Source organism: Cheilinus undulatus, linkage group 16 (genome assembly GCF_018320785.1).
Source record: "Cheilinus undulatus linkage group 16, ASM1832078v1, whole genome shotgun sequence".
Taxonomy (NCBI): domain Eukaryota; kingdom Metazoa; phylum Chordata; class Actinopteri; order Labriformes; family Labridae; genus Cheilinus; species Cheilinus undulatus.
This window is the reverse complement of record NC_054880.1, coordinates 47,537,015-47,608,793: the sequence shown is the minus strand read 5'-3', so window position 1 is coordinate 47,608,793 and position 71,779 is coordinate 47,537,015. Positions and strand designations below refer to the sequence as shown.

Below are 71,779 nucleotides of genomic sequence, written 5' to 3'. Positions count from 1 at the left end.
TCTTTTTTTGTTTATGTTCAGTTCTGTTATTTTCTTTTGCAAAGCATTCTGGGTGGCCGTGTGTTTGACACCCTCTGGGTGCTGCAGAATTGAGCAAACCACAGGGTAAAACTAGATTGTCTGTAGAGGGTATTTCAGGACAAACTTTTCTCACCTGGCCTCAAACTTGCCGATCCTCGTGGAGGTAGTTGTGACCTCCATGGCTTCCTGTCCACCTCCCATCACCACCTGCATCACACACAAGAAGCTGTTCAGTTTTTACAAGACACCATTAGCACAGGGTGATTGGATTAACAGCTCTTACTCGTTTTCAGGGACATCCCTTCCACCGTCTTCACTTACATGATCCATGATGGGGGAGATAGCAGCAGAGTTGACAGGCCTCTCTGTCTTAAAAGTCTTGATGTGATCCAAAGAAGTGCAGTCAAATAGCTTCAAGGAAACACAGATGACAAAAAACTGTTTAGGGCTGTGATTTTCTAACTTTTTTTGCCCAAGGCACACCTAAGGTTAAGCCAAAATCTCAAAGCATACCATATTTAGATCGATCACAGTAGACTTACTGAATAATGTAACAGCCAAGATGGCCTATAAGGGAAGAGCTTTCTGGGGCCCAGATGACTGGGGAATCATGCAGATGGAAGAAGTGGGCAAAGGTGGCAAAATGGGTTAAAAGTGGTAAAACGGGCAGAATTAGGCAATAAAGTGGTCAAACAAAGGCAACAGTGGGCAAAAAACTGGCAAAAATGGGTCAAAAGTAGTAACAGAAGTGGCAAAAATGCTAAAAAGCAGCAAAATGGTTTAAGTTGATAAAAGAAGTGTCAAAATGGGTAAAAAAAATTTGGTTAACAGGGTTAAAAAAAGCATGAATTAATAATTTCAACCCAACGATAGCTTGCTATGCTTCTCAGCTCTTAGTGGGGTAACTGTTAGCCAGGATGCTAGCAACAATGCTACTGATCAAACACACACACTCTGATATCATCTATTAGGCCTGGGCAATAAGGCCTAAAAATCAAATCAGGGTATTTTTCTTGCATTTGACGATACGGTTTTATATCATGGTATTACAAAATTAAAAAGAGATCATGCTTTTTAATCCAAATTCAAGTGTTATTAACCCCCTTCTCCCCTTAAAACAAGCCTTTGGTGGCATTCCCAGTTTATCTCCCAGTATAGGAACACAGAAAACATGTTGTATTTTTTAAGTCTCTCTAGGTTTACTTCTAAAATTTCATCTATAACCTGATGAGGTGTGTTAAGCTGCTAATAACTTGAACACGTTTCATGGTGAAGGCGTTCACAATAAAAGCATTTCAGAAAAATAACAGCCCAGACTTTTATTTTGAAGAGCTTGATGGAAGTATCGTGTTTAGCATTGAGTTAGCTTAGCTTTGGCTGCCGTACCGGAGAATACGGCTAGTTTACAGCAGCTTTTCTGACCTCATTTAACATCACAGCCTGGATCTTTGACTCGCCGTAGACTTAGAAAAGAAAGTCCTAAGTTAAAATAGACTTTTAAACGGTTGTTGATGCCGTTTTAAGATGAAGAGCTGCAGCGCTGGGCTCTCAGAGCAGCCAAAGCAGCACTTAGCCCCAGGCAGGCTGACACAGACAGCAGCTGACTTAGTTGCGGTACAGCCGTCAGACTTTGAGCGGAAAAAAACAGGTGTTTTTGCCTGCTAACTGTGCCTAGTTACAGCGGCAACAGTCCCTGACATTCGGTTAGTTACCTGGCTACACGTAATGCTAGAGCTAAACGTGCTATTGACTAGACTCAGGCTGAGCTGTGTGTCACAACTGACTCTCTCCACCGCCCACCTCTACGTAGCACTGTTTTTTTAACCAGCTCCTCCTGCTCCGTGGTCTCTGTGCTTGAAGCCACTGTCACACTGAGGCAGATACAGTGATGTCATCAACAAGCATTATCGTGATTGGTCGGTAGAGTCCAAATCTCTACTGTAGGCCGAATTTATATCATTTATACCGTCTACCTCATATACCGCGCACCCCTATCATCAATAAATCCTAACACCCATTCTCTGGGGTTTTTCAGGGGTCCAGATCTGTGGGCAGGCCTGGTTACAATATTTGCCATAAAGTTGTAGTAATAACGTATATTCACACCTAGACTTGCCTTGAGGAACACTAGTGTGGTCTAAAATACATGCAAACATCAACCAGATCGAAATTTTCTTCAGAATAGAAACAGATGATGTATGAATCCAGAATCCATGTGGATACTAAATAAAAGCCTTTTCTGATGCTAGACAGTTTCTTCAAGCTTGTAGGCTAAATGCTGGTTTTGTTGTCAGCCCGGGAGCCAGAAGAGTGGACGGCTTCTCACCTTGGCTGTGTTGTCCTTTGAGGCACTGATGAACATGGTGAGATCCACCGATGTCTGGATGTCGTTGATCTGCCTTGAATGCTCCTTGGCCTTCTTCAGGACATCTCCAGACTATGTAGAACACCAACAGTTATTATGTTTTAGAGATAAAGATTTTATACCATCTACAGGCAAACGGACAATGTCCCTATCAATCATCTTTCTAGTTTTGGGATCCACAACCAGGATCAGACTGGTTGACCTGGTTTCAGAGTGCTGAGCCTTGAACTAGTGCTGACGGAGCATTTCCTGACAGTCCTGAACACAGGGCGTGTCTCACCTTGGCACTGAACTGATTGATCTCCCCATTCTCGTGGCCAGCAATGACAAACTCCCCCAGAGGTCCCCACACGGCACTGGTAATCTTGTAATCACTGCAAGGTACTGACAAGTAGGGCTGGTTGTCTTCTGTTGGAAGAGAAGAAAATTAAAAGTTTAACCAGTGAAGGAGCAGGTTCTTCTGACAAATAGAGTTCAGTACAGTCAGGAACAAGACAACTGTCAGATACACAAACTGCAGCACTGAAGGTCTTTGTCTTAGTTCGCACTTTAAAAAGAAAATCGGTCTGGTGTTGTTCCAGTATTATGTGGAGATCAACCACACAAATCTGACGGATGAGGGCAGACGTTCAGAGCTGACTCACAGGTCATAACACAGAATCAAAGAGCAGTTCTCCATCTCTCCAACATGGGTCAGCGCTGTGATGCATGAGTGTGTGCTGTATGAAGCTCTCTGTCAGGACAGATCCAGCAGGATTTAGAGGAGTAACAGAGCCACAGGCTCACAGCACAAAACTATTCGCCACATTCTACAAATTTCCACAACGAAGGCAAATAAAAATGCAACAGAGTCAATGTGCAAGGTTCAAGTGTGTGATTTTTTTTACAGATCAAAAAAAAAAAAAAAAAAAAAAAAAAAAAAAAAAACTGATCAGTAAATACAAGAGCCAGTGTGCAAAGACCTTTAGGGTCACACATTGAGAAGTAAACATTAATGAAAGTGTCACATAAACTTGCACTCTAAAATCAAAGTGCTGACATCAGGGTTAGACCGGCCAGCCAGGTTATTACTTTTTACACATTACACACATTTTATACAACAGGATACATACAGTCTAGCTCAATGTGGATTTCACCAACAGAGTTAACTTTCCATACTTATTCTTCTATGAATGCTGGTATGGGATCAGGGTTTCCGCTACATGTAATTGATCATGTCACACCACCACGCCAAAATAAAAGCCACCAAGCCTTCAGAATTATGATCTTTTTATTCAGATCTTAAAAATATAAATTATACTGTATGAATGGATCCATATAAACATATAGTCTATATTTGCACACATTTACGTACCATAATAAGAGTTTGAAATTGTAATCATGGAATGTGACACTGCTCTGCAAGTAACTTAATTTTGAAAAAAGAACAACGGAGTCTCAACTTCCTGTCATCACACATGGACGGCTGATAAACTTTACTTTCGCTTAGTTTAGCACTTCCCTGATTATAATCTGATGATTAGCAATAAACTTAAGTAGATATATTCATCATCAACCGTGTCTTGTGATGGAGATGAGACGCTAGCGATCTAAAAATAGCTCGTTGTCGTAAAAACTCTGGTGAAACTTAAGTTTTGTTTCTGTTATGATACGAGACTGGATAAAAACAACAGCACTGGACTGTCAGGAGTTCATGTAATCTATGATATTTGCCTCACTTTACGTTCTAAATGTCCACTAAAACAGAGAGGAAGGAAGAGCGAAAGCTGCAGTCACAGGGTGACAGGAGCGGTTGGGTGTGTGTCTGTGTGACAAAGTGTGTGTGTCTGTCTGTGAGTGCAGGTTGAAGCCTTCCCCAGCAGTTTAAAAAAATCCTGGAGGAAACCCTGGGGATGATAGGTAGAAGAGCAACTTGGATCTGCAGCTACAGAAAGCTGCTAGAAACTGGCACTAACAGTCTGGTCCACATCCTGGCATGTAAATCAGTCCCTCAGCTCAGTGTTTCTCAACGTTTACAAAATAAAGGTCACAAAGACCGGGACCCCAACTGAACTTGAAGGTGGTTGAACACAGTTATACACAAAGAAATATAGTCATGTGAAAAAGTGACCAAATTTGGATCAAAGTGGCAAAAATGGGCATAAAATGCATTAAAAAGGGATTAAAAAGTGACCAAATTTGGTTAAAAGGGGAATAAAAAGTGGCATAGATGGGTTAAAAGTGATGAAAATGAGCACAAAATGTACTGAAAGGGGATTATAAAGTGGCAAAAATTGGTTTAAAGTGAAAAATGCGTGGAAAAGTTGATGAAAGAGGAAGAAAAACTGGGTTAAACTGGCAAAAATTTGCATATAACTTATTTCAGAAATAATGAAATGTGGTTAAAATGGGCAGAAAAAGTGGTTTATAAGTTGTCAACATAGGCACAATAGATGGAAAGTGGCAAGAGTTGGTTTAGAAGTGGCAAACCTAGGCAGAAAAAAGTGGTTGAAAGGGTTTCAAACTGACTAAAATGAGTTTTAAGTGGAAAAAATGTGTTAAAATAGGCAAATTGGTGGGAAAAGTGATGAAAACAGGTAGAAATTTGGCAAAATTGGTGTAAAGTGGCAAGTGTAATTATTAAAATAGTCCTAGTTTTTTAAGACATCTGGAGACCCCTCCTAAGTGTCTCACGACCCCCAATGGGGTCCCAACCCCACGTTGAGAATCACTGCCTTAGCTAACACACTAACGGGACGCTAATCACATACCAATCTCCACTGTAAATTTTGACAAAGTTTTTGTGAGAACGTTTTTCAGGTTATCCTAGAGAAGTGACGGTGAGAGCTGGATGTAGCGTTCCCGTCTCTCAAAGGTCAGCGATGTCCGTGTAAAAAGATGAAAGCGTTACTGCGACCAAACTGTCTGAGGGGTTAGTAAGTACCGATCTGTTGAGGATCCCTCAGGTCAAAGAAGTTCAGGAAACACTGGTAGCCCATCTGCTTGTCTGTAGAGAACATGATGATGTTGCCGCTGAAGTCAAAGCCGCAGGTTCTTACAGCAGAGTTGGTGTTGAGCAAGGCTAGCTGTTTACCTGTGCAGCACAGAGACGAAGAGGTCAAAGCACAACTCATTTCACACATCCTTCACTCTTCTACAAGAGCAGAGTTCACCTACCGGTCTCACAGTCCCACAGCCGACAGCTGTTGTCTGCTGATCCAGTCAGAACGTTTTTGGTGTCCCCTGACAGAAGCCTGGGTTAAGGAGCTTAACAAGTGTAACAGAAGACAAAATAGCCACAGCAACCACAAAAACCATGAAACAGAACAAACAAAGGGAATGCATTCAAAGATACAGTCACAGTCTACACACCACACGGCTCCTGTATGTCCGTTGTAGGTACCAAGCCTCTCGCCGTTGACAGAGTACCAAACGTTAGCTACCTATGATGAGTAATACAACACATATTTTCAGTGAATAATAGTCAGATGTATTTTTAGAAAGAAGATTATGGCAGGAGCATGTGCCTCTCCAAAATAAATCCACTTACAGTGTCTTTGGCTACAGAGAAGAGCAGATCTCCTTCCCTGTTGTACTTGATTTGTGTAATTGACCTCTCATGGCCCTGGAGCAGGATGGGTTTCTGAGGAAAAGAGGAAGCATCTGCATCTGAACAGTCCTACCAACAAAGAACAACCAAGAAAAACCAAGAACAACCAAGAAAAAACCAAGAACAACCAAGAACAACCAAGAAAAAACCAAGAAAAACCAAGAAAAAACCAAGAACAACCAAGAACAACCAAGAAAAACCAAGAACAACCAAGAACAACCAAGAACAACCAAGAACAACCAAGAAAAAACCAAGAAAAACCAAGAACAACCAAGAAAAACCAAGAACAACCAAGAAAAACCAAGAAAAAACCAAGAACAACCAAGAAAAAACCAAGAAAAAACCAAGAACAACCAAGAACAACCAAGAAAAAACCAAGAAAAACCAAGAAAAAACCAAGAAAAAACCAAGAACAACCAAGAAAAACCAAGAACAACCAAGAACAACCAAGAACAACCAAGAAATAAACCAAGAAAAACCAAGAACAACCAAGAAAAACCAAGAACAACCAAGAACAACCAAGAAAAACAGAGAACAACCAAGAAAAACCAAGAAAAACAGAGAACAACCAAGAACAACCAAGAAAAACCAAGAAAAAACCAAGAACAACCAAGAAAAACCAAGAACAACCAAGAAAAAACCAAGAACAACCAAGAACAACCAAGAACAACCAAGAAAAACCAAGAACAACCAAGAACAACCAAGAAAAACCAAGAACAACCAAGAAAAAACCAAGAACAACCAAGAACAACCAAGAAAAAACCAAGAACAACCAAGAACAACCAAGAACAACCAAGAAAAAACCAAGAACAACCAAGAACAACCAAGAACAACCAAGAAAAAACCAAGAACAACCAAGAAAAACCAAGAAAAACCAAGAACAACCAAGAACAACCAAGAAAAAACCAAGAACAACCAAGAACAACCAAGAAAAAACCAAGAACAACCAAGAACAACCAAGAAAAAACCAAGAACAACCAAGAACAACCAAGAAAAAACCAAGAACAACCAAGAACAACCAAGAAAAAACCAAGAACAACCAAGAAAAAACCAAGAAAAACCAAGAACAACCAAGAAAAAACCAAGAAAAACCAAGAACAACCAAGAACAACCAAGAACAACCAAGAAAAAACCAAGAAAAACCAAGAACAACCAAGAAAAACCAAGAACAACCAAGAACAACCAAGAACAACCAAGAACAACCAAGAAAAAACCAAGAACAACCAAGAACAACCAAGAAAAAACCAAGAACAACCAAGAAAAAACCAAGAACAACCAAGAACAACCAAGAACAACCAAGAACAACCAAGAACAACCAAGAAAAAACCAAGAACAACCAAGAACAACCAAGAACAACCAAGAACAACCAAGAACAACCAAGAAAAACCAAGAACAACCAAGAACAACCAAGAACAACCAAGAAAAACCAAGAACAACCAAGAAAAACCAAGAACAACCAAGAAAAACCAAGAACAACCAAGAACAACCAAGAACAACCAAGAAAAAAGCAAGAACAACCCAAGAACAACCAAGAACAACCAAGAACAACCCAAGAACAACCAAGAACAACCAAGAAAAACCAAGAACAACCAAGAACAACCAAGAACAACCAAGAAAAAAACAAGAAAAACCAAGAAAAAACAAGAACAACCAAGAAAAAACAAGAACAACCAAGAAAAACCAAGAACAACCAAGAACAACCAAGAAAAACCAAGAAAAACCAAGAACAACCAAGAACAACCAAGAACAACCAAGAAAAAACCAAGAACAACCAAGAAAAACCAAGAACAACCAAGAAAAACCAAGAACAACCAAGAACAACCAAGAACAACCAAGAACAACCAAGAAAAAACCAAGAACAACCAAGAACAACCAAGAACAACCAAGAAAAAACCAAGAACAACCAAGAAAAACCAAGAACAACCAAGAACAACCAAGAAAAAAACAAGAAAAACCAAGAAAAAACAAGAACAACCAAGAAAAAACAAGAACAACCAAGAAAAACCAAGAACAACCAAGAAAAACCAAGAACAACCAAGAAAAACCAAGAACAACCAAGAAAAAACCAAGAACAACCAAGAAAAAACCAAGAACAACCAAGAACAACCAAGAACAACCAAGAACAACCAAGAAAAAACCAAGAACAACCAAGAACAACCAAGAACAACCAAGAACAACCAAGAAAAAACCAAGAACAACCAAGAAAAACCAAGAACAACCAAGAAAAACCAAGAACAACCAAGAAAAAACCAAGAACAACCAAGAACAACCAAGAACAACCAAGAACAACCAAGAACAACCAAGAACAACCAAGAAAAAACCAAGAACAACCAAGAACAACCAAGAACAACCAAGAACAACCTTGCCTATAAAGAGTGAAAACAAAAGGGGTTCTTCATACTAGGCAGTTATTGTTTCTCTCTGGTGTTGCTCCAGAAGATCACTAAAGTCATCCTGATAAACAAATCTGATAATCCAACTACCATCCAGTACCAATGTTCCTACCATTCTCAGAGATTCCAGAAAAACTAGTTTATAAAAAATAATCCAACACTTCCACTACAGTCTGTAAACATTAGTGTTGTAGTATTCAAGACCGGTCTTGGTCTTGAGACCAGTCTCAAGACCACATTTTTACTCGGTCTTGTCTCAGTCTCGGACTGATCTGCTATTCTTGGACTTCACTGATGTGATGATAAGGAGAAACACTGAAACAACAAACAGCTACACCTGCAAAAACTCAGACACCAGTTCATCTCATTTATTCAGAGAAACTTTAGGTCTCATTCACCTGACAAATCTACACAAACATCTAACTTACAGATATTTTAAATAATTCCAGTCTTGTCAGTAGTTTTTAAATACTCACAAGGATTTAATCTTTACAAGAAGTTGGTTGAACAAATGTGTTAAGATTTGAGATCCTGCATGTTGTGCTCTTGTTCTTACCTGTCAGATTTATTAAAAAGAAAACTAAGATTAAGAGAGAGAATGCTCCTTCACTGTTCACCCTTGTCCTGGTTTTTTAAATGGTTTGTCTTGGTCTGGGATCATGTGGTCTAGAGTCCAACACTATCATCATTAGTGTGCTTCCGCAAACATCGCTGTTAGCATCTGTTAGCACTAATAATACACGCAGCAGCATATTTGACAGGGAACCACAGCAGACTGCTGTCAAACTACACACGGTTGGAGGGTGTCAGCTGTTCTGATCTGCTCTCCTTCCTGTCTCGTTGTTTCCACCGTCATATGTTCAGCGTCATGACTGTAACACATGTGATGGTGAGCCTTAACCTCGGCCCATCTCAGCTATCGCTATACTTCTGCACTAACTCAACAATAAACTCATGAATGAAGCATGTTTGACAGAGGTGAGCATGTCTCACAGGATGAACTCGGTCCTCTCTGAATCATCCTGGTCCCTTTCACCAGGCTGGATAAATAAAGGCTAAGCTAACGTTAGCTCTGTTAGCCAACCGTGGCCTTCTGCTCATCAATAACAAACGGTTATAGAGGAAAACACAGAACGTTTGAAGGAAGATAGCTCCGGTGTAAAACAGACAACTAAACGTACCATTTTGATGGTGCTGGGTGTTTCCACTAAGGTCCGTGTTTTAACTGGGCGCCCCGTGAAACAGAAATGAAAAACACTCGTGTTTCTGGAGCCGGGATCGTGGCGGAAGTGGACCGGGATGTGCTTCCGTTTCCTTTTTTTTCATGGTGGGCTGCGATCATGATTTGAGGGTGCACAGCGCCACCTGCTGTATCGGAGTATAGTAGTCGTTTCATACGGCGTACTGGTTTTAATAGGTGTCATACCTCAGTCCGCCATATGAAAGCGGCTCAATCCTGAACTAGACTCCATTTTAGTAAAGAGAACTGTTGGAAATCTGACACACATTTAGAGAAATATGATGATGTTTGACTTCACATTAAAATAAAATCAAGTTGAAACCTTATGTTACCAAGTTTTATTTATGAAAACCCAAAAACAAAAACCTTGAGTTAAACATTAAAGTGTGTTAAAAAAAACTGTTAAAATGTAATATATTTTTTGAAATACATGATCAAATTTTTTAATCCAGCCATCTAGTTTTACAGTTTAACAAAGAGTGGTTTACATTCAGGTGGAAGTACGGCACCTGCATTTTAACCTGCCTGCCTTTCTTTCTATCTATCTTTCTATCTATATACTGTATCTGACAAAAGTGAGTACACCCCACACATTTCTACAAATATTTAATTCTGTCTTTTCATGGACAACACTGAGGAAATGAAACTTTGATACAATGTAAAGTAGTCAGTGTACAGCTTGTATAACAGTGTAAATTTACTGTCCCCTAAAAATAACTCAACACACAGCCATTAATGTCTAAACTGCTGGCAACAAACGTGAGTACACCCCTAAGTGAAAATGTCCAAACTGGGCCCAAAGTGTCATTATTTTGTGTGGCCACCATCATTTTCCAGCACTGCCTTAACTCTCTGGGGCATGGAGGCTACCAGAGCTTCACAGGTTGCCACTGGAATCCTCTTCCACTCCTCCATGACGACTTCACGGAGCTGGTGGATGTTAGAGACCTTGCGCTCTTCCACCTTCTGTGTGAGGATGCCCCACAGATGCTCAACAGGGTTTAGGAGACATGCTAGCTAGTCCATCACCTTTACCCTCAGCTTCTTTAGCAAGGCAGTGGTGGTCTTGGAGGTGTGTTTGGGGTCGTTTTCATGTTGGAATACTGCCCTGCAGCCCAGTTTCTGAAGGGAGAGGATCATGCTCTGCTTCAGTATGTCACAGTCCATGTTGGCATTCATGGGTCCCTCAGTGAACTGTAGCTCCCCAGTGCCGGCAGCACTCATGCAGCCCCAGACCATGATGCCACCACCATGCTTGACTGTAAGCAAGACACACCTGTCTTTGTACTCCTCACCTGGTTGCCGCCACACACGCTTGACACCATCTGAACCAAATAAGGTTATCTGGGTCTCATCAGACCACAAGACATGGTTCCAGTAATCCATGTCCTTAGTCTGCTTGTCTTTAGCAAACTGTTTGTGGGCTTTCTTCTGCATCATGTTTAGGAGAGGCTTCCTTCTGGGACGACAGCCATGCAGACCAATTTGATGCAGTGTGCGGCGTATGGTCTGAGCACTGACAGGCTGACCCCCCCACCCCTTCAACCTCCACAGCAATGCTGGCAGCACTCATAGGTCTATTTTCCAAAGACAGCCTCTGGATATGACGCTGAGCACGTGCACTCAACCTCTTTGGTCGGCCATGGCGAGGCCTGTTCTGAGTGGAACCTGTCCTGTTAAACCGCTGTATGGTCTTGGCCATCATGCTGCAGCTCAGTTTCAGGGTGTTGGCGGTCTTCTTATAGCCTAGGCCATCTTTATGTAGAGCGACAATTCTGTTTTTCAGATCCTCAGAGAGTTCTTTGCCATGAGGTGCCATGTTGAACTTCCAGTGACCAGTATGAGAGAGTGAGAGCGATAACACCAACTTTAACACACCTGCTCCTCAGTCACACCTGAGACCTTGTGACACTGAGTCACATGACACCAGGGAGGGAAAATGGCTAACTGGGCCCAGTTTGGACATTTTCACTTAGGGGTGTACTCACGTTTGTTGCCAGCAGTTTAGACATTAATGGCTGTGTGTTGAGTTATTTTTAGGGGACAGTAAATTTACACTGTCATACAAGCTGTACACTGACTACTTTACATTGTATCAAAGTGTCATTTCCTCAGTGTTGTCCATGAAAAGACAGAATTAAATATTTGCAGAAATGTGAAGAGTGTACTCACTTTTGTGAGATACTGTATATATACATATGCTATATTTACAGAGCTGTGAAAAAGTATTTTCCCTCTCTGATTCCTGATTTTTGCATATTTATCACACTTAAATGTTTCAGATAATCAAACCAATTTTAATATTTCACAAAGACAACCCAAGTAAACAGAAAATGCAGTTTCTAAATGATGATTTTATTTATTAAGGGAATAAAAATCCAAACCTCTTTGTCCCTGTGTGAAAAAGTAATTGCCCCCTTGTTAAACCATGAGTTAACTGTGATTAACCACAGTTCTTGGAAAGCTGAGTTCAGTTTCTCTGGCCACACCCAGGCCTGATTACCTCCAGATTAGTTGAATGTAGAAATCCCTTAAATAGAAGCTGTCAGACAAAGTGAAGTAGGCTACAAGATCTCAGAAAGAAACGCATCATACCACCATCCAAAGAGATTCAAGAACTAATGAGAAACAAAGTGATTGAAATCTATCAGACTGGAAAAGGTTACAGAGACATTTCCAAGGCTTTGGGACTCCAGAGAACCACGGTCAGAGCCATTATCCACAAATGGAGAAGACTGGGAACAGTGGGGAACCTTCCCAGGAGTGGTCAGCCAACCAAAATGACTCCAAGGGTGCAACAATGACTCATCCAGGAGGTCACAGAAGAACCCAGAACCACATCCAAAGACCTGCAGGCCTCACTGGCCTCAGTTAAGGTCAGAGTTCATGACTCAACCATCAGAAAGACACTGGGCAACAATGGCATCATGGGAGAGTTCCAAGGCCAAAACCACTGCTGACCAAAAAGAACACAAAGGCTCGTCTCACATTTGACTAAAAACATCCTGATGATCCCCAAGACTTCTGGGAAATATTCTGTGGACTGACCAGACAGAAGTAGAACTTTCTGGAAGGTGTGTGTCCCGTTACATCTGGAGTAAAAAGATAAAAAGAACATGCCAATAGTCAGACATGGAGGTGGCAGTGTGATGGTCTGGACCAGGACCTGGACCACTTGCTATGATTGATGGAACCATGAATTCTGCTGTCTGCCAGAAAATCCTGAAGGCCAACATCCGGCCATCAGCTATCAAGCACTCTTGGGTTATGAAGCAGGACAACGACCTGAAACACACCAGCAAGTCCACCTCTGAATGGATCAGAATAAACTAAATGAAGGTTCTGGAGTGGCCAAGTCAAGGTCTGGACTTAAATCCAACTGAGATGCTGTGGTGTGACCTTAAACAGCAGTTCATGCTGGAAAACCCTCCAGTATGGCTGAGTTAGAACAATTCAGTGAAGAAGAGTGGGACAACATTCCTCCACAGCGATGAGAAAGACTCATCAGCAGTTATCACAAACGCTTGATTTCAGTTATTGCTGCCAAGGATGGAACAACCAGTTTTAGGATCAGGGGGAAATTACTGTTTCACACAGGGACAGATAGGTTTGGATTTATTTACCTGAATAAATAAAATCTTCATTTAGAAACTGCCTTTTCTATTTACTTGGGTTGTCTTTGTGAGATATTAAAATTGGTTTGATGATCAGAGTGTGATAAATATGTTAAAAATATGGTCTAATATAGTCCGACTACACACAATAGATATGAAGAAACAAATGTTTTACACCTTTTTCATAGAGAAGCTGCCGTGTCTGTGGTGAACCGTGTTTACCTGTCCCTGCATCGGGCCTGGATTAGCTCTTTTTATGACCTACATATAAGGTTTGATAAGCACACAATCAACAAAGTGCTCCAACATCAACACTTTATTTAAAAACAAACAAGATATACACGACTAGTTCTCTATTAAGACCTTTATGGAGACATCTTTGGTTTCTTCTCATGGTTGGTGAACCTTCACATCCATCATGGGAGCAGAAGGACAAGAATGAGGTTACACTTACGCAGTAGTATTTAAGAAAAGGACATCTGGAGCAGAAACTTAAAGTCAGTGGTCTATTTTTACTTCACAGCATGTTTAGAATTCAGAGGAGGAAGGCATAACATTACGTTCCAGGCCAAACAATCAAAGAGTTGCCATGGTGTCCCATTCCAGACAAAATGACAATGTTCTGTTTCCTGCAGAACATTCATGGAAGAGAGGCGGGTACTCTGTCCTTGCCTAAGTGCTGGTGGGTTCAGACTGCCACAGAAAAACGCTGTGTTGCATAGACATCAAACATTCTCAGCCTGACTGAGCACTTGACCGGACATTCATGGTGTTGTAAAATACACACCGACGCTCAAAGATGGCGTCTGATCCGTTTAAAGTCTGTTTCAGAGGCTATAAGGATGGATTGCTTCTATTAAATGAAAAAAACCATTAACAACCACACATAAAGGATCGTTGTAATTTCATCACTAACAGGAATTCTTTAAAAAACACTTCTTTCATCGTTAATGTTGTGTTTGAACAAATATATGTAAATATATATAAATATGGATGTACTGTCACGCAATTAAGAAAATAATCTATTAAGTTAGAGGTTTTTGTCATGATTAACCACAGTTAACTGCATATATAAATGATTTAAGTACTGTATGATCCAGAGGGGTCAAACTCAGTCACAGCAGGGGCCAGAGTCTGGATTCAGGTCTAACCTGAGGGCCTAACAGGGTTACCTTTTTAACCAGAAACTGTCAACCTCATTTCACTGATAATATAACATGAAAAAAACTGATGATAAATGATTTTGAGGTTAAAAATGTAAAGATCAATTTAAAAGCTCACAATCTGAGAAAAGTCAATTTATTAGTTCAAAAAGGTCAAAACATGAAATTGAAAAATAATGTTTTTAGAGGCAAATATATTAGAAAGAAAGTCGAAATCATGAGTTTAAAAGGTCACAATATGAACTAAAATGAGTAATTATGAAATTAAAAGTCAAAATATGATTCAAATTTTTATACTGTGAGTCTAAAAGCTCAGACTATGGGATTATGAAGTTAAAGTCTGGAGTTGAAAATATGAAATAAAATACAAAATAACTGGTTAAAAGATCAAAATATCACTTAGAAATTTACATTATGAATCTCAAAGCTCTGAATATTATATAAGAAGTCAAAATTATGAGTTGAAATGCTCAAATATGAAATTAAAGTCAAAATCCTAAGTTTGAGTCCCAATTGTGAGATGCTAAATTAAAAATGTGAAATTAAAACACAAATTAATTTCTTTTCCCACATTTCTGACTTCTTATCTAAATATTTTTACTCCTAATTTTTTCAGATTTTGTGACTTAACAAGGAAATCTTAAATCATCAGGATAAGTTCACAGTTTTATACTTGAGGAAACCTGCAGACCTCAGACTGATGGGACAGTTAGAACAGAAATATCTGATCATCTTCGGGGCCGATTTTACTGTTCCACGGGCCAGATTTGGCACCCAGGCCTTGAGTTTGACACCCCTGGTATAATCCATTAGCATCTGTTAATTGATTTAAAATGTTTGTTGATGAGATGCATGGTTGCTCTTCACATTACTGACAGTTAATTCATCTGTCTCTGCTCTTCTTCTTCGCTGGTGTTTATTTACGCTGTTATCCCTCACAAACATGATTTTTATTATCCATGAGCGCAGAGGAAGCTTCCTGCTGGTGACGTCATGTAAGAACGTGCTTTTGAGCAGGACTGGACTCTTTTAAGAGGTTTTAAAGCAGACACAGGAAAGTCTGCTCATCAGAGGATGGATTCAGCGTTAAAATCGTCTGCACTAACACGGCACGGGGGGGGGGCTATATGACATCAATGCTCAGTGATCAATTGGTGTTAATTTTTTCTCTGATTAATTAATCGCTATTTTGTGTGTTAATTAATGTAAATTAATGTGTCATTTTGACAGCACTAACATACATGTTTGCTAAAGAAACTGTGAAATCGGTGGATAGGCCTGAACCAGCAGAAACACATGACAGGAAACTAAAAGGTGATTTTAGGTCCATTATCAGAACGACAGCTGTAAAATAAAAACACTGATGGGTAAAAGCCAGAATGCAGCAGTTTACGTCGTATTTCTCCCACTAAGCGGTTTGTTTTTGTTTTCGGTGCCAGTAGAAAAGGAAATGTCCAGTAAACTAAAACAGAGTCTGTCGGTGCATTTACATGCCCCATTTTTACAGCAAGCATTTAACCAGTGTTACATCATTTAAGCTGAAGAAGGCATAGGAGTTGCATAATTTCTCACGTAAATCTTTATTTAAATTTACAATAAATATCTGAAGCTTGGTTTCTAGTCATTTCTAATCTTTCCTTTACATAAGCGGTAGCATGTATAGCAACTCAATCATTTTAAGATCAATTAAATTCCTTCAGCATTTAAGTTGAAAAACAAACAGCAATGTGCATGAACATGTTTAAACAAGGTTAAAATCATTCTATAAGAAACTGCAAAGCTAGCTTGTGCATCTGCTCTGGATGGGTTGAACATCATCTACCCAATCATCACTACTTTCTGATGTGATGCTGCAGGGGAGAGGGGAGACTGCAGGCTGCAACTATGGACGGAGCAACGTCCCCGTCTAAAGAAGCATCTGTGTCTGGTTCTGGCTCACAGTGGCATGACTGGGGGCAGTGGGTGGGGTGAGCGTTGCTCGTATGCTCCAGTAAAGAGTCTGTCGGTGGTGGAGAGGGGGAGTCAGTCCCTGGATTGGACGCAGAGGCAGTTGTGAGGTCACTCTGCAGGTCACCGTGCTTCTGAACCTTCCTGTTGAGCTCGTTGCGTTCTACTTTTAGTGCCCGCCGCAGCTTTTCAAGGCGCTGGACTTTACCTTGAAGAGCCTCAAACTCCCGGTCCTGGGTAGATTTCTGTTCCAAACACACACACACACAAACACACACAGTATAATGCAACTGACCTTTTCAAACCACTTCAGCCGTATTACAATCCATTTTCAGACACCAGTACAGCAAAGCCAGTTGTAAAGTCTGTTGAGGGTCTCAGGTATGTTTAAAGGGATAATTCATCATTTACACTAGAGTAGCTAATACTGTTGGGATGGTTTGTAGCTCAGTAAAGCTACAGTGCAGATCTATTTTAGTGGTATGTAGAGAACAAGCCAAGGGGAATCTGTCGATTTACGGGACTTGGAGCCATGTGGTGCTGGGGTTTTCTTGTGTGCTGGAAGAGGCTCTGGATCCCTAATACTGTCAAGTTGCCAATGTTAGGGATCCGCAGCCTGCCCAAAGACAGTTTGAGTGCAGTATGGCGATAACTAAAAGCAGCTTTACCTCCTCTGCCATCTCCAGAAGAGCTTTGTTACTGCTCTCCCATCTGGACCGATATATGGCCGTCTCCTTCTCCAGCTTCTTAATCTTTTTAGTCATCTGTAACACAAACGGGGCAAAGACACCAGAGATTTACCTGACACCATGTTATAGCCATACAATCACTGTCCATCTTACAGAAACACTTTTTAGGATCAGAATGCAAAACGTTATTTTGTGAAGTGATGCACAATAGAACGGGACAAGCAAGATAATGTTCACCTCCTCAGACCCTGCATGTTTACATGACCACATTCCACTTTGGCCTAAAACACAGCTCATTTCTGCTCTTACATTTCTGAGATCATTGTCCTAAATGTCCACTGAAGTTAAAGGGGACATATTATGCAAAACTCACTTTTCAGGCTTTTCTAACAAAAATATGTGCCCCTGGCCTGTCCACAATCCCCTCAAGAATCAGAAAAGTCCATTCCCTGCCCCCCCTCTGTCTTCACCTTTCAGAAAATGTGTGCTGAAACAAGCTGTTCTCCCCTCATGACCTCATGTGGGGAGTTAGCCCCGCCCCCAGGTTTGGTTGGCCCTCCCCACTTGGAAGAAAGTTCCACACTCTGGGAGGTTGATGGTTCAAGTGCTAAACTCTGGATAAAAGTGTCTGTAACATCAGGAGTGCAACATCCATTTCCTGAGAGGGGTGTGGTCAAGGGCGGGGTCAGACAGCTCATTAACATTTAAAGCCACAGAAACAGCTGGTTCTGAGCAGGGCTGAAACAGAGGGGCTTTTAGACATGCAGACATCCAATACTGGAGTGTTTTTCAGCAAAAAAACTTCACAGGCGTGTTTTAGAGACCTCTGAGACCAATATAAACTTGTCTCTAAAGGGTAAAATATGTGACCTTTAAAGTCATTTACTCAACCTGCTGGGAGAAGTTCCAATGAAATTCTCAAGATTTTTCATAGAAATTTTAGGAAATTTTGATTTTTTTTTAGGGGAATTTGCTTGGAAATTTTCAAGAATGAAAAGGATGAATGTTATGTTTGTATAATTTGGAGAGTATAATTGGAAGTTTTGGGGGAAATCTGCTCTGAATTTTTTGGCATTTTCAGGGGAATTTGGGTGATTTTGTCTGGAGGTTTGATGGATTTTCTTTGAAATGTTTGGGAGGAGTTTGCTTAGGGTGTGTTGCTTTAGACTTCTATACTAATTCAGAGGGTAGTAAACTGTTAGCTTTTGTACCAGTACATCATTCAGCAGTTTTGCAGTATTCCTGAAATGAACAAGAAAATAGTATCAAAGAACATTTTAAACCTGGGTCTTCTGAGTGACAGCCACCTACTACACCACCGCACCACTGTACCAGCTGATGAAATGCTTCAAGCTTTTTCATAGAGAGAAGACAACACCTGCACATATGCACACGTGCACACGTGTGAATGAACCTAGCAGACGTCTGGTAGAGCTCAGACAAACACGTTTAATCAAGTCAGACTCCATGGAGCATCAATGATTCAGTCAAACTCGCTGCATGTCTGCTTTATGCTTTCATCCACGTGTATGACTTGATGTTATTTCAGTTTACTTGTGGGAAACGCTCGTAAAAATGCAGGATTAGAGCCTACCTTCTCCATCTCCTGTTTGAATGTGGTGAAGACTTCGTTGCTCTTGGACAGAGTGGTCTGAAACTCTTCAAACTTCTCTGTGTAAAGTGAAAGCTGTAAACCAACAACAAAGAGGTCAGAAATAGGTGGTTAATACACATCTTTGATCAAAACTGGACCCTTCAAACACAGTTTAATTTATTCAGATCATTACTTTTAATACTCCTAGCTTTTATGATTTCCTGATTTGGAGTTGCCGAGCCAGGCTTCCTTTTCTTTTTGAGTAATTCTGAATATTAAACTGTATATCACAAACAAAGTACCAGAATGGTATCAAAAGGAGCCTTTTTCTGCAATGTCTCCAGTATTTAACTACAAGTACAGCTATAAAGGAGTAAAAGGCAGACACCTGTTGTTTGAGGTGGACTTCCTGCTGCTTCATCAGCTCACACATCCTCTGTGACTCTACAGCTTCTTTCAGCAGCTGAGACAGAGGAGAAAAACATCCAGACATATTCATGACAACACAGCAAAAAGTAATGTTTAGATTTCCACTGTCCTACTTTGAGACTGATGATGTTTGAGCTGACACTTACAAAGTCTTTCTCTTTGTCATGGCGCTCCTCGGACTCCTTCAGCAGCTCCTGGGCCTGCTGCAGCTTGGCGTCCACCAGCTGTTGTTGAAGGTCTTTGTGCTTTACCACTTTGTCGATGTGCTGGTAAAGGTTTCAACGTCAGAGATGTTAATCATCATTGATGTTGACAACATAACAGGTTCATAACACTTCAGCTGTGCTCACAGACAACATTTAACCACAAACTGTAAACCTCATTTTCACGGATGATAAATGATTTTGAGATTTAAAATGATAGGCTCAAAATCAGAGATAAAAAGCCAAAATATTAGTTAAAAAGGTCAGAATACAAAATCAAAAGTCAAAATGATGTTTTCAAAAGGTAAATATATAAGATAAAATACAAAATCATGAGTTTAAAATGTCTGTTGATACCGCCTTGCTGTCTCTCCACAACAGGCAGTCCTGGCGTGTGTTACAGGTGCAGCAAAAATCATAAATCAAGGGAAAGACTCAGGATGAAATCCTGGCTGGAATTAAGGTACAGTTGTGTTCATGGTTGTGAGTGGTGAAAGTATGTATGATCTGGCTGTGATGCTACCCCGTCTGCTCGCTCTCATTGGTTGCTGTAGCTACTCCGTCAGCGGCACTACGACCTAGAATCATAAATATCAAACATGTTTGATATTTATGATTCAGGGTCTGGGAGGCCACGACGTGATTTGGAGCATTAAATGAATCGTGTTGACACCACACACATGCAGACTACTCAGACAAATAATCGTTTGTGATGAAGCTCCAGTCGGTATACGCCCCCATAATCTTTTGGGGGTCAAATCTTGCCAAAAATTGGGCTTAAAACCCCGTAGTGTGTGGCCGTCCTGAAGGATGTTTTAAATCTTTGAGGATAAGTGTACATGTTTATACTGAAGAAATCTGCAGACCTCATACATGTGGGCCAGTTATAATAAAAATATGAATGGTCTTGGGGGCCAGGTATAACTGTACCACGGGCCGAATTTGGCCCCTGGGCCTTGAGTTTGACATCCCTGGAGAATACAGCAGGTACAGTAAAATAAAAAGAGACAGGAAGACAAAACACAATTAAATTACAATCACAGTCACAAGGTTTTGACCTGGACTAAGCTTAAGGGCAGCAAGACAGCCTCATTCAAATGAGATGTAACATAGTTTTCATACACATATGTACAGACCCAACGCCACACCTACATACATGTACCTGTCATTAAAGCACACCTGTAAGCTGACTGCTACATGAAGGTCCCATTTTTCCACTCTTTCTCTGTGGTATAGACAAAGTCCCTGGTCCAAGGATTGTGTAACAAAGAGGTTGGCAGTTGGGCAGTTTTTCCTGACAGCTGTTTTGCTAGCCGCTAGTCAGATTCTTAGGTGGTATCATTCCTACTGAAACCATCAGGGATATGACCAAGATAGAGCGATGTAAATGTTGTACTGAAAGTAAAGGCCAAGTTTTTGAGATAATCGCTGCCACCTCCTTCCAGAAAGGCTGGCTGAGGGGTCAGGTCCAGAACACATTAGCATGGTCCACTTCAGTCTCCACAGTCCCTCCAGCAGGGCCGCCTATTTGCTGAGATTCTGTTTAGGAGTGAAGGAAAAGAGGATCAAGTTCTCCCTGCAGAAGTCTCTCCAGGAGGATGGCTTTCCCATGCTTGTAGCCACATTTCCTCCGTTATTCCAATGCCCTGCTCTCTTTCCCATCTTTGAGCCTTGGTCATGTCCCACAGCAGAAGTTGGGCCAGCATCTCCTTCGTTGTTCTTCAGCCCCAGTGAATCCTTGCTCTCTTAGGCCCTCTGCTACTGTTCTAGACCGTGCACGTCTCATAGAGGAGTTAAAAGCATATCCCTCCTAGCTGGTATACTTTCCTTCCTCCTGCCCTGCTCATCCATTGCGTAACCATGATGGAAGTACACTCGTTTGTTGTGAACATGAAGCTCCTTCTTCCAGGTAGTGTGGAGTATTTGCTTTTGAACTGAGGACTGGAGGAACTGAACCACAATGGGCTGTGTTGCAGCACTTGTGGGTGGTTTTGGTGCCAGGGCAAGGTGAACTCCTAATGTTATTGCACCATGAGCATCCTTCTAAACCGGAGACTTGACCCTGCAGTGCCTTGTCATTTTTGAAAAGGAAACAACTCACTGCTGTTCTTTGTTCTTCTTTTAACGAAGAAATGTTGTTAAGTTCTGATAAAACAGGCGCCTTAGCAGCATCCATGCTAATGTCTTCCTCCATAACTGCACCGGCCTCTTGTTGCTGCTTGCTTACCTCACGACTCCGCTGCGTCTGAAAGTACTGCCCCTCATTACTGATTGGTCCTGTCACTTTCTAACCGGGCCCAAACGGTTCAGGGGGGACCTTTGCAAGATGGATTCACCAGTGAGAAACACGCAAACGGGCGTATCCATGTACTTTGCAAGGTTAGTCACAGCCAGCCGCTGTGTAAAAAGTCACGTGTAATTCATCCTAAAGCCTCCTTAACACCGTGGTTGACTCTGATTTTGCAAACTGCACACCTGCTGGGTGCTTGCTTCAGCAGTCCAGCTGCTGCTGTTAGCAGCATAGTCTCTTAGGCTATGCTACATTAGCTTCAGAAGGACCAAGAAGCTAATGTTTATATCCACCAAAGTGAAAGCAGAAGCATTAGGAGTCCTTTAAAAACCACACAAGAGAAATAAAGAGCCTCTGTCTGCAAAACGGAAAAAAGTCATGGCTAAATTCTTAAAACATCCCCCGGACGTTAGCAAAAATATGTCAATAAAAGACTGAGTTAAACATAAACAGGTCACATGTCAATGAGTTTGACGTGATCAGCTGAACATAAACAGACAGCAGTAAAGCGTCATGGCGTCACTAGAAGACTTCTCAGTCCATCCTTCGCCCTCCAGAGTGGGAGGAGTCAACAATAAACTACCTCACACACTAAACCAACATTAGGAACATACAGACTTCAGGTCTACAGCAAAGAAATTCATCATCCACTTCTTAAGAAAAATGCATGCTCTCATTTTTATTTAGCTTCAATTTGACTGCAACCTAAAATGAGTACAACTCATGAATGAAGGGCATCATGGAGGATTAGATCAGCTGTTTAAACAGCCAAACTCTGCTGTTACCTACAGACGTCAGCGTCTCACACTGAGGAACTTAGTCCTAGTCTGATATTACTGAAACACTTAAAAAGTTACTGTATAATCAACAGCTCAAATTTAAAGAAGACTTATTCACTGTCATAGTGGATTTCTGTTTCAAAAAGAGCAGCAACAAAGAAAAATAAACTGTTATGTTCATGTGATTTTTCTGAGGTTTTAGAAATAATCAAAATAACTGTGAAATGGTGATTTTCTGCCCATAATCGTTGCATCCCTACTCATGTAAAACCCAAGCACCCACCTCTTCCCGTAGTTTGTACTGGTCGTACAGCTTCTTTAGTTTCTCTGCCAGCTCAGAGTTCTCCTGTCGAAGGCTGGCATTTCTCTCGTTGTGTTGCTCCATCTGAGCCTGGATGTCGTTTAGTGTCACCTGGAAATGTGAAGTCACTTCTTTCCTCTTTTCCTCTTCTAGCCGTGTTCGCTGCATTCCTTCCTCCTGTGATGTTTAAAGGATGTTAAACTTCAACGGTAGATTTTTTTAAATCCAGAGGAACAACTAAAAACATTTACCCTAACAATTTACGGACTGCATAATTTACAAAGTTTACAGTATTTTTTCCAGGCCTCATATACACGTTAAATAATTTAATTGGTGCTTGGTGCATGCCAGTGCTTCTACAAAGACTGTGTAACATAACAGTAACCATGGTAGAAACAATGAGAGACTGGTGATGGTTGGTACCTTCAGTGTGCGGTTGTGTCTCTGCAGCTCTCTGCACAGACTCTCCAGCTTGCTGCGAGCCAGGATGGCCTTGCTATGTTCAGTCCGAAGGTTGTCTTTCTCCTGGACCAGCTGGTTCTGCTTCTTCTGCAGCACTCGCATCTGCTTTTCTGTGTTGCGGTGTTCTTCCAGCTGTTACAAACATATAAACACATGTTTAGGTCCAGTTGGGTCTGATTTAAAAAGAAATTTCAACTAACTGGACTGACCTGGATGCCAATTGTGCATGTTTGTGTAAGCCTAGTGCTGCAGTCTGACCTGTCTGATCCTGTTTAAATCGAGGACTCACCAACTCTGCGTATTTTTTACAAAGGCCTGCAAGCTTTTCCTCTGGAGTGCTCAGTGTATTCAGAGTCTGCATGAGGAGTGTGATCTCTTTACCTGCAAAGATAGTAAAAAGCACACAACGTACTCATGAACTTGTAGAATTTAGATGTTTCTTCTTCTGGGGGATTCTTTAAGCAAAGTGGCTTCAAAGTTTCATGAAAGGTTGAAGTTCTTACCCAAGGCCTTTACTTTCTTCTTCTCCTGGGTCTTCTTCTGCTCCTTCTCTATCTCATTGTTGGCTTCATGTCCTTTACCCTCTCCAGGTCCTTCTTCCTCTCGCTCGCTGGTTAGGCCGTTGAGCTCTACGCTGTGAGTCTGGCCGTTAGGCAGGTTGTTGGCACCGTCGGATATGCTCTCTCGACAGTAGGTGCTGAGAATATCCTCCAGCTGCCTGCTCAGTTCCTCAGCCATATCACACTGAGACAGAGCTGCCTCTCCATCTACTGGGGGAAACAGTAAACAGCACTATAGAACATCAGAAAACACTCCACGGATCCCTAACATGCCCCCAGCAGCCTGATGGAAATGTACAGACTAGTCCACCAGTCTAAAGGCAAGCATTAGATAGTGGTGGGCTGGTTAGCAGCTAGAATGGCAGCCTCTGCAGCAGAAGGATGAAGGAGAGGTTGGAAGGTTTGAATCTGTCAATAGCATAAGACGCTCTGAGCAGATGGAAACTATAAAATCAATGTAGCATTAACATCAGCAGGGTTGGACAGCATTTGTGGGATCTCCCTGTAAGAATCTTTCAACTATTTGAGGATAATCACAAAAACAGGCTGCATGTCCTCTGAGAATTCATGAAGAGGCCTTCAGTGTTCTCTGTTCAAATATACAACTGTTCACTAGCAGTTAGGGCTGGACAATTAATTCAATTTTGATCGTGATTTCAATTTTGGCTTCTCATGCTCATAAAAACATTATCATCAAAGAAAAACAATTAATGTGTCTCAAAGAGTATTTTTGGGTTGTGTTTTTTGTGTTATTAGTGTTTTTTGCATGTTGCAAATTTTGCAAGTTTTACAGGAGTGCATGTACATAGGATATTTATTTCTATTTATTGTTTTTTATTGCTATTATTTAATAAATTGTTATTATTTTACTTGTTACTAATTTATTTTTGATTGTTCTTTTAAGTTGTGGTTCAATAAATACTCACATTTTGAAATCAGTGAATAATCGTGTTTATTAATTGTGATTTCAATATCAATCAAAATAATTGTGATTATTATTTTTGCTATAATCGTCCAGCCCTACTAGCAGTACACACTTACATATGAAATAAGGTAAGTGTACCCATTAAGCCCAGGCACCATTTAAAGCCCACTTGCAACTTTGAAGTCAATTTAAAAAAAAGAAGGGCCTGTCTAATGTTATACATTATTTTTTCCAATCACACAATTTCTTAATTAAATGTCAGTTTTTGTTTGACACCAATCACATTTGTCAATACTGAAAAAGGCTCGCCTACATTCGTGCAGTCTCAAGGAGGCTCAGATGAAGTCGCCTCAAAGCTTTGGTGTTTTGGGACCCCTTAGAAAAAAAACCTCTTTTCAACTATTTTCAGCCACTGAGTTGGTAAATACATTCATATTATGTAATTTTAGAGATTATTGATTTGTTTTTTGTGTATGAACAAGTAGTTTTTTGTCATTTCTTACCATTTAGTTTCATGTGAAAAGATGAGTCATGCTAGCTAGCATAGCGAGCTAATCACTAGTCAGTACATGTAGCCCTACTGATAGATACACTGCTGAAGGATTAGAAATCATAAGTGCACAAACTGTTTTCTGATTCATTCTACATAAATCTTCAAGACACAAAAAAAGGGTTTGGGTGGGTGAAATATTTTCAAAAATGTCTTTTTTCCAAGGTGGGCTTAACTGGTACAGTGACCCAAAAAACAGCTGGCGTAAGCTAACTTTGAACAAAAACTCCTTGATAATTCAGAAAGTTTGGCTAAAGAGGGATAACTGTGATGAGACTACAGGCATTTCTTTATACATTTGTTTCATTTTGGTGAGAAAATATCTTTATTTCCCTGGTAGTCACTGTAGAACCATTTAAGCCCAGTGTGTTCATTTAAGCCCAGCTTATGTGTTTCAATAGGAAATAATGACTTTTTTGATAGCTTTTCACTGTAATCATGTTGGATGTTGTTATACTAACTTCATTAACACGAGTACATCACAGATCACACACTGCCCAGAAGAATTGTTATGTTATTTTGCATAATTTGTTAACAGTGAGAAAAATGCCAACAAAAAGGCAGAATTACAGCAACTGTCCTAAAATCATCATTGTTACAGCCAAACATTAAATCCAAGTTCAAGAAGATATTGTTGATGCACTGTAATGTCATTTAATACATTTAAAAACAAATACATTTTTTTAATTTTGTCAATATTGAATCAAATTTTGTACATATTAAATAAAATGTTCAATGAAATGTTAAATACTGAAGCCAGTGAAAATGAGTTTTAGGCCTACTTAGTCATGTTTGTGGTGGTCCATTGTTACAAGCCAAGCATTAAATCCAAGTTCAAAAATCAATTTTGTTTAACATGTATAACATGTTACTGAATGAATACGTGTTTACTACCTAAAAAAAATATAATAGATTTTTATATTTCTGTCAATAAATGTGGTTGTGGGCTTATTTGGAACACACGTGGGCTTAAATGGTACCAATGTACCAATTAAGCCCATGCCAGACTTTTGACTTTATTCATAAAATTTCTTTAATTTGTTCTTTAAAATATGCATAAGTAAATAAATATACTTTCAGGTGAGAGATTAATTCTTCATTTTAACAAATGATCATGTTTATAAACCATCTTTGTATCCATGAAAAATACGTGAACTTAGATTTTGGTGGGCTTAATGGGTACACTTACCTTAAACTGGGTTAAAACTCCGTTTTAAACGTTTTACCTTCACTTTCTAACTCCTCACCTTGTGGAGGTGTCTCTGTCCGTCCTTCAGAGTCTTCTGGCCTGTTGCTGTCCGAGCAGACTTTAGGAGAGAGAGCTTCCTCGCTGCTCTGAGAGGCAGACTCCTCTGTGTCTTGTTTTTTCATCTCTGCTTCCTGTTGAAATTAAAGAGATGTATGTATGAATGATCAGGGCCAATGCAAAATGTTTCAGTCTAAGTCAACAGAAAGAATCCCTGGTTTTGAACGGAGTTATCTGAGTGCCACTCTTTGAAACGACCTTTAGTGCTTTCATACTTGCACAAAACTCCTGGAAACTTCCTGAAGTTTTTGTTGGTCTCTTCCAATAACATTTGAGTTGAAGTGATGTAAGAATGCAGCAGTAAAAGAAAAGCTGAACATTCCCTGAGTGAGCAGATGGAGGTGGACTGTTGCACGGCCATCTAAACGCCCGCTCAGACTGCACAGGTTCAGACAGATTTAGGCCTGACTGCAGCGCTGCAGCTCATCGTCAAAACTCAGGCACGATTTGAACGTCGGGGAAGACAAAAGGTGTAGTATTTTATCTTCTTTATGTTATCACATGCACCTTACGCTCTATCTGAGAGAGCCAGCCCATATGTCCTCCTGATCCATCTATACCTGTGGTTCATGATCCGAGCCATCACTGTTGATCTCTTCTACAGGCCGCTACAGTCACAGAGAGCTCCTGTTATACAGTGACTAACTCTCTTTAGTTGGTACAGCTTTGAACCTATCATGTTTACTAGCATACCTCTCTATGCTAACCTGCACAGCTGAAGGAAGGGTGTCTGTCAGGCCGAAGTTTCTCTGTCAAAGTTTATTCAAAAAAGGCAGATGTCAATATTTCCACATTTTACAGAAAGATTCTGATGAAATTATCTGCTCCCAACAAATATTTATGACATTTTATCGCCTATCAGAACAAGATTTCTAGTTTTTGTTGTTGTTGGTTTTTTTTACATGATTACAGAGTCAAAAATCAAGTTATCAGTGATTTGACACACTGAATTGCGGGCTTGCCGGTGGGTTGAGGTTAGCACGCTCCCATAGAAAACATTCGGAAAGGGCAGGACTTTCTAGGAAAATTCCAGATGATTGGAGGAACGTTCTGCCTGTCACAACCATGACGGGCCAATCAGAGCAGAGCTCAGAGCAGGAGCAATGTCATTTGGACTGTAAATCAGACAACTGATGGAGCTGATCAAGTAACTGTTGCTACCGCCGCCAAGGAGACGATGTGATCAGCGGGGTTTGGAGTTTGTTAGCAACACAATTAAAAAACTTATGGACTGATTTTGATGAAATTTTCAGGAAATGTCAGAAATGGCATAAGGAAGAAGTGATTCGATTTTGGGAGTGATCCGGATCACCGTCTGGATCCAGGAATTTTTAAAAGGATTCTTTTCTATTGGGAGATAGGGCTAATGGTGGAGGTCTGCGCTCTCTGAGTGCTTTTCTAGTTTTAATATACTTTAACATTCATTCATGACAGGATTACTAGCAAACCCAACCCGACCATGATAAACACCATCAACAACAAACAAAACAACAAAGACATGAACACAACAGCGCCACATACAGGGAAGATACAGAGTATATTCCCAGTTAAATATTTAATTCATCATCAAAGTCCCAGTAAGCCCAGACAGGACTGATGCAAGATTCAGAACAAGACAGAAACACAGAATTTCTCATCATCGATCTGATTGTATTCCCGACTATCTAATAAGTCCTGAGTGCTTTTCAGACAATTTAACAGTTCATTCATGAAGGTTTACTAGACTTAGTATGGTCCCTGTAATCTAATAAGTCCTATAAAACAATAACAGTTATGTTGAAGTTTTAATCAGCCTGTCAAGTCCTACAGGAAGATACAGAGTATATTTGAAGGTTAAATATTTAATTCATCATAGTCCCAGTAAGAGACCCTGTCATCTAATAAGTCCTATCAAACAGAAACACAGTTATGTTGATTGTATTAATTATTTGTGGAGCTGATTCCAACTGGTTTCAGTCTTGAACTTCAGCGCCATCCTGCTATCTGCTCCATACTGAAGAGATTTTTAAAAACCCACAAGAGCCCGACTATCTAATAAGTCCTACCAGACAATAACAGTTATGTTGAAGGTTTACTTAGACTTAGTCTGGACCCTGTCATCTAATAAGTCCTATCAAACAATAACAGTTATGTTGAAGGTTTACTTAGACTTAGTCTGGACCCTGTCATCTAATAAGTCCTACCAGACAATAACAGTTATGTTGAAGGTTTACTTAGACTTAGTCTGGACCCTGTCATCTAATAAGTCCTACCAGACAATAACAGTTATGTTGAAGGTTTATTTAGACTTAGTCTGGACCCTGTCATCTAATAAGTCCTACCAGACAATAACAGTTATGTTGAAGGTTTATTTAGACTTAGTCTGGACCCTGTCATCTAATAAGTCCTATCAAACAATAACAGTTATGTTGAAGGTTTACTTAGACTTAGTCTGGACCCTGTCATCTAATAAGTCCTACCAGACAATAACAGTTATGTTGAAGGTTTACTTAGACTTAGTCTGGACCCTGTCATCTAATAAGTCCTACCAGACAATAACAGTTATGTTGAAGGTTTATTTAGACTTAGTCTGGACCCTGTCATCTAATAAGTCCTATCAAACAATAACAGTTATGTTGAAGGTTTACTTAGACTTAGTCTGGACCCTGTCATCTAATAAGTCCTACCAGACAATAACAGTTATGTTGAAGGTTTACTTAGACTTAGTCTGGACCCTGTCATCTAATAAGTCCTACCAGACAATAACAGTTATGTTGAAGGTTTATTTAGACTTAGTCTGGACCCTGTATTTAATAAGTCCTACCAGACAATAACAGTTATGTTGAAGGTTTACTTAGACTTAGTCTGGACCCTGTATTTAATAAGTCCTACCAGACAATAACAGTTATGTTGAAGGTTTACTTAGACTTAGTCTGGACCCTGTATTTAATAAGTCCTACCAGACAATAACAGTTATGTTGAAGGTTTACTTAGACTTAGTCTGGACCCTGTATTTAATAAGTCCTACCAGACAATAAGGATTCTGGTACCTGCCATAAGGACCGTATTTTGATTAGTTATAAATTGTTGAGTTATCCTTCACGTGTCAAACCAGTCATGGCGTCAGGTCAGCTTCACCAACTATGTCTCAGGTCGTATTTGGACTTATAAATGTCACTGCAGAGTAATGTCACGTCTTCCATCTAGTCGTATTTGCCCACAGGCTTTTCCATAACCAGTTGGTACCAGGTATTCACAATGCGTTAGCCAACACATGCTAATGTTAGGTAGCCACAAGGTGCAACGAAACTACCAGCACGACTACTTGTTAGCCCGGGCTACTTGGTGAAAAGAGGACAGAAATATGTCAATTATGGGCTGACCAGACGTGTTCTTGTTTACAGTATTTTAACAGCAAACTCGGATATTAATGAAAGTGTTTACCTTCAGAGTCGAGCAGTGAGCAGCTTGTGTTCAGCAATGGCGTGAAACAGAAACTGTAACTTCCGGTCTTCACTTGAAATCGGATCTCCTTTGACAGTCTAAATCAAGAAAAGCCCTCCTAGTCTCTTTAACGTCCACGGAACTTTGTTTTTGCTCTTAGTTCCTACCCGAGGAAATACTGGCGGAAACACGAGAAAACCAAGCGAAGCACGACAGCTTTGAGTGGAAGTCTAACGTCCACCTGGGATAGTGTTTTTTTTAAAGTCTTTATTGACAACTGGTCCATGAACATACAAGCATTTACACTAACTGTGGCACCAACAGTAACTCTGAAAAGCTGACTTCAGCCTACACACACATCAGAATCATGAGCTAGATTTATACTGAAATACTAGACTCTAGATTACTGTAAGAAGAAATTAGTTTGATTGTACAAAAACATGGATATTAAAACAAAAGAGTATCTTTTTAATTTAACTGAAAATATGAAACACTTTTTAGACTTGACAAAAGAAAATGCTGAAATGCAGGGAGAGACCAGTTTATTTTAAACAAGAGTTACATTTTATTCCCTGAAAGCAAATTCGAGGTACTCATTTCAAATCTAAGTGATTTATTTGATCAGAAATAAATCATTAAGGTTCTTGACAGCATAGAATACCAAAGCATTGTATTGTATGCAAAACCCGTGGGAGAGAAATCCCCAGACCCCTTCCTGAGGTCTTAACAGGCCCATTGACGTCCTCACATTTTTGCACATTGTGGTAAGCCTAAAACATGATATAGATAAGAATCTGCTGTGACTTTAAATGTCCTGGAAACTTCCTTATACGGCTCTTTCCTTGACTTTACCTCATTGGGTCTCTAAGAGACATATTCTTAACTTCCTGGAGCAGTCATGTGACATTCTGTGACTTTGGTACCCATGACACTGTTCTCTAGATGGCCATGTGCAGGGTCAGCACACCTGACCTCTACATCTCATTTTAAAGAGCTTATTTTGGTGACTAGAGGACTGTTTCAGCTGATGTAACAGTTCTAATACTTTAATAAGAAGTCCTGTTAGATTGAACGTGTTCTGACAACATTTGATGGAGAAACTGATATAAAACAAGCTCTGAATATATTGTTGTGACACAGATGTCACATTAGGCATTTAACCTTAGAATAGGTGTGGAAAACAAGATGTGATGTATTTGTCAGTGTCAGATTTATAAAATTATTACTAAAACATGTTACCAAACAATTCTCATATCTGAGAGTAAAACAAACAAGACTTTACCGTGGCTCTATTCAATGTCATTGGAATATAGCTGAACACACACTGTAGTGTTGAGAATGCAGTAACGGTGAGTCTGAGGAATGTGAAGACAGCTCAGATGAAGACCTGCAGACCTGAGGAATGTGAAGACAGCTCAGATGAAGACCTGCAGACCTGAGGAATGTGAAGACAGCTCAGATGAAGACCTGCAGACCTGAGGAATGTGAAGACAGCTCAGATGAAGACCTGCAGACCTGAGGAATGTGAAGACAGCTCAGATGAAGACCTGCAGACCCTGACTACACTCCCAGCTACAACACATGGAGAGTGATGAGTCAAGTCACCCTCTTAAAAAATCTCTTCTGATTTTTTAGAACAAAAAAGTGCAAACTGAAAGACTGAGCTGGAGAAAGCACATACACGTTTTCTGAAGAGTTTGATCCCTTCGGTGTTCTGTTAGAGTTTTTGCACTATGTCCATGTTTTCTGCAGGTTTCTACACCTGTCTGTAGCTCAGGTCTCTACAGCTTTACTAACTTGTTGCATATTTATTTGGATTCAGTTTGCACTTTTGTTAAACTTAAACGTGAAAGCTAGAATGTTGATGTGTGTCATAAAAATGCGACTAAAATGCAAAATATGTTAATAAGCAAAAAAAAAAAAAAAATTCCTACTTTAAATAAGGAAAAAATGGACCATAAATGCCCAGTGTGGCGTGTATGTGACTTTCCAGATCTTTGCCAGTAGGGGGCAGTGTTTAAGTGTTCTATGTGGCCCTTTTGGCCTGTTTCCAATCCCCGGACTCTCATTACCTCCGCCAAGGAGGTTATGTGATCGGGTGGGGTTGTTAGTTGAGGGCAGATTTTGATGAAATTTTCAGGAAATGTCAGACATGGCATGAGGAAGAAGTGATTAGATTTTGGGAGTGATCCGGATCACTGTCTGGATCCAGGGATTTTTTTAAAGGATTCTGTACTATTGGGAGATAGGGCTAATGGTGGAGGTCTGGGCTGTTACCACTTTACACCAGGAGATGGCGGACATGAGTAACTTCAATCCCAGCAGCATTTTGGGTGTTTCTATTCAAAGTTTTGGAGTTTAGAGAGTTTGAAAGACACACGTCCGGTTGAGGAGACGAGTCGGAGCATAACAGAGAGAGAGACAGTGAATTGTAGTGAAGATACTCACAATGCTGGGAGGAATAGTGGAATATTCACCCTCTGCCATGACTTCCAGTCATCCGGTGAGACCATGAGTGAGACTGTCAGTGCATCTGTTGGCACTGGCAGGCAATGCTTCTAACCGTAACAAAGCCAATCCTTTACCTCTCCGTGTTTCCGCCCCACCGGGGAGCAATTGGTGAATGCCGTAGTGGGGGACACATGGGGACGGGTCCAGGAATTTTAAACGGATTCTTCACTATTGGGAGATAGGGCTGATGGTGGAGGTCTGTGCTCTCTGAGTGCTTTTCTAGTTAGTTAAGGTTTCTACTTAAATCAGTCATGGGCCATTAAAATGAGTCCATCCTCGCTGAAAACGGCACTGCGACAGCCAGTACACATTAGACTTAAAAGCCCAGTATCACTGAGGTAACGGCCTTAGTGTGATACTACTCCCAGCCTTCACACACAGACTTCCCTGAATGAGACAGACCAGACTCAAACTGTTTCTGTACACAAGACAGCTTCTAGAGATTTCTTTATCTGCACACATGGATGAGGATGAAGAAAGTCTTAGAGGGGAAAAGAAATCTCCAGGAACACTGGTAGTTTAGAGCAGGGGTCCTCAACCTTGGGGTCAGGACCCCTATGGGGGTCGCAAGATGCCCTAAATAAACTAAGGATATTTTTAAAATTGCACTGTTGCCACTTTACCAATTTTTTCTAAATTTTAACCTGTTTTATAACTTTTTTCCCACCAATTTCAACACATTTTTGTTACTTGAAACCATTTTTTCCCCAATTTCCAACCCTTTTTTTCCTGCCTGTTTTTTCCACTTTGCACCCATTATTGCCTCTATTCCACGTTTTACCACATTTCACTGATATGCTCATTTTTGCCACTTTAACACATTTCTGCCCATTTTTCTGTCTTAGTTAACCATTTTTCTTGGTTTATATAAATTTTTAATCCCATTTCACAAAATTTTCCACCCATTTTTGCCCTTTTTAATTCCCCTTACCACTATCTATGGCTGTTTTTTCCCCAATTTTATCAAATTTTTGCCATTTCTAACCAATTTCTGCTACATTTAAAATCTAATTTCACCACCTTTTCCACCATTTTTTTTTTTTGCTATTATTAACCTATTCCAGCCATTTTAACCCATTTTATTTGTTTTTAACAAAAGGGGTTTGAACCCATTTTCAAGAAGGCTGTCTACCACACAAATGAATAAAAATATACTAGCTTCTTTGGTCAGAGTGGCTGTTTTTTGGGTTAAAGCTCTCCCCTTTACCCCCCTCATGGACGGCCTTGTCTCCACATGGCTGTTCAACCACCTTCAGGTACAGTGGGGGTCCCTGGTAGCTCGCACCTTTATTTTTGGGGTCCTGGGCTGAAAAGGTTGAGAACCCCTGCTTCAGTAATCTGTTAGAGGGCTGAGAGCCTCCGTCAGGGTGATGGAGAAACACTGCTAACATCTCAGTAAAGAACACTGGCTGCTCTGCATGTGGGTGTGTCTGAGGGGCTGCTTTGATGGCATTTTGTGTCTAATTTAATGTTTTCATACTACCATATTTGCATGCTGTGACCCTGATGATGGCTCCAAGCTGAAACACGTAGGTCTAATGAAGTGTTGCTGGAGGTTCAGTATCATAAAAGAGGACACGAGCATTACAGGACTGAAACGTATCTTTATTTGTGTGGTACAGTATTTCAGTGAACTTTCAGTCCATATTTATGTAACACGTTCCGCTGAAATGCATTAGTCCGCTGTCACTCATTCATACCGTCGGTAGTGAAGTCCAGTCACAGTTTCTGATGGGTAAATACAAGAGTAGCCAAAATAAATACATGGAATAGAAATGAGAGGACCAGGCAGGCACTGGTCAGTGATAGCATAGGGAAAGTCATTTACAGAAACAGGAAATGTGGAGTTATGCAGCTTTGACATCATTATTTGTTCAAGCCCAACATGGCCCCAGATTTTGGTACCAAGAACTTCTAGGACGGAAGACGAGTTTGTGATATTCAGTGATGTCCATTCATTTCCTATAAAGAACGATTCCTCCTGACCTGGGCAAACTCTAAACATCCAAAAATATAGACCAGAATATCCTGATCATCAATTGGTTCTCTGTTATTCCAGTAACTGGTTTTAATGAGGCTTTTTCCACTTCTCAGAAGTGATTAAACTTGGATCCCTGTGACTGTATGTGAACACACATCAGTTCACGTCTATGTTTCATGTAAACCACTGCATCATCTCTGAATTCCAGGTTTACTTTTAGAAAAAAGTGTAGGTGTTGGCTCCATCCAAGTAGGTAGGAGACATGTCTTTGGGATGCCTGGTTCTAGAAAGTACTGCCGTGATGGTCACGTGTGTATTCTCCATTTCCTCCTGCGCTGTAGATGAGTCTTCATGTTTGAATGGCACAGACTCTGCTGCTCAAACAGCTGCTGCTTAGCTCCAATCCAACAGACTACAATAGACAGTGGCTCCAGCTTTCTGGACATAAAATCAGCCATTCCTCCATCAGACAATCACACTGCCTTCATAGCATCTCACTTTCCCAGTAAAACCGTGGCCATCAGTGTAGGATATGGAAAGCTGAGCAGCAATGTCCTGCATAAACGTGTGCATATTCAAGTAAAAAAGGTGAAAGAAATCTGAAAGTGTGAGTGTAACAACCCTACAAACCTCACTTTGTCATTAATTGGCACTTAAGTGAATGAGAGTGCAGTTTGTTTTGAGAAATATTTTCCTGGCTGATGAACTGATTTTTCTCTCTTACATTTCAATTCAGGAAATGTTTTTAGGCCAAGATCAACACTTTCCTTAAACTGTTGCCTTCAGTTGTATGAATGCTGCTTTAATGTGTGTACAGCAGAGTAAGCTCTGCTGTCAACCCTCTACCTCAGAGAAAACCTCAGCCTCATAGCAGCACCTCCTAATATTGCAGAGGGAAGTCGTTCTAAGTTCTACAAAACTGTGATGACGGCATTTTCACAGGTGTAGAATGAAAGAAGATCTGTACCCAGCTAGATCTGGTTAATGTCCAGACTGAAGGGGACGCAGTCAGGGCACTCTACTGCTTCCACAAAGCCTAAACCCTGATCCAGGACCTGCTTGTGGCCATGTAGAGCTGGGAGCAGCTCTACAAAGGTCATTCATACCACCTTAAAGAGCCTGTAAAGTGAAAATAAATTTGTATTTAGGTTTGTTGTATGACAGGTCACTGTGTTATGAAACCCTGAATCAAATTTCAGTCAACTAAAACATCTCTAGGTATATGGAATTCAGCTTCAAAACCGCCAAAAATGAGGCAGTTAAATCTGCTCAAGGATGGTGTGGGCGTGTCTGTTGAAGGGGCTGAAGCCACGCCCACTCAGTAGCTAATGTTACAATCGGAATGGAGGAAAGCACTCATGCTATTAGCCCCGCCCCTTGACCTTATGTTGACCTCATGATCAGAGCACGGCTGCCTGGCTCCGGTCCAGAGAAGAGACAAAGTCTGTTTTCTGTCTCAGATCTCTCTTCTGATGCTTTCAATGGTCATAGACCACTGTGGCTGATAGATGTGGTAAATTTACCTCACAGTGAACAGGAAAACAGCATTTAACTGTTAACTTTCAATAAGAGACATCAGCTAACAACAGACTGGACTGAGATGAACTGCTCTGTGGTTTTAGATGGGAGTGTTAGAGGGGCGGGGTCACTCCCTATTGGTGACATCATCAGTCCACATATTAGGCCCGCCCACATTAAACCAGCCAGGAAAGAGGTGAAAAACTTTCTAACAGTCTAAATCCAGAATTCATTCACATGTAGATCTCAGTGTTTTCATGTTTTTACAGCAACCATAGTCCAACATTTCTAGGTGGATTTCACTTTACAGGGTCTTTAAGTCATGTGACGAGAAACAAACGACATTTTTCCAAAACTGTATGTACGCTCTCAAATTACTTTGAAATTAAATTGGACAGTCTGGATGAGCATGGAGAATGATCCTGATCAAACTGAACCAAGGGCCACATTTGAATAAATAAAGTGCTTCATTACAAACAACGATATGGCAGGGCACAAGCTGTGTTCAAAGTCTAATCAAAAAGAGGAAAACTAAAGAATTTCTCCGCTCAAATCATCTGAAAGGATCTTTGCTGAGGCTCATCCGTGTGTCTGCTGGTTCTATGCATCTTTTAGTCAAACACTTTAATCAAAAATACATCCGTCCTTGCAATCGTCTCTTGTCTGAGAGCCAAACTCTCTGAGCTACAAAGTCATGAGGAAAGAGCACAGACTTCTCTACCAGGCAAAGGATTATGGGTATTTACAACAAAACCTATATGCCACAAAATACCCATGCAAAATCATTAACAGCTGTTATTGCCACTTCCTCAAGATTATAGTGATACAGAATGGTAATAAATACATTTTACCAGCATACAAACACTAGCAGCTCCACTACATCAGCACTGCTAACACAACCAACCAAACTACCTGCAGCAGACTTCCTACTTTTAGCTCCAAAGTCTGGAAAATAAGCCTCAGTGAGTCTCCACTGGTTCCCACTGCTCTCTGCCATCAGTGACTGTGGGCAGGCTCATACAACACTACGCAGAAACCCAGCACATCTATCTGGAAGGCTGAGCTAACAGACAGAAACCTGGTTTAAATATCAGAGAAAAACAGTCCTGACTGTTTCCTCTGGATCCTCCTGGGGCTTGTTAGTAGAGAAAGTGGTTTTTACTCAGATCTGCAGCCCCTTGAATGCCTGTCAGTGTAGAAATTATTTTGGTTTGCTGCTGTTGCCGGCCCTTTAAACCTTTAATTCCATAGGCCAGGCTTTATTTCATCGCTATTTCACTTCATAATTCAAACACATTTGTGTCAAAACACAGCACACAATAAAGTTGGAACTCTAACTACACCAACCAAACCTCTATCCCTCTCTAGATCTTTTAAATACCGTACACTGTCCCGTCTTCAAAACATTTCCCAGAATGCATGAGAAGCCATTCCTTGATTTTGACACTTCTCCCACCTGCCCACAAAAACCGTCCTACTGCTAAACAATGGGGATTGACTGGGGAGGGGTCCCACCTCTGCAGGCATCAAGAGTCTTTGCCCCTGGGTGGAATCCTGTCTCTCTGGAAGGGTAGGAAAATACCTTTTTGTCCATCTGTTAAGCTTATAAAAAGAATAACAAGCATTGAAAAGGAGCAGATGAATCAGCGCTGGAGGTCATTAAGAACTAAGAAGATCTTGAAAGCGGGCAGAAAGTTGTGGGCTACTCAGACACCAGGGGCCCTCCTTAACCCAGGGAACAATTAAGTGGTGTTGTAGAGGAGAGGGGTGTCCGCTTATAGGTTGAAACCCTCCATCGGAGCCTCTTGCTGGGGGAAAAGGAACTGTTGGTTGGCTTGGTCAACCTGAGGGGCTAGAGCGCTGTCTTCATCCTCCACCCCAAAGTAGTGCTCAATTAGATCGAAGGCCTTCTGGTAGATCTCCTGGTTGTCGTGGCTCTGGAGGAACTCTATCTTGTCAAGACCTGGAAAAAAGTACATAAGATCATTGGTAACTTCAAACCTTTGATGTTTTTTTAATGATTTAAGACTTCAAAATACCATCAATCCTCAAATATAGACTTGCAGTTGATTAGCAACCAGGCCCCTTTTCACAGCCTGGGCCATAGTCTGCCTGGAAACAAGGACTAAAGACCTTTAAGAAGCCAGAGAAAGACCAAGAGTTCACATGCTGTACAGCAGCTTTAACGCTTTTTAAAAGTCATCTATTTTACTCAGCACAGCTTTTCTTCACTTCATGATAATGGTGAGAATGCATGATGTTACTCGACCAATCAAATCCAGGCTTGAACATGGAGACACGGAGGAGTCTGCAGACAGAACTATGGGAGAACAGAGGGAGTGCTGTGACGCGCTCTTAAAGTGGGGGTATTTTGTCTTTTTTCAAGGCTTTCCACCATCTCTCTGATACTCACATAGTAGCTTCACATGGTTTACAGCTCAAAAAACTCCTCATGTTTCTCACACTGGCGTCCTGAAAAACCCTTATTTTACCCTCCGTATGCAACGCTTCGTTTTCGCTGCTGTCTCTTTAACTCCCCCCGCTCCACGGACTTGCTTTCCTCCGACTGGCTGATTTTCCAGAGGCTGGCCGGCGGCAGGACTCAATCTTTTGTGTCCGCCCCTTCTGATGTGGCTATGTTGCTAGGCTAGTACTTGTAAACTTTGAATGAACCAGTCCGAATGAGTAAATTATGGCGAATTTTGATATGTGTTAGACCCAGAGTCTGACCCTGATAGTTTGGAGAGAGAGGGCGAAGGATAGAGCAGGACGTATCTGTTTGGTAAGTGTTTAACTACTGTGTTGCTAAATGCTCAAAGGCCTTGTGGGGGCGGTCTGTTCCACTTTGCCGGCAGCACGGACAAACCACGAACCAGCCAGGAGATCCTATTGTGATGACCTCATCAGTTTGCTCCATCGAAATCTTGTCTTGGAAGAACACTGGGAGAATCTCAGATTTTCAACGACCCGTTCTCAGCAGTTTACACGCTAATTCCAAGATTACTGCCGTATACGTTTATCTTGCCGTTTGAAAATTTGCATACGTGAAGTATGGACATCCAACATTGTGAGTTGATATTTATGTTTTAAAAACCAGAAAAGTATAATACCCCCTCTTTAAAGATTTATTTCCCCCGCAGCGTTTCACACCGGTGTGCCCTGTTTGTTCTAGGGCTGAACAATTACCGAAAACAATCTAATCTTTCCCCAATATTGCGGTTGTGCTTTAATATGCACAACCTTGAAATGTGTCACAGTATCAGTTTAATAAATCCAATTTTTGCAGCAGCAGAGATTTTATGCACATTATACAAATATTCAAGAGTCAATTTTTTCATAATGGTTTACAAAAATCCTCTTTTTTGTGTTTTATGTATGTTTTTCTTAATCAAAATGAGTGTCACGATATCATCATTTACTGAGCAACGATGCTTTTCATGATTTCTGCCACTGATGCCTCTATTCCAGGGGTTCTCAAACTTTTGGGGGCCAGGGGCCCCTTACAGGGCAGGAACTGTTCCAAGGACCCCCACATAACCCTCATGCTGACTAAACAGATGTTAACTTCCATCTGTACTCCTAGATGCTATTTTAAACTCTTCAACCTAAACACAAGCTCTGGTCCAGTTGAGTGTGGCTTCTTACTTTCTGCGATCCTTTGAGCAGCCAATCAGAATCCCTCTGTGCTTCTCTGAGGGTGTGGTCAGGTTCAGCATTCACGTTTTCTGGTGGATGTATTCCTCACTCTTTGGTCTGAATAAATTCTTAAACTCTGCATGCTTTGTTATCAGACAACGCTTTAGCTTGGTGGGCTTCATGGTTTCACATGAAGACACGTGTTGGCCTTCTGCTGCTGTTCTCACTGAAACCAAACTCCAGACAGCCTTCTGCTGCTGTTCTCACTGAAACCAAACTCCAGACAGCCTTCTGCTGCTGTTCTCACTGAAACCAAACTCCAGACGGCCTTCTGTCTCTGTTCTCACTAAAACCAAACTCCAGACAGCCTTCTGTCTCTGTTCTCACTGAAACCAAACTCCAGACAGCCTTCTGTCTCTGTTCTCAGTAAAACCAAACTCCAGACAGCCTTCTGTCTCTGTTCTCACTAAAACCAAACTCCAGACAGCCTTCTGTCTCTGTTCTCACTGAAACCAAACTCCAGACAGCCTTCTGTCTCTGTTCTCACTAAAACCAAACTCCAGACAGCCTTCTGTCTCTGTTCTCACTAAAACCAAACTCCAGACAGCCTTCTGTCTCTGTTCTCACTGAAACCAAACTCCAGACAGCCTTCTGTCTCTGTTCTCACTAAAACCAAACTCCAGACAGCCTTCTGTCTCTGTTCTCACTAAAACCAAACTCCAGACAGCCTTCTGTCTCTGTTCTCAGTAAAACCAAACTCCAGACAGCCTTCTGTCTCTGTTCTCACTAAAACCAAACTCCAGACGGCCTTCTGTCTCTGTTCTCACTAAAACCAAACTCCAGACAGCCTTCTGTCTCTGTTCTCAGTAAAACCAAACTCCAGACGGCCTTCTGCTGCTGTTCTCAGTAAAACCAAACTCCAGACGGCCTTCTGCTGCTGTTCTCAGTAAAACCAAACTCCAGACGGCCTTCTGCTGCTGTTCTCAGTAAAACCAAACTCCAGACGGCCTTCTGTCTCTGTTCTCAGTAAAACCAAACTCCAGACGGCCTTCTGTCTCTGTTCTCAGTAAAACCAAACTCCAGACGGCTGTCGTCAGTTTTTCAGTTTAGCTTCTTTGGGCTGAGCATCACTTGATGAAGCAGACACAGTTAAATGTTTACCCATCGTTGCTAACTGGACCTGCACGCCTCATGTCCTGAGCTAAGTGACTGATGCCTGAGGAGTGATGGATTTATATGATGTCACAATCATATCTGAGTTTTGATTGGCCAAAGCTGACTGATGTCAGAGTCCTTGGTTTAGTTTGGTTGTTTTATGGCGCTGTGGTCCTTCTATGTATTTATATGATTTTGAATGACATGACATTTCTGTAATCATTTATTTTGAATTATTTCATGGACCCCCAAGCTGTGGCTTGAACCACTGCTGCCTCTTTTCTATCAGGATTCTTTACAGCAGTAGTTAACACATTCTGTCAGGTGTAAAAACTTGATTGTGAACAGTCTGACTATTACAAAGCAGAGAACACTTTTTGTCAGGAAAGACATGTTAAAATAAGAGTGGGCTACACTTGTTTAAAGATGGAGACTTGGTAGTCCAGAGGTTAGAGGATTGGGTTAGTGTAGTCACAGGAGGGGTCTGGGAGTCTGCCTAGGAAACCTGGAGCATCCAACCCTGAATTCTGGAGGATATTTATTCAACAATTAGTGGAGGAAATCCCTTAGTGTTCATTTTTATTCATCATCACTGATTTTGTTTTACTGTTCCCTAAAAGCATGTGTTCTTGTTTGCTTGAATTTAACATTTTTAACAGGGCCATTGTAAAAATATTAAACTCAAATCACATGACAGAGGTATGTTACTGTTTCGATAACCAAAAATCAACGACTATCTACAGCTAACTTCACAATGAAACTGTTTTTTTAGATTGATCCTGGGGCTGGGCAATTAATCACAAATTAGATTAAATCACAATATAGCCTGCTGCAATTTACAAATCATAGAAGTTGCAATATTTTTAAACTTGAAATATGTCAAAATGGCAGTTCAACAATTCATTTTTGCAGCAGCTTTACAAGCTGAACCTCCTCCACCCCAGCCTCCTCCTTTATGGCTTCAAGCTTGTTGCATCCTCATATTCAGATTCATGCTGTGGATTAATTATGTCTGAAATAATTTCATTTGAAAAGTCAAAGCAGCTGCTTGACTAACCCAGGGAGCATCTTTGGAGCGGAGCCCTCTCTGCTGAGTTAAACTGTCGGCTACATCCATTTAGCATTGAAAGGGTTAAATGTATGATGAGTGTTCCTGACTGAATGTAGGTCATAATATGAATTGACTTATTGCTTGAATTTGTATGCATAAGTTGAGTAATCTAAAAATGATCACATCTTACATCGCAATCACAATATCGGGGGAAAAAATTGAAATGAGATTATTTTTTGCAAATCGTTCAGCCCTAACTGATCCACATTTAAAGTTGTATCAGTGCTAATTCTTCCCTCTTCCGGCATCAGAGACTGGTTTGATGGCTTTTCAGATGATGTTTCTCTTTTCTGCCTTTCAATTAATCTATCAATACACTGTGTTTATCGACTGGTCTACACCTCTCAGTATGTCAGAGGTCTTTAAACAGAAACGTGCTAAATTGCAGATTTGCTATTTTCACTAAAATGTAGAAAGCCACGACACTAAATATCAATGACAGAAGACACCCCAGCTCTTTATTCTACAGGGAGAGGGGAAGAGATGTGAACATACGGACAGCTAGAGAACTTGTAATGCCTACTGCACAGCTGTCAGACTAAGGTTCAAGGATCTCATTATCATCTCCGAGGGGCAGCCAGCAGAACCATACAATCTATTCATCAAACCACAGGAACGAAGGAAAAGTTCAAGCACATAAGAAACTATAGTAAAGGAAATGTTGCTGCCACTTTTTTCTACTAAAGAGCAGATTTAAAAAGTTTTAAAACGCTGCATTAAAAAAGGTTTTTGTAAAATGATGACAACTACACTGAACCTTTGAACTATCCCTTTTCTAACACAAGAAATAAGTATTATATTTTTATTATTTTAATGTGTTTAAGTATCAGATAAAAACTGCTGATACATAATTTTGGTCTCCACGTTACTGTTGAAATTATGATAGCTGCTTTTTACTACAGTATGGAACATTCTGACAGCCTCCTTCACATAAAGACCTGCTATCCCATACAGATCTGAGCGTTTAACGATTTATGACACGTGCTCTCAGAATGGCTTTGTTACTATAAAGCAGTGTTACTCAAACCTGCTCAACCAAAGAGCAAAACTGTTGAAAAATACCTTTGCAAGAGCCACAATCTAAGAGGTGATGCAAAAACAGCTTTAAGTACAATAACAATAAGTTTAAGGTTGCAAAAATTGGTCAAAAAGTAACAAAATGGGTGAAAAGGGGTGAGAATGGGAAGAAAAGAGACCAGAAAGTAGCAAAAAATGGGTGAGAAGTGACAAAAAATGAGTTAAAGGTGACATAAAATGATCCAAATATGGCAAAAAAATGAGTGAAAAGTGACTTAAATGGGCAAAAAGCAGTCAAGAATGTCAAAAATGGGCAAAAAATAGGAAACAATTGCTAGCTGGAATGGGTAAAAAGTGGTGAAAAAGGGTAAAAACAGGATATAGTGGCAATAAGAAGTGTCTAAAATGGGCAACAAAAGAGGAAACAAGTGATATTTAATGGCAAAAGGTAGCTTAAATGGGTGAAACTTGGCAGAAATGGTGAAAAAAGGGCAAACAGTTTCCTTTTTAAGGTTTTCTGGGGGAATATTATTTCAAATTAATACATAAAAGAGCTACATGTTGAGTATCACTGCTCTAAACCATCTTCTGTCAGCTTCGTTATACTGTTCCAAACATAAAACCCTTGACTCCGTACCATATGCCTCTTCAATGAGGCTGCAGTAGGGATTGACTCCACTGCCGTTGTTTTCCTGCTTGGCCTCTTGATCCCCCAGTCGAAGGATATTTTCCAGACCGTTTAGAGCTACCTGTACGATCTTAGAGTCCATCACTGTCAGTAGGTCGCACAGCGGCTTAATGCAGCCCAGGTTTACCAGATATCTACAAAAACACAGACACACATCTCAGGATCTGACTTTATTTGAAGGAATCACATTTTTTTAAGATTCTAGGGGGCAAAAGTGAGCTGCACTTATCTACAAAACACCTCATGTAACTTCCAATTTCTCCACTTTCTTTTTGTCTACAAAAAAATGGCAGTCATAGCGTTTAAAGGCCCTCCAAAACTACTCTGAGCTAAAAAATGCATAACCACTGCATCAGCTTCAGTAAGAGCCCTGTGATCGTTGCAGTTTGAGAAATGTTCAGCCATGCAAACATGGACTGTATTTGTAGCTAGTCCAGCATCCTTCAAACACTAAATGACAGTATTTATCTCAAACATTTTCATTAAATGTTTTACACTGGGCATGGCTTCACATGTTTGGCTTATTTCTGACCTGCCTCAGAGTCAGGGGGACAGACTCTGACCTGATCTGGTCTGGTGTTCCTCCAGAGGTGGCGTTAGTGATGGCCCAGGCTGCTTCTTTCCTTGTCCTGAACTCGGCTTTTTGTAGAATGTCAATCAGCACTGGAAAGATGTTTGCATCGATTACTGTCTGTTGGGAAGGACAACATTAAAAATCAGCAAATATCTCAAAAGCAGATTCAACACGTTTGTGGTAAATCCTCTTTTGCAAAAAAAGTAAAGTTTAGCATCTGGTTATATGAGGAATGGTCACAGAGATGTACTGCATGTTCATTTAACTGATGATGGGTCTTTAAAGTGTGATGCATGGACAAAGGGACACATCACTCTCAACATGTGCCCCTGAATCTTCCTGACTAGTCAGCTCTTATTGGACCAAACAGCTGGACTCTCACTGTCAGATGGGAAGAGGGGGAGGGAGGACACGAAGTTACAAGAACGACACAGAGAAGGTGGACAAAGCAACACTGTCTGATACTGTAACAGCAGCTGCTGCATCGATATCGATACCCATCCTCATCCTCAGTAGCCTGCTGGTGGTGAATTTTCCTGGACACTACCTGCTGTGATCACACTTCTTCATGCTGATATGGCACATTTTTCCACTATAATAAATGCATGTATTTCAATCGTTTCAGAAATGAGACCTCAAAGAGCCCTGGTGTTTCTGCACCGTTTCAACCCTGCAGAATACTAACAGCTGTAGCTTTGAGCCGCAGATGTGGGTCACTCTCTGGTCATCTGCACAGCATGTGTCAGAGGGAAGCGCCAACCTCAGGTCCAGAAAAATGAAGCTAATGCAGAAGTGATGAAAAATGCAATACGGCGAGTGTCCACTTGTGACTGGCAGCAGGATCACAGGATATGCTAAAAAGCCGTTTTACACTAGAAATAAACTGAATAAACACTACAGCCTGGTTCAGAAAAACAAACGTGACCAGTTTTTAAGTTTGGGACCAATTAGCATCAGTCAGTTGTGATTTATTTTGACCCTAAAATTGAACATCAAATAAATAAAGGGTAAAAAAGGTTTCTCATCTTATTGAAGTTTTTTGAGGACAAAACTGATATCATCCAAAATCTTTATCAAATATTACAGAGCAGGAAATGGTAGAAATTAGAATTGGTCAGTGGAATTCAAACCGTGAGTCTCTGCTTTACGTAACTCCTAAAACACCACATTGTTTAAAGAGAATTTATAGATTTGGCCTCTCATTCTTGCTCTCAGAGTGCACCAGTTTAATGATCTGACCGGTACCCTGTCTGCCTGGTCTGTAGTGTACTGTACAGCCATATGTGTAATAATAGAGTGTATTCATCACCTGGATTTGAGCTCGGTTTCCCGCTGTAATGTTGGAGATGGTCCAGCACGCCTCTTTGCGAATGGACTCTTTAGCACTGCTGAGAAGGTGCAGGAGACAGGGCAAAGCCGAGCAGTTCAACACCACCTACATTAAGGAACAGTTCAAGTTCAGCGTACAGGTCAAAATACACTTTGTGCATGATGCTGCATATTCAAAGACGACTTTTTAACTATAAGACAACATTAGAACATCTATGAGATTTGGGATTATTGCAGGATTGTCAGTCACAGAACTGAGCTGCTCCTGTCTGACAGGGACATACACAGACTCTGAGCACTGCTGTGGCTTTATGTGTGGCATGAAGTCATTTCAATTAGATATTTAGGACTCCCAGGTCAAGACCTACTTTCTTTTCCTGATAAATGTCCACCGTTGGGCCAGCAACTTGCCAAAGAGTTAGCATGACAAGATTTACAGCCATTGGGAAGATAAACTTGTCATAACACTCCACTACATAACCTTAAAAATATGCAGAGTTTAACACCCAGAATGCACCAGGCTCACTGCCTTCCAAAGCCACCCTCCCATAGAACATGTGCAGCCAGGGTTTCAGGTATGAATTCATATAAATACAAAGCAGAGAACTGAAAATCACCCTATCTACTGGGGCAGGGTAATTAATGGAATTTCAATTTCAAACAAGATTTCAGCTTCACACGGTTATGAAAGCAGGACGATCTAGATGGAGCAATTACCGAGAGCTTCAGCAGATGATTAAAAAGCAGCCACTGGTTCACAGAACAGCCAAATGTCCTCAGTAGAACCCGTTCTCAGAAGGAGGTGGACCTGGAACAGTTCTAAAGGACTTGAACTATGTGTTACACTGTTGTGGCTGCCTGACTGATCACATTTATTCACTTATTTGAAATTCATGCTCAAATATAGATAAAGTCAAAGTGCAATCATGTTAAATAATCCTGACATTAATAAAAACAATAATAATAAAATAATAACACATCACACTTAAATGGTGCTTTTTCGGACACTCAAAGACGCTTCACAAACAAAACAAAACAAAAGAACAAAGGGGCTCGAGAAAATAACACAATAATGATATTCTTCTCTCATACTCTGCATGATTGTAAAAACTGGAAGCCTTGGGTCAGAAGAGCCTCCTCCACAGTTTTCAGGGTACATGAGTGTGGGGCTTTCCTTACAGTTATAAAGAAGGTGAAACGCTGATCAGCTGCTTGAAAAATCACTGAATTTGCACTTAATATATATTTACATCAATTTGTATGGACTGTTAAATACGTCATTGCAAATATTAATTATACTAATTAAAACATGTTAACAGACAAGGACAAAAAGTCTAAATACTTCATTCTGTGTGTGATTAATCTAGAATTTATGACAGTTTGAATATTTTAATTTAATACTGAAAAAATGAAAAAAACATTGTCATGATATTCTAATCCATAGAGCTGCAGTAGTAGTTTATAATACCTACTGAGACGGACATCTGAGAGGGGTTTCTTCTAGGTACCTTCCAGTCCTCTGAAGCATTCAGTTAAATTATGAAGGATATAATAGACCCAGGCTATTCAATTGGAGGCCCTGGGGCCCGATCAGGCCCCAAAGTCATTTTAGTGGCCCTTTAAAGATCCAGTATGTGGAATTTCCGCCCCTAAAAATCTGTAAAAATTTAAAAAGTGACCATTCCTGTTTTATTTAATTTTTTTATCTGAGGTCTCACAGTATCTTAGATATTTCCTTAACCTCATTCTCTGTTCTAGTTCTGAGCATTGCTCCTTTAATGCAGGACTCACTGGTTGTACTGGCCAGGAAGCTAGGCTATACAGCGTAACAGATTCAGTTTCTCCCCGAAATGAGCAAGTTTTTGGTAAAAATGGGCCACAAAAAAATGCTGCCTCATATTAACGCACTACCAAATTTTTTGAAGTATCAACCCAGAAAGCCTCTGTATTTTTGTCACTATTTTACAGTGCAAGAGCACGCAGCCAAAGCATGCTGGGAAACCGTCCAATGTGACTGGATTAAAACAATTCTGCAAAGAAGAGTGGGCCAAAATTCCTCCACAGGGATGTGAAAGACTGGCTGACATATCACAAATGCTTGCAGTTGCTGCCACCAAAGGTGGAACAACCAGTTATAAAGACTAGGGGGCAATGCCTTTTTCCACAAAAATTAGGACGGGGGTGAACACATGTTCACGGAACCAAATCATGGTAGCGTGTTCTCTGCACTCTGTCTAACCTGGGGTCCCTGCCTTCTACAGCTGAGAGGAAGAATAGATACAGATGTATTGTTTTTAATCAGATTTACCCAAAGTTCAGAAATATCACAGACTTAGAATGTCCAAGGAAAACTAAATTACATTTACATACATCACAGATCTATTTTTGTTAGTTTCAGTCTAGTTTTAGTTATCACAGATCTATTTTAGTTAGTCTTAGTCTAGTTTTAGTTATGGAAAAAAGGCTGTTGATGAACCTTTTTAGTCATGTTTTAGTAAAATTAACACTGTGTCTAACAAAGTTGATTGATTTATTTTTTCTTCAGTCAGGGTTAGTGTTAAACTCTGGTTTACGCTCCATGGTTATCTCTGAGGCCTAAACTGCTGACAGACACACAGGTGAACAGTACACAGGTGTTTAGAGGATTTTTCTAGATTCTGGATGAGTAAATCATTGCAGGATGGGATTTTCTGTTAAAACACACTGCTTACACATGTAAATAAAGGTTGTTCACAGTAGCTTCACGGTTTTTGTACTCACCTGTGTTTGGATATCATCTCCAGTGACAATGTTTCCTACAGCTCTCAGGGCAGGTGATGCCACCTTATAGTCAGTATGCCTGCAAAGAAGGAAAAAATAAATATTTAAAGGCCAGTAAGTGTGATGAAGAAAAAAGACATCTAACTGTACTTACATGAGAAGTTCTACGAGGCGCCTGCATACCCCAGAGTCTATCACAGCTTGGATTTTATCATTGGGGCCGTCTGAGAGGTAGGACAGAGCCCAGCAGGCGTCTGCCAGCAGGTCTGGGTCACTGCTAAATAAAAGCCTGGACAGCACTGGTAAACAGGGAGACACCTAGAAGCCACACATTTCACTCATAGTTAGGGCAGAAAACAGCATCAACTGTAAATTAAACCCTAACTAGAACAGCGTGTAAATGTAGAACTGAACTGCCTGCCAGCCAAAAAGAAGTACGCACATCAGATTAGTGAATTAGAATAAACAACTCTGTCAGCTGGTCTGCTGCTGGTCAGTCGGTCATCCTCATCCTCATCAGCTGTGGTAAAATCCACATAACAGTCTGCCGGAGAAAACCTGACCAGCTAAACTGTTGGTTGGCCTTAACTGACAACCAGTTGTTGGAACTGCCTGTTATACAGACAGCAGCCCATTCATCATTTCTGTGCTTCTCTCACTATGGCTCAGATTGTATAAAAAAGGCTAAATGGTAAGGACGGAAGTGCCATGTGGGTGCTGAAAGACTGGCTCCTATTCCTGAGCTGAGGGCTGCCATTCCCATCACTTGATTGAGGCAGGACTCACTCTTATGAAGTGCTTTTTGTGTGCTGGCAGAATACAGCAGACATGGCGGGCAGTGTTTCATGTGTGCCTGAAGGTGTTGTGTCTCAACGACCAGTCTTCATGAAGGCATGTCCTCTGAATGCAGGCCAAGCTAAAATGTTTTTAGTGTGCACTTGAATGTGTCAAAGACTGAAGGATTGCCGTCTGGCGTCTGAATGCCTAAGTTAAATATGAATAGCTGTTGGTGCATCGTTCACACTTGCTGTCAGATCATTGCCTCAGATGTATTTTTTTATATCCTAACCCTGCTCTAAACTTCTCCACAGTTTTCTCCCTGACCTGTCTGGTGTGTTTCTTGGTCTTCATGGTGCTGTTTGCTCACTGATGTTCTCTAACATCCGTCTGAGGCTTTCACAGAACAGCTGTCTTTAGACTGAGATTAGATTACACACAGGTGGACTCTAGCTACTCATTAGGGCCTTCTGAGGGTGATCGGTTGCTCTGGATTTTAGTCATGGGTATCAGACTCCAGGGGGCTGAATACTTTTGCACACCACACTTTTCAGATTTTCATTTATAAAACATTATGAAAGCCATGTTTAATTTTCCTTTCACTTCACAATTATGCTCCACTTTATGTTCATCTATCACATGAAATCACAATAAAATATATTTATGTTTGTGGTTGTATAACATGAAGAAATGTGGAAAAGTTCCAGGGGGATGAATACTTCAACAGGACTCTGTACCTGCTGTTAAAACCAGTCTTCAGTTTTAAGAGTGGATTTTTAAGCCTGTAAAAGTAATGAAACTGAGATGGCTGATTCATTTCAGACAGTGACTGTGTAAACAGGTGATGTTCAGACTGAACTACTGCAATGAGAGCTTTATGAACATGGGCAGAGGGAAATGCTGTAGAAACAGAGGTGGTGTGTTCTGATAGTGATATCTGATTTTATGTTGATATCATGTTAAATCTGATCTCAAATTTAACCTCTCTCCCTGTGATTTACAGTCCACACATTAGGTAGTTGTATCTCTGACCTGAGCTCTCTTCTGTAACCTCTGATTAAGTTTATTCACAATTACACTCATGACATAGATGTGAAGACAGGAGGAGACAGGATGCCAATCTCATGAAATCCCAGAACACTCCAAAGCTAAAGACCGTCGACCAACCATTTAAAGATCAGCACACAGACCTGCTGTGACTTTTAATCACCCCCCCAAAAACGCTGGTCAAGCCTATCCAAGCGCACACACCCTGGGAGCGGCCTCCACAGTGCATTGTGAGTAATGACGCATTTGAACTCAGAGAGTAAATCTCTCTGGCTGTGTAGCACTGATTTAAAATAGAAGGTTTCCTCTTCCTATTACACTAACAGCCTTCTTCAGTGAAGAGTCTGCTTCTGCTTCACAGCAGCAAATTCCCATTTTCATGTTGATATAAGAAAAGGAGGAACTACCTTTTCAAAGGCAGGTGGAGGATTTTTTCCTCTGCAGAGATTAGAAAGAGCCCACACTGCATTTCTAGTCATGGTCAGTCTAGTGGATTTGGTCAAAAGCCTGAAAAACACAAAGACAAGCAAAACTCAGTACATGTGATAGTCCCAGAGAAAGAGTTTAGTCTTCTTAGGCAGAGAAGACGGGCTTACGATAAAAGGGGTGGAAGGATGCTGCAGTTCAACACGTAGTCCCTGCAAACAGCACTATCCCCTGCAATATTACCCAGCGCCCAAACAGCCTGTGGAAGAACAGAAGACACATCACAGCTGGGTAAAATCTGGACTTTCATCAAACCACGAGGACACGAAGATGAAGACGACAGCATTCCAGGAGGCTGTATAAAGTCTGAGTTACCTGCTCCTGGACCTCCTCAAAGTCAGAGTTCCTAGATCTATATATAAAGTCTGAGTTACCTGCTCCTGGACCTCCTCAAAGTCAGAGTTACTAGTTCTATATATAAAGTCTGAGTTACCTGCTCCTGGACCTCCTCAAAGTCAGAGTTACTAGTTCTATATATAAAGTCTGAGTTACCTGCTCCTGGAGCTCCTCACAGTCAGAGTTACTAGTTCTATATATAAAGTCTGAGTTACCTGCTCCTGGACCTCCTCAAAGTCAGAGTTACTAGTTCTATATATAAAGTCTGAGTTACCTGCTCCTGGACCTCCTCAAAGTCAGAGTTACTAGTTCTATATATAAAGTCTGAGTTACCTGCTCCTGGACCTCCTCAAAGTCAGAGTTCCTAGTTCTATATATAAAGTCTGAGTTACCTGCTCCTGGACCTCCTCAGAGTCAGAGTTACTAGTTCTATATATAAAGTCTGAGTTACCTGCTCCTGGACCTCCTCAAAGTCAGAGTTACTAGTTCTATATATAAAGTCTGAGTTACCTGCTCCTGGACGTCCTCAGAGTCAGAGTTACTAGTTCTATATATAAAGTCTGAGTTACCTGCTCCTGGACCTCCTCAGAGTCAGAGTTACTAGTTCTATATATAAAGTCTGAGTTACCTGCTCCTGGACCTCCTCAGAGTCAGAGTTACTAGTTCTATATATAAAGTCTGAGTTACCTGCTCCTGGACGTCCTCAGAGTCAGAGTTACTAGTTCTATATATAAAGTCTGAGTCACCTGCTCCTGGACCTCCTCAGAGTCAGAGTTACTAGTTCTATATATAAAGTCTGAGTTACCTGCTCCTGGACCTCCTCAGAGTCAGTGTTACTAGTTCTATATATAAAGTCTGAGTTACCTGCTCCTGGACCTCCTCAAAGTCAGAGTTGCTAGTTCTATATATAAAGTCTGAGTTACCTGCTCCTGGACCTCCTCAAAGTCAGAGTTACTAGTTCTATATATAAAGTCTGAGTTACCTGCTCCTGGACGTCCTCAGAGTCAGAGTTACTAGTTCTATATATAAAGTCTGAGTTACCTGCTCCTGGACCTCCTCAGAGTCAGAGTTACTAGTTCTATATATAAAGTCTGAGTTACCTGCTCCTGGACCTCCTCAGAGTCAGAGTTCCTAGTTCTATATATAAAGTCTGAGTTACCTGCTCCTGGACGTCCTCAGAGTCAGAGTTACTAGTTCTATATATAAAGTCTGAGTTACCTGCTCCTGGACCTCCTCAGAGTCAGAGTTACTAGTTCTATATATAAAGTCTGAGTTACCTGCTCCTGGACCTCCTCAGAGTCAGAGTTACTAGTTCTATATATAAAGTCTGAGTTACCTGCTCCTGGACCTCCTCAAAGTCAGAGTTACTAGTTCTATATATAAAGTCTGAGTTACCTGCTCCTGGACATCCTCAGAGTCAGAGTTACTAGTTCTATATATAAAGTCTGAGTTACCTGCTCCTGGACCTCCTCAGAGTCAGAGTTACTAGTTCTATATATAAAGTCTGAGTTACCTGCTCCTGGACGTCCTCAGAGTCAGAGTTCCTAGTTCTATATATAAAGTCTGAGTTACCTGCTCCTGGACGTCCTCAAAGTCAGAGTTTAGGAGTTCTATAAAGATGGGCACTGCTCCAGCTTCGATCACCGTCTTTGTCTGCATGGATGTACCTGATGCAATGTTGGTCAGTGCCCAAGCTGCTTCAAACTGAAACGGCATGAAAACATGATTTAACTTTTTTAATTCTAATTTTTTAACAACAGTCTGAAAATGTTTATTTTTTCATATCACAAATCTTTTCGATGTTTTTGAATTTTAATGCCACCAATAAACAGTTATTCACATGTAAACTGATCTATAGTACATTGGATTAGACAGATACAGTAGATATTCTACTCAAAGCTGAAACAATCTCACCAAAGTGGACCCTGATTACAGAAAATATGTGTGTGGTTGAGTTTGTGCTACTTCACTCACAGATTACACATGGGGGGTGTGTGACTGTGATGAGGTACATGATTATTATTCTAAATATGTAGATTTAAAACAAAAAGAAAGAAAAAAAAGACAGATTAAGTCTGTCATTCAGATTTTTAACCTCTTTGTTTACATTCAAACACTTTTTTCAGTCACTAACACCAAAGCAGAGGTGGAGAGTAACTAGTTACATTATCCAGATTTCTGTGACCACAAGCTTTTTGTACTTTGGAGTAGTTTTGAAAATCGCTACTTTTACTTTTACTTTTAAGAACATTCTGAGTGAAGTTTTGTACTTGATTATATTTTAAAAACATGGAATACTGAAAACAAACAAACAAACAAACAAACAAACAAACAAAAACAGTAAAAGCCACAACAAGATGGTCCAAGCTCTCTGCCAGCATTAAACGAGCAGTGGTTCGGCTCGTGGTGGTCGTATTTCCTAACCTCCTTGATTATTCTCTCTTCGACTTGATCCATCCTTGAAACACTCGCATCGCTCCACAAAAACTTTAAAAATGGTGGTGTAGCAGGAAGAAAGACCAAAAAAAGCAACTGCTGGAAATGTTTTGAGTGGACCAATCACAGCCCTTGCGGTCCACGTCGCAGCGACGCATAGCTTGGTTTTTTTTTGGAGGTATGCATCAGGCTACGGCGTAGGGGTCCGCATCAACACAAAGGGCTACGCGTAGCTACACCGTCAACGCAACGCAAAAGCATAAATCAGGCTTAAGGGGACACTGCTGTCTCCTCTGCTCTGAGACTTAATGTGCCGACCAGAGAGCGGAGCAGTGACTCTTTATTACTCCTCTCTCGTTCCTGCGCTGCATGCATCCATCCCCTCAGTACCACCTTGGTTGGATAAGGGCTCATCGAACAACAGGCCGGTGTCTGCCCTCGTAGCTTTAGGCCTATTCCTCTGTGTATCAGTGTTTTCTTCCTAAGCTGATGTGCATGCGTCCATGTTGGTGTGTGTCAAAGGACCAGTAAAACCACTTGTGGGATCATTTGAGTCTGGCACAGAATCAGCAATATGTTTCTGCGTTCTATGTCCAGTCACCCACAAATCTACTGCTGCACCTTTAAAAATAACTATGGCAGTGAATTACAATGAAATACCGGCTTGCTATTTTCAAAATCTTTCTAGCTGGTCTTTGGTATGACAGGAATAACGAGTGATGGCAACTTTTAAGCATGAAATTGAGAGAAAAAAATCAACACCTTGTGTACAAGTTCAGGCACAGAAATATGTGTAACTGACCTGCAGGGTGCAGTTGACACTCATCTTTAAAAACTCCACAAACCTCTCCACCACTCCAGGTGTGTTTATGACTTCATCAATAGGTGGGTTGGGCTCTGTGAGGAACAGCAGCAAAACAGGATGTAAATGTTTGCATTTGGTCCAAGATGCCATGAGTGGCATCACATTTTAGTTCAGTGACTACACAAAGTGTGTTTACCTTTGGAAAGAAGCTTTCTGAATTTTTGTGTTGTGGAGAGCTGAAGCTCAGGATACTCAGAGAAAAGCATCTCGACCATGTCTCTTGTGATGATTCCTTCCTGCAAACACAAAAGCACTTTTAAGAATTAAACCAGGCTGACTGCAAACTCCAAACCTGCAGGCTGTAGCAGACGTGTGACACCAGTATCTACTAAAACATGTGACATACACTACAGATTTTCTATGGTAAGGCTGGTCTAACTTGTGAAAATGGGAACTCACTGTGACTTGAGAGCTTAGGTAGGAATCCACCAGAGGACTCTCCAACATAGCATCCTCTTCATTAAGAACGTCCACATTTCTCCTTTTGAATAGCTGCAGTTATGACAGAGTCAGAGCCCTCAGAGACAGCATACATGGCTGCTAGAACATTAAATGTAGAACAAAGACCTGCTGGCTGGGTGATCAGTATGTAGTCATACCTGCTGTTCTCGTTTCTGTTTCCTGAGTTGAATGCCTTCCTCTTCTCTCCTGCGCCTCATCTCCTCTGGGTTAAGTGCCTTGTTCTTGTATCGGTTCATCCTGTAGTTATCTTTGGCTGGACTAGCAGACGGCTCTGATAGCAACAGACAAGGGAAAAAGACAAATTAAGCAGACACAGAGAACACAAATCAATCCAGGTAGGACTAACACTGCTGTAACCAAAGGTAATACCAGACCATGAGATAACATCAACGGGTCATTTTATTTAACTGACTGGTAAATGTAGACCCACAGAAGTCACCCACACACACATAAGGGCCCTCATTTATCAAACGTTTGTACCAGGGATGTCCCGATCCCGATCACATGTATTGGATCGGGGCTGATACTTAGCATTTTTAATTGATCGGCAATTGGCAATTTAATCCGATCAGCCCAGACGATCATTTAGGTCAGTTGCCATACATGGAGCACAATTTACGACAGGCCGTAAAGGCGCCAGTAACGGCGCCAGTAACAGCAGCAGCAGCATATTAGCTTTCATGTGTTAACAGTCCAACCACCACTTGCAGTATCTGTAACATGACCATTTCATGAGGTGGTAGCAGCAGAGCCGCGTTTAATTCTACAAATTTGATCTGTCGTCTCCGATCAAAACATGAAGCGGAATACGGAGACTTTACAAGAGCAACAGGCAGCTTCACCGAAGCAACAACCTCTGCAAAAAAGATAACAGAAAAGGTGGTTGAATTCATCGCATTGGACAACCAGCCCGTCTCCGTGGTGGAGAAACTGGACCCACGCTACGCCCTGCCGTCTCCACATTACATTACTGACACTGCTTTACAACAGAGAACGTGACAGCATACTAGAGAAAAGCAACTTCACTGCCGTTAGCTTCACTACAGACATTTAGAGCTCAGAGGTTTGTCCATGTCACTGCTGAGTCTCTGAGAAATAAAAGTGAGGGGGGAAAGTGATGTAGCAGCTCTGGTCGCACTTTAGAAACTGCACTGAGATGACAAGAGTGCTTGTATTTGATATTTGAGTTTTATTCCAGTGTTAACGTCTTGGTTTACATCTCAGATTAAGCTGCTACATTTTAATAAGGATTGTTGTTTTGAATCTGTGTGATTCACATGTTTTTGATCCTATTCAAGCTAAACTGTTTACACCACTTTAACATGGAGTTGGGATGTTTTTAATTCATTTTTGAGTTCAGTTTTTGTTGTTACTGATAGAGTCACGTTAACTTCTAAGTGGAATTATAATATTTAAAATTCATTTACTGAATTCACATGTTGTTGTGACTACTGACTCTGTTACACCACCTCTAAGTGAATCTGAGGTTATTAGAGTTCACTTTTTTGACTGTTCAGGTCGTTCAGCTGACCACTTTAAGTGGATTTGGATTGTCTGATTGAATACTAACACTGCACTAAGAGAATATTTACATTTATTTTTTGACAGATAACTAAAGTGAAACAGCTATTAAACTATTCTGAACAGAAATGTGATATTATGTTTTTGTACTGAGTTAGAATAAGTTTGAGATATCTAATATTAACAACTGAAACTCTCATCTAGGTCATTATGAGTATCGGATCAGGACTCGGTATCGGCAGATATTCAATATTAAAAAATCGGATCGGGATCGGAGGCCAAAAATGCTGATGGGGACAACCCTAGTTTGTACCACATAAAACCAAGTGTACGCTCATTTTCACACAAAGTTTGGCATTGTCACTCTGGATGTGAGTGGAGGATGTGCTCACATCCCATGCCAGGTCTCAGCTCATGCTTGTTTTTAAGTTGAAGCTTTCAGCTGAGGATGAGTGAGGATAGAGCAGGGGTTCCTAAAATCCAGTCCTGTTGTCAGGAGAGACTGTAAAAAGGATTCCTGCCCTTTATGAGCTATCACTCACTGACTGGACGCTGCAGCGCAGCTGGCTTCAATGATATAGCCGAGTTTATGAATAGAGAAAAGACACACTAAAACAGACACTTAACATCACAACAGACATTAGCAGTCCTGAAAGAGTGTGTGTATGTGGAGGGATGGGATATTTAAAACGTTTTTAAGAGTATTTACAGTGACAGCCTACATACAGAGAAAGAAAATAACAATGAAAATGACTTAACAGGAATATATGATTTTAGAGGGGCTGCTGGGCGGCCCTGGGGGTCAGTGCTGTTGCAGCGAGCCATGCTGCACTCATGCAACGACTGAGCCTCAGACACTCAAGCTACAGGAGTCAAAGCCATTGGATCCTCTCCCCCTTATACCCATGCAGGACCTGTTTATCAGTATGGATTCACACCAAACATTCAAAACAGCTTCCTGCTTTCCTTCTGGCATGACATCTAAGTCAGAGGTGTCAAACTCAGTCACAGCAGGGACCAGATTCTGGATTCGCGTCTAACCTGAGGGCCTAACAGGGTCACTTTTTTAACCAGGAACTGTCAACCTTATTTCACCAGAAATAAAACATTTTAAAAAACGTAGCAGTAATGATGAATGATTTTGACATTTAAAAAGTTAAAAGATCAGTCTAAAGGCTCATAATCTGAAACAAGTAAATTACTTAGGCTAGTTCAAAAAGGTCAAGACATGAAATTGAAAAATAATGTTTTTAAAGGCAAATATATTAGAAAGTCAAAATCATGAAATGAAAGTCAAAATATGATTCAAATATTTGAATTGTGAGTCTAACAGGTCAAACTATGGGATTATGAAGTCACAGTTTGGAGTTAAAAATATGAGGCAGGGTCAGACATTAACAGTTGCCCGAATGCTGGGGCAACTTCAAAAAGCCGACAGGCAAGCAAAACTTGTAAGGACTTGCCCGATTGGGCAAGCACGACTCTGAGCTTTTCATTAATTTTATTATTTTCCTCTCTCGTTTCTGTTACTACAGAGCCCCAAGTAGCCAGATGCGGTGTGTCACTGCCTCCATTGGCTGAGCGTGTCTGCTGACGTGCACGAACTTTAACTACAAACTAGACCTGGGCGATATGGCCAAAAAATCTAATCCCCAATTTTCTTTCAATAAATTCGATTTACGATTTTAACAATGTTTTTCTTATCCTTGTTAAAAACAAATGTAAATGACCAAAAAAGTAAAAGCATGTTTTTCTTTTATTTTGTGAATTAAATCTAACAAATACCAACTGTATTTTCCTCTTGGGTAAGAGCAAGCTGTAATTTGGTCTCAAATATGCCCCTTTTTACTGCAAGGAGAATTTACATCCACACAGACAGGCTGCAATTATGTGCAGAAACCTGTGATGGCATACAGAATTCATGTCTGAGCATAACATGGAAAATGTTTTTTTATTATTATTTCTGTATGTTCAATATTGTGTTACTGCTTCTGTAGTTTAAGGTTTCACTTCTGTAATGCTGAGGTGAGTCAAGCGACGATTGACTACACTTTATTTCCTGTTGGGGCTTTCACAATAAAAGCCCTTCATAAATATCAACAGCTACAGACTTTTATTGTGAAGGGATTTTTGGAAGTAGCATTTTTATCATTGTTCAACAAAGTTTCTGCAGCGGTACCGGCGACTTTCTGCAAAGTGCAGTGTTTACAGCTGCATCTCTTCACACATCTCTGTGTCGTTTACTGCCACAGCTCGTTTCTTACACTGAACATGGATTTATTAAGAGTCAGGAGTTTAAGCACATTTCAAAGTGGTGTTTTTGTGGAATCACTGCAGCGCTGAGCCAAAAACAAACCGAGGCAGCCCAACTTGTGTTAAAGCCCCAAACAGACCGACACATACACTCTGCAAAGTGAACACGGTCCTTATTATTACTGGTTACTCGATACTGGTTTACTGCCAAGTGACCACCACTAGATTTCAGTGCCATGGGCTCCTTTGAGTGTGTGTTTGATGGATGTAGAGCTTTAGTCAGTTCCGTAGTGAGACACACTTTCGCCACTCGACTGTATGTCTTTGAGATGTTGACACACGTTTGTCGTGCTGCTTCCTTTACTTGCCAGCTTTTAAACAAATATTGCAGTGTGCTGTGGTGTGTTCAAGGTCCGAAGCTGCAAACCTGAACCAGGTCCAAACAGCTGACAAAAATATACAGTTCTTATGGGACAAAACTCAGCATTTGCGCCGGTAGCCATGCTGTGGTTTGCGTGTCTCTGTGGTGAAGGAGGGGGAGAGAAAGAGGAGTGCAGAGGAATATCAAAAAATCTAGATTTTTATTTTTTAATTTGCCCTAGCAAAAAAAAATCCGATTGATCGATAAAACCGATATATCGCACAGGCCTACTACAAACCTTTATAAAGGTAAACACTGTCATCAGTAAAGATTCATGGTGGGTCACATCAATACATCTGTTACCCACATAAAGAAGACAGGCTTTAACCTCCAAATCTAAACGTTTATTATTTTAAATACGTATTTTTTTACCGTCGGATGCGCTCGACGGAGGAGCGTGTGTAAGAGAAGAGCGCATATGTAGCAGACCCCGCCACCTCTCTAGTGTCAGTGTTTTGCTGACCTCATTTTTCTCTGAGAATAGTTGGTTTCATCAGTTATGAAAAAAATATTTCTGAGTTTGTATTATGCACTGATACCAATCCTGGTATTGGGCATCGGCCTGATCCAGCCCCTCATAGCTGGATCAGGTATGAGTGGGAAAGGGCCGATCCATGGTGCTGATCCAGGCAACCAGCTCTAAGCCTTTTTTACAAGGTTGTTTGCACTATTTTCTCTTTGTTTACAGTATGTGGTTAAAAACACATGTGTAATACAGTTTTGTACTGGAAGGTTACCTCTGATGCACTTCCTTTGTGTTTTGCTGCATTACCAGTCTACAGGGTATTAAAGTTTACAAATGAATAGTAATTTCTGTAAGTTCTGAAGCACTGTTTTCACCAAACTGCTGGTAAATATTTAAACACTTTATAGTTTAAATAAATATCAACTTCAGTAATCTATATGTCAGTATCGGTAGATACCCAAAGCCCAGGTATCAGAATTGGTATCGGAACCAGAAAAGCTGGAACGGTGCATCCCTAGATTGTATTATTACCTTATTAGTACTGTAAATATGAAATTCCTGAGTTTAAATTTCTTTGAAAAAACAACCTGGTGCAGCTTTCACATTGCACTGACCTGTACAAAGTTAAATCTAATTTTCAGTGGGCTAACACATCGCTAATAAATACAGTTTTCTTTAGAAAGAAGTGTTGTGTGTTGGTTTCCACAGTCAACAGGCAATGGATTTTACTTCTAAGTATGTTGTGAGCAAAATGTATGCACTTGACAGCCAGAAAAAGTACCTCCTGGACAGGGCAAGTAGAAATTTAGATGGGGCCAATAGATTTGGGAAGCACTTGCCCTGAACGGCAAGTAGGCAAAAACCTTAACGTTGGACCCTGTGAGGTAAAACACAAAATAACTGGTTAAAAAGGTCAAAATAGCCTATGTTTTAAAAATTAGAATTATGAATCTTAAAGCTCAAAATCCTATATGAGAAGTCAAAATTATGAGTTGAAATGCTCAAAGTATGAAATAAAAAGTCAAAATCCTAAGTTTGAGTCCTGATTGTGAGATGCTAAATTGAAAATGTAAAATGAAAACACAAATTAATTTCTTTTCCCACATTCCTGACTTCTTATCTAAATATTTTTACTCCTTTCTTTTTTTAGATTTTGTGTTTTAACAAGGATTTCTTAAATCACCAGGATAAGTTCAAATTTTTATTCTTGAGGAAATCTGCAGAGCTCAGACTGATGGGACGGTTAAAACAGAAATATCAGATCAACTTCAGGGCCGGATTTAACTGTTCCATGGGCCAGATTTGGCCCCCGGGCCTTGAGGTTGACACCCCTGGTCTATGGCATCTTTAAGACTCTGAAACATTTTTAATAAAAGGTGCAGTGTGTAAAACTAGCAACAGCAAACATTGTGATTCCAGAATGCAATGCTCACGTCTGATGGTATCCATGGCAACGAGTGGAAATAAAAAAATAATTTGTGTTATTTGCCTCTTTTTTTGGTACTGTGAAAACATGCAAGATGCAAAAATCCAAGATGGTGGACTCGGTGGAGGAGACCCTCCCAATGCATGAATAAAAGGCTTATTCCAAGTCAACAGAAAAATAAACAACTTTATATATTCAGCTGATTAAACACTACTTTAGATAGGCGTATTCATTCACATTACGCTTCATATTAATCAAGTTTGACCTAGGGATGTTCCTAAGCATCTGTTTCAACTTATGCCAAGTCAAAGTCTGGACTGAGATGCTGTGGTGTGACCTTAAACTGCGGTTCATGCTGGAAAACCCTCCAGTATGGCTGAGCTAGAACAATTCTGTGAAGAAGAGTGGGACAACATTCCTCCACAGCGATGAGAAAGACTCATCAGCAGTTATCACAGACGCTTGATTTCACTTATTGCTGCCAAGGATGGAACAACCAGTTATTAGGGTCAGGGGGAAATTACTGTTTCACACAGGGACAGATAGGTTTGGATTTTTATTCCCTTAATAAATAAAATCATCATTTAGAACAGTGTTACTCAACCCTGCTCAACCAAAGAGCCAAATTGTTGAAAAGTATCTTTGCAAGAGCAACAATCTAAGTCAGGAAAAGTGGCAAAAATTGGTTAAAGTGGCAATAAAAATAAGTTAAAGTTGGAAAAATAGTGAAAAATTGTAAAAACAAAAAAAGTGACAAAAATAGTGAAAAAAGTGGCAAAAAAGGCAGAAAGTAGCAAATATGGGTGAGAATTGACAAAAAATGAGTTACAGTTGGCAAAACAGTCAAAAAGTAGCAAAAACATGGTAGAAAAATCAGTGAAAGTGACTCAAATGGGCTTAAAGCACCAAAAAGGTGGAAAAAGTGGGCAAAACACAGCAGATAGTGGCAAAAATGGTCCAAAAAAGCAGCAAAAAAGTGGCAAAATGGGTCAAAAGGGGCAAAGTAGGCATAAAATGGCAAAAACTGGGTGAAAAGTGGCAAAAATAGGGAGAAAAGTGGCACAATGAGGGCAGAAAGTGGCAAAAATTGTCAAAAAGAATGGCATAGACATGGCAAGAATGAGTGCAAAGTGAACAGAACCAGCAAAAAGCAGCAAACAGGTGGGGAAAATGGGAAAAAGTGGCATTAAATGGCAAAAGTGGGCTTAAAGCAGTAAAAATGGATTAAAAGTGGCAAAAAGGGTTAGCAGGGTTATACAGGCTCTTGTTTGCCTACGAAACCTAGGAATGCTTTACAGAAAGAAACAAAAAAGAGCAAAAACGAGCACAATCATCACCTCTGAGTCACATGACTAAAGCCCTGTACGGCAGTGGTTCTCAACCTTTTCAGCCGTGACCCCCAAAATAAAGGTTCCAGAGACCGGGGACCCCCACTGGACCTGAAGGTGGATGAACAGCCATGAACTTTCTAGAATAGTCATGTGGAGACAAGGCCGTCCATGAGGGGGGTAAATGGGAGAGCTGTCTGGTGCCCAGCCAAACTGGGCGCCAGCAAAATCATGGTGCACTGTGAAGTGAAGCTGTGGTATTTTATATTTAACCTGAATAATAACCACTGTTATCAAAGAAACACATTTTAATTCATTTGTGTAGTAGGTAGTCCTCTTAAAATTTAAATCCTTTTGTTAAAAACAGAATTAAAATACATTAAATTAGCTAAAATGGGTTAAAGATGGCAAAAAAATGGTGGGAAAGGTGGTGAAATTAGATTTTAAAAGTAGCAGAAATGCATTAGAAATGCCAAAAAGTGGCAGTGGCAGAAAAATAACCAAAAAATTGCAAAATTGGGTCAAAGCGACAAAAATGTGCATATAAAGTGGTAAAAAGGGATTAAAAAAAAGTGGTATTAAAGTGGCATAAACAGGTGGAAATTTGGTAAAATGAGATGAAAATTGATATAAAATGGAAAAAAAAGGTAAACAGAGGCTGAAATAGTCAGAAACTGGCAAAAATGGACAAATTCAATTGTAAATTGTGGCTTAAAAAATGATAAAAGGTGTTAATAGTGGCAATAATGTGTCAACAGAGCCAACAATAGGCAGAGAGAGATTTGGTTTAGAAGTGGCAAAACAAGCAGAAAAAAAGTGGTGGAAAGGATTTAAAATGGACAAAAATCGGTTTTAAGTTGCAAAAATGTGTTAAAATTGGTGGGGAAAAGTGATAAAAAATGGGTTAAAATTAGGCAAATTTGGTGTAAAGTGGCAACAGTGTCTTTTAAAAGATATTCTTAGTTTTTTTTAAGGCATCTGGAGCCCCCCTCTCAGTGTCTAGCAACCGCCAAGGGGGTCCCGACCCCAACGTTGAGAACCTCTGCTGGTCTTTACCTTTGGAGAAAGCAGGAGAGATCTACTCCATGGACCCCTAACACACTTCTACATAACCTAACTACTCACAGCATTAAATATACTGCTCCTTTAATAACCTCCATTTTACTGTACGGTCATGGCTGGGTTTGAAAACAGGGTTGGACAGATCAGAGAGCTGGCCACTTCAGGGGTCATCAACCACAGAAGGGCCAGCTTCATTCTTAGAAGACACTTTGGGGAGCAGATTTCCAGAGGAACAAATATAAACATTTTAGTCTAATTAACAAATTATTGTCAAAATATTTCTATTTTCTTGTAAACTCAGCCTTTAGCTTTGAGATCACCTATACTGCAGCCTGCCACAAGGGGGCGACTGAGGTATTTTTGCCACATTTTACCAGGGCTGTCACTACGTTTGATGCTCTCAGCCGAACTTAACATCTGTCCACTAAGCGCGACTTCCTGTCAGCCTGCTAGCTAGCATTCCGGTTGACAGAAACAGAGCCTCTGCCTGCCGAGCTATCTGTCAATCAAATGAGACGCACCAATCAGCTTTCATCCTAAATATAATCCAAGCGATGGTGGTACACAAAAATTCACCCCCCTACAGTGGGAGCACAATAAGGCACTAGCTAATGAGACACGTTTGGTGTTTGAACCAGGCTGTAAACCAGTTTAGTTCGTGTGTCAAAACCGACTGTTTAACATGTGTACAGACAGCACTTCTGCTGTTCCTGCAGCCAGCCTCTAGTGGAAACTCGCGGTATAGCAATTTTTTGCACTTCCGCATCGGCTTCATTTTTCAGGACCAGAGGTTGCTGCTTGGTTTGATGCTAAAATGCTGAGTTTTGATTGGTGGAAATCTGTGCAGGCAACAGATCTCGGGTTGATTCTTAAGCATTCTTTTGTGCTCTCAAAAAAAAAAAGACAATAAAATAATTTTTTAAAAAGACATAAAACGGACAAAAAAAAAAAATATTGACAAAAAATTATGAAAAAAAAGATTTGAAAAAATGGATGGCTGATTCGTATGTATTAATGGTAACATAATGACTGATACTTAGATTTATGAAAATCAAACATCAAGATATGTCTGAGAAAATTATCCCAATCTCAACTGGTTTTACGCTGTTTTTACAGCTGTGGTAATTCTACAAAAGGAAATAGCAGAACATGGTTTTACTCCTCACATTTTCTGAATTTTAAGACTTCTGGGGGCCAGATGAAAAGCTGTGGAGGGCCTGATGTGGCCCTCAGGCCACCAGTTGATGATCACTGCACTAAAGGAACAGACCTGAGCCCTACTAACACTGTTTTAAAGGCGGAGACTCAGATGAATGCTGATCGGTCCAGAAAACTGTTTTCCACTAAGGCTAGCTAGCACCGGCCCTGTTTAAACACACCTACAGCTGTAACTACAGCTGTGATCAGAGGAAACAGTCAGCCAGACTGTGTACTGTTAATGCCAACACGTTAGCTGGTATATCTACGTGATAGCCAGGTTAGGACCCAGGCTGGATCTGTCTACATGATAGCCAGGTTAGGACCCAGGCTGGATCTGTCTACGTGATAGCCAGGTTAGGACCCAGGCTGGATCTGTCTACATGATAGCCAGGTTAGGACCCAGGCTGGATCTGTCTACATGATAGCCAGGTTAGGACCCAGGCTGGATCTGTCTACATGATAGCCAGGTTAGGACCCAGGCTGGATCTGTCTACATGATAGCCAGGTTAGGACCCAGGCTGGATCTGTCTACATGATAGCCAGGTTAGGACCCAGGCTGGATATCTACATGATAGCCAGGTTAGGACCCAGGCTGGATCTGTCTACATGATAGCCAGGTTAGGACCCAGGCTGGATATCTACGTGATAGCCAGGTTAGGACCCAGGCTGGATCTGTCTACGTGATAGCCAGGTTAGGACCCAGGCTGGATCTGTCTACATGATAGCCAGGTTAGGACCCAGGCTGGATCTGTCTACATGATAGCCAGGTTAGGACCCAGGCTGGATATCTACATGATAGCCAGGTTAGGACCCAGGCTGGATCTGTCTACATGATAGCCAGGTTAGGACCCAGGCTGGATCTGTCTACATGATAGCCAGGTTAGGACCCAGGCTGGATATCTACGTGATAGCCAGGTTAGGACCCAGGCTGGATCTGTCTACGTGATAGCCAGGTTAGGACCCAGGCTGGATCTGTCTACGTGATAGCCAGGTTAGGACCCAGGCTGGATCTGTCTACATGATAGCCAGGTTAGGACCCAGGCTGGATATCTACGTGATAGCCAGGTTAGGACCCAGGCTGGATCTGTCTACGTGATAGCCAGGTTAGGACCCAGGCTGGATCTGTTCACGTGATAGCCAGGTTAGACCCAGGCTGGATCTGTCTATGAGCGCCAGGTTAGGACCCAGGCTGGATCTGTCTACATGATAGCCAGGTTAGGACCCAGGCTGGATATCTACATGATAGCCAGGTTAGGACCCAGGCTGGATCTGTCTACATGATAGCCAGGTTAGGACCCAGGCTGGATCTGTCTACATGATAGCCAGGTTAGGACCCAGGCTGGATATCTACGTGATAGCCAGGTTTGGACCCAGGCTGGATCTGTCTACGTGATAGCCAGGTTAGGACCCAGGCTGGATCTGTCTACGTGATAGCCAGGTTAGGACCCAGGCTGGATCTGTCTACATGATAGCCAGGTTAGGACCCAGGCTGGATCTGTCTACATGATAGCCAGGTTAGGACCCAGGCTGGATATCTACATGATAGCCAGGTTAGGACCCAGGCTGGATCTGTCTACATGATAGCCAGGTTAGGACCCAGGCTGGATATCTACATGATAGCCAGGTTAGGACCCAGGCTGGATATCTACATGATAGCCAGGTTAGGACCCAGGCTGGATCTGTCTACATGATAGCCAGGTTAGGACCCAGGCTGGATCTGTCTACATGATAGCCAGGTTAGGACCCAGGCTGGATCTGTCTACATGATAGCCAGGTTAGGACCCAGGCTGGATATCTACATGATAGCCAGGTTAGGACCCAGGCTGGATCTGTCTACATGATAGCCAGGTTAGGACCCAGGCTGGATATCTACATGATAGCCAGGTTAGGACCCAGGCTGGATCTGTCTACATGATAGCCAGGTTAAGACCCAGGCTGGATCTGTCTACATGATAGCCAGGTTAGGACCCAGGCTGGATCTGTCTACATGATAGCCAGGTTAGGACCCAGGCTGGATCTGTCTACATGATAGCCAGGTTAGGACCCAGGCTGGATATCTACATGATAGCCAGGTTAGGACCCAGGCTGGATCTGTCTCATGATAGCCAGGTTAGGACCCAGGCTGGATCTGTCTACATGATAGCCAGGTTAGGACCCAGGCTGGATATCTACATGATAGCCAGGTTAGGACCCAGGCTGGATATCTACATGATAGCCAGGTTAGGACCCAGGCTGGATCTGTCTACATGATAGCCAGGTTAGGACCCAGGCTGGATATCTACATGATAGCCAGGTTAGGACCCAGGCTGGATATCTACATGATAGCCAGGTTAAGACCCAGGCTGGATATCTACATGATAGCCAGGTTAGGACCCAGGCTGGATCTGTCTACATGATAGCCAGGTTAGGACCCAGGCTGGATCTGTCTACATGATAGCCAGGTTAGGACCCAGGCTGGATCTGTCTACATGATAGCCAGGTTAGGACCCAGGCTGGATCTGTCTACATGATAGCCAGGTTAGGACCCAGGCTGGATCTGTCTACATGATAGCCAGGTTAGGACCCAGGCTGGATCTGTCTACATGATAGCCAGGTTAGGACCCAGGCTGGATCTGTCTACATGATAGCCAGGTTAGGACCCAGGCTGGATATCTACATGATAGCCAGGTTAGGACCCAGGCTGGATCTGTCTACATGATAGCCAGGTTAGGACCCAGGCTGGATCTGTCTACATGATAGCCAGGTTAGGACCCAGGCTGGATCTGTCTACATGATAGCCAGGTTAGGACCCAGGCTGGATCTGTCTACACTGCTCTCAGCACGATGCAGGACAGGGCTAATAACAGAAGCTATTAGCCAAGTTTACTCGAGTTGGCTAACAGAGTGCACCGGATGTTTGCGATATTTTTTGAAAACTTGTAGAACTTGAACGTTATTCTAAAATCCACGAATGGTTCATAATATCTAAAAAGTTATGTAACAGATTCGTACACAGCAGGTAAACCTGACTCCTGTTGAACATCGTTAACTAGCCACCTAAGCTAATGAGTTAGCAAACTAGCGTTAGCTGAGCACTCCTGGTAGGATTTCATAATCAGGACTTCTGACTGTCCTGTCGGTTGTTTTACAGCCTGAATACTCACTGATACTCTGAATTATTCAGAGGCTTACCCATGGTGTCTTGTAGGATACGAATGATGCCGAGTCGTGATGTTACACGTTAGTTTAGGATCTTATTTCTTGTGAAGCTTTCCAGAATTTGCTCCAGCAGGCAATATGTCTTCCTACAGCGGAAACGATACACTGCAACAACGACCCTCTGCCACAAGGGGGCGCCCCAGTCCAACAGTTTAACTTGATCTTCCTGTGCACACTGCAGAGTGAAACGCTGCCCTCCACAGTCTAGGGAAGGGTACTAACCCCGTTTCTATGAGTACAGTCCAGTTTCATGCAGGAATCTGATCACCGCTCCACAGTGTTAATTTGGGCAGCTTTTTTAAATTTAAGTCTTAGTTTTAGTCTTTAAATGAAATGCATTTTAGTTTTAGTCACATTTTAGTCATTTCTGTCCCTTTTAGTTTTAGTCTAGTTTTAGTCCATAAAAAGTCTTTTTAGTCCAAGCATTTATTTTCATAAATCTGGTTCCAATCATGGTAGTGTGTTCTCTGCCAAACCTGGGGTCCCTGCTTTCTACAGCTGAGAGGCAGAATAGATACAGATGCATTGTTTTTACAGAGATTTACCCACAATGCAAAATGTCCGACAAAAATTACATTAAAATGTTTTAGTCATCTTGATAAAAACTAAGCTTGGTTTTTGTCACTTTCACTCATCACAGATCTATTTTTGTTAGTCTAGTTTTAGTCATCACAGATATATTTTTGTTAGTCTAGTCTAGTTTTAGTCATCACAGATCTATTTTTGTTAGTCTAGTTTTAGTCATCACAGATCTATTTTTGTTAGTCTCAGTCTAGTTTTAGTCATCACAGATCTATTTTTGTTAGTCTCAGTCTAGTTTTAGTCATCACAGATCTATTTTTGTTAGTCTCAGTCTAGTTTTAGTCATCACACATCTGTTTTTGTTAGTATTGGTCTAGTTTTAGTCATCACACATCTGTTTTTGTTAGTCTAGTCTAGTTTTAGTCATCACAGATCTATTTTTGTTAGTCTAGTTTTAGTCATCACAGATCTATTTTTGTTAGTCTCAGTCTAGTTTTAGTCATCACAGATCTATTTTTGTTAGTCTCAGTCTAGTTTTAGTCATCACAGATCTATTTTTGTTAGTCTCAGTCTAGTTTTAGTCATCACACATCTGTTTTTGTTAGTATTGGTCTAGTTTTAGTCATCACACATCTGTTTTTGTTAGTATTGGTCTAGTTTTAGTCATCACACATCTGTTTTTGTTAGTCTTGGTCTAGTTTTAGTCATCACACATCTGTTTTTGTTAGTCTTGGTCTAGTTTTAGTCATCACACATCTGTTTTTGTTAGTAATGGTCTAGTTTTAGTCATCACACATCTGTTTTTGTTAGTCTTGGTCTAGTTTTAGTCATCACAGATCTATTTTTGTTAGTCTTGGTCTAGTTTTAGTCATCACACATCTGTTTTTGTTAGTCTTGGTCTAGCTTTAGTCATCACAGATCTATTTTTGTTAGTCTTGGTCTAGCTTTAGTCATCACAGATCTATTTTTGTTAGTCTTGGTCTAGTTTTAGTCATGGGGAAAAAAAAGCTGTCGACAAACATTTTTAGTCATTAGTTTAGTTGACGAAATTAACACTGCTGCTCCACTATCTGAAAGTTTAAGAGGAAAAAAATAGACTTAGGCCGGCCACACACTACAGGATTTCAAGCCTGATTTTAGGCAAGATTTGACCCCCAAAGACTATGGGGGCGTATACTGACTGGAGCTTCGTCACAAACGATTATTTGTCTGAGTAGCCTGCATGTGTGTGGTGTCAACATGATTCATTTACTGCTCCAAATCATGTCATAGCCTCCCAGACCCCGAATCGTAAACAAACATGTTTGATATTTATGATTCTAGGTCATAGCGCCGCTGACGGAGTACCTACAACAACCAATGAGAGCGAGCAGACGGGGTAGCGTCACCAGACGGATCATATGTACTTTCACCGCTCACAAACATGAACACAACTGTACCTTAATTCCAGCCAGGAATTCATCCTGAATCTTTTCCTTGTTTTATAATTTTTGCTTCACCTGTAACACGTGCCAGGACAGCCTGTTGTGAAGGGACAGCAAGGTGGTATCGACAGACATCCATGTTTGTTTTTTCTGAAGTAACAGGATCACGCAAGGTCGTAGCATAGGGGGTTGTAGGCAGGTCGGCAGGTGTGTGGTCTCCAGTGATCCGACAGTCTGGCTGAGTCTCTAGTGTGTGCATTCAGAGCATTAAAGATGAAAAATCTTTGTAAATTGTCCTGAAGTCTGTGGTCTCCCACAGTTTTAAAATTGTTTCAGATTAAAAAATCGTCTAGTGTGTGGCCGGCCTTAAAGGAGAAAGATAAGAGTCCTAGATCAAACAGCCTGCTGAACAGTTGTTGTCTTTCACACACAAAATCCTGATGACCATTTCAACACTCACACAAACCGTCAGGGTTTACCTAGAACTCTCAGATAGTGGTCCAGACCACATAGCTCCAGTCTCAGCCTCGCTGAAACCATGTACTCCTCTCTGCAAAATTTTATCTGCATCCTCTGCCTTTCCAGATGTCTGCAGGGACAAATAATGACTGCCCTTAATGCCAGCGTCAAAACCTCCATTCAGAACAGATGACACTCTTAGAGGGTTTAACCCTTTAACTGCCCCCAACCAACCAGAAGGCCCAGAGACTTGCAGAATTGAACACAGACAATCTATCAGATATACGGACATTCTGTTGAGTCTGAAGGTCAGATACAAACGTACCAAACACAGCTTTCCTGGAGACGGAGTCCCTAAACCCATCCATAAAAAGCTGAGTATATTCATTCTGCATTTGATGTACATATCTGCAAGCAAAACCACCTGAGAAGTTTCTGCTGAAGCATGTGTGCAAGCAGGGATAGATCTATTTCAGATGCATTTGTACTTCATTTACTCTTATAGAAGAGCCCCAGTTTGCTTCTCTTGGTTTAGAATAAAAGCTCCACAACAAATTCCTGGACCTTAGCCTTTTTCCTGAACTGTATCCAGTTTACTAAGAATGGATCTGGCAGCAAACACAAACACAACACACCCATAATGCAGAGTTGATATCTTAGATGAGGACCCCCTCTCAGCCCCATGGTCACTTCCTGCAAGGCTTCTGAGGATGGCATTTCTTTTTCACACTTAAAAATTACTTTTTCTACATGGGTCTTGAAAGTTATCCTTCCATCCATCTGTACACCCAGACATTTGACTACAGGCCCTCTCTAACCAACATACATTGGCAGGTTTAAATCAGGACTATTCCTTTTTAGGACACTGCTCATTTTGGTGGCAGAGATCCTAAAACCCCACCTCTCTGCCCACTGCACTACCTGATCCAAGGCTCCCAAGGCTTGCAAGAGCAGGTGCAGATCATTTTTCCCTTTCCACCAGAGGGCACCATCATGTGGGACTTGTCAACGCCATGATGAAATTTTCTTTTTTTTTTTTTAAAGATAGCAATGTTCATTAAGGTCTTGACTAATAACCCAGCCTTGAGCCTTAACGTCAGCAGTTTCAGAAAAAGCTCTCCCAACTCTCAAGGAAATCTTAAACCAGGGAAACATCCTGCCATTGATACCTGCAACATGGAGTTTAAATGAAACTCAACCACACACTTTTAAGTACATTACAAACAGACATCCAATAAAAAAGGCAAATCCAGTCACCTCAAACATGAACATTTCAGCTTTTCACCTCATAGTTTGGATGTCTTAAATATTGTTTTCACAATTTCCGTCATTTTAGAGGGAGAACAGGGGAGAACTCAAACAGACAAGTATATGTGCATAGTCATTTGTTGTTGCAACACTAAAGGAGTTAAGGAGGTGATTAATTTAAAACCAGTAGTGGGCAGTCATGCTGAAACTCTAGATGCCATTGAATAAAACTGAGCAAGAACGAGAAGAAAATCAGGAAGAAGAAAGGCGAGAAAGGAGCAGGGTGAAAATAAGGTGATGGAGAGAAAAGATGAAAACATTTTACTGAAAAAAAACCTTTCATTTCAGAGAGGACAAAAGAGAGGATGACTGGCTGATCAGCGTGACGTAACTGTAAGAAAGGTAAACAAAGATGGTCGCTCCAGGAGAACAGGGAGAAATAATGCCGAAAATCAAAAGAGGAAATCAGCCAGAAAGAGAATGACAGAGAGACAGACAGAGAAACAGACAGAGACACAGACAGACAGACAGACAGTCAGACAGACATACATACAGACAGACAGACAGAGAAACAGACAGACACACAGAGAGACAGACAGACAGAAAAAACAGACAGACAGACAGACAGACAGACAGACAGACAGACAGACAGACAGAAAAAAACAGACAGACAGACAGACAGACAGACAGTCAGACAGACATACATACAGACAGACAGA

General features: G+C 41.0%; 3 protein-coding genes across 4 annotated transcripts in view; all 3 read right to left on the bottom strand.

Annotated features, from left to right (window-relative positions):
- eif3i (eukaryotic translation initiation factor 3, subunit I) overlaps nt 1–9,682 on the bottom strand; it is a 12,116-nt gene extending 2,434 nt beyond the window's left edge. Inside the window, exons 1-9 of the mRNA XM_041808039.1 lie at nt 9,550–9,682; nt 5,916–6,008; nt 5,721–5,808; nt 5,543–5,608; nt 5,310–5,459; nt 2,667–2,794; nt 2,348–2,458; nt 343–432; nt 155–228 (exon numbers count right to left, since the gene is read on the bottom strand). Coding sequence (XP_041663973.1) covers nt 155–228; nt 343–432; nt 2,348–2,458; nt 2,667–2,794; nt 5,310–5,459; nt 5,543–5,608; nt 5,721–5,808; nt 5,916–6,008; nt 9,550–9,552 — 803 coding nt within the window. The 5' untranslated portion in view covers nt 9,553–9,682. The remainder of the gene's footprint in view (nt 1–154; nt 229–342; nt 433–2,347; nt 2,459–2,666; nt 2,795–5,309; nt 5,460–5,542; nt 5,609–5,720; nt 5,809–5,915; nt 6,009–9,549) is intronic.
- Nucleotides 9,683–15,946: 6,264 nt separating this feature from the next.
- Nucleotides 15,947–30,083, bottom strand: txlna (taxilin alpha). Of its 2 annotated transcripts, none has more exons than XM_041809594.1 (11): nt 29,844–30,083; nt 26,362–26,494; nt 23,583–23,849; nt 23,369–23,460; nt 23,041–23,211; nt 22,600–22,794; nt 19,191–19,310; nt 19,004–19,078; nt 18,616–18,708; nt 17,001–17,096; nt 15,947–16,577 (listed from the first exon to the last, which is right to left on the bottom strand). In XM_041809594.1, the coding sequence occupies exons 2-11, from the start codon at nt 26,483–26,485 to the stop codon at nt 16,218–16,220; spliced, it is 1,593 nt and encodes a 530-aa protein (XP_041665528.1). In that variant the 5' UTR covers nt 26,486–26,494; nt 29,844–30,083; the 3' UTR covers nt 15,947–16,217. The 2 variants fall into 2 exon arrangements, with proteins under 2 accessions (XP_041665528.1, XP_041665530.1); XM_041809596.1 differs by having other exon boundaries at nt 23,583–23,846.
- A 5,966-nt stretch (nt 30,084–36,049) lies between these two features.
- On the bottom strand, nt 36,050–67,519 carry kpna6 (karyopherin alpha 6 (importin alpha 7)). The gene is made up of 14 exons (XM_041808283.1): nt 67,381–67,519; nt 54,670–54,803; nt 54,470–54,562; nt 54,207–54,306; nt 54,008–54,102; nt 52,342–52,473; nt 50,544–50,632; nt 50,355–50,454; nt 48,278–48,441; nt 48,124–48,202; nt 45,344–45,469; nt 44,024–44,151; nt 43,410–43,594; nt 36,050–37,816 (listed from the first exon to the last, which is right to left on the bottom strand). Exons 1-14 carry the CDS (start codon nt 67,382–67,384, stop codon nt 37,629–37,631), a joined length of 1,617 nt encoding a protein of 538 aa, XP_041664217.1. The 5' UTR covers nt 67,385–67,519; the 3' UTR covers nt 36,050–37,628.
- Between the last annotated feature and the right edge of the window lie 4,260 nt (nt 67,520–71,779).

What these genes read in the sequence shown, in the direction of transcription:
- txlna (XM_041809594.1), bottom strand. Translation starts at nt 26,485, where the DNA reads ATGAAAAAACAAGACACAGAGGAGTCTGCCTCTCAGAGCAGCGAGGAA. An exon ending in AGTACAAACTACGGGAAGAG is followed by an intron (nt 19,311 to 22,599) that starts GTGGGTGCTTGG and finishes AACCTTTACCAG; the next exon opens with CACATCGACAAAGTGGTAAA. An exon ending in TCAAACAGGAGATGGAGAAG is followed by an intron (nt 17,097 to 18,615) that starts GTAGGCTCTAAT and finishes TTTGTGTTACAG; the next exon opens with ATGACTAAAAAGATTAAGAA.
- kpna6 (XM_041808283.1), bottom strand. An exon ending in TTGAGGACGTCCAGGAGCAG is followed by an intron (nt 50,633 to 52,341) that starts GTAACTCAGACT and finishes GTTCTTCCACAG; the next exon opens with GCTGTTTGGGCGCTGGGTAA. An exon ending in GAGATGATATCCAAACACAG is followed by an intron (nt 45,470 to 48,123) that starts GTGAGTACAAAA and finishes TCCTTAATGTAG; the next exon opens with GTGGTGTTGAACTGCTCGGC.